Raw genomic sequence first — 72,089 nt, forward strand, 5'->3', positions numbered from 1 at the left:
CATATCTCCTTTCCAGAGCGTTTGTAAGCCTTTCTTTGCAGGGTCTCAAGATTTCGTTTCCCTTCCCGAAAGGAAATTTCATTTCCTTTCGGGAAGGGAAACGAAATCTTGCGATTTCAATGGGAATCAATTGGGCTATCTTTGGACCAAGTGCCAGCACTTGACAGTGTCTCATGCCTTTTGATGGGTTTGTCTTTGCCGGTGATTTTTTTCTTTTTTTTCAGCAGCAATGCCATGGCTCTCATATCTTCCCCTACAAGTTGTGTGTTCCTCCTCGACTTTTCTTCCTGCCTTTGCAGCACCTGTGAGCTGAGCTTTGGCATCTTCTGGTCCTTGGCACTGCACCTGATGTAATCCTGGTCCATTTTCTTGAACTCACTCAATTTGCAAATTTTTTTTAAATTTTCTTCAGCAACCATGCCATGGCTCTGATATCTCCCCCTGCAAGTTGTGTCTTCCTCCTCGTCTATTTGCCCTGCCTTGCCTGCATGTCTGAGCTTAGTTTTTGTACCTTTTGGTCCCTTGCACTGCACCACGTTTCCTCCCACACCATTTTCTTGTAGTCACTAAATGTCCAAATTTTCTGGATTTGGGAATTTTTGCGGGCGCATTTCATTTGATCATATCTCCTTTCCAGAGCGTTTGTAAGCCTTTCTTTGAAGGGTCGCAAGATTTCAGTGGGAATCAATTGGGCTATCTTTGGACCAAGTGCCAGCACTTGACAGTGTCTCATGCCTTTTGATGGGTTTGTCTTTGCCGATCTTTTTTTCTTTTTTTTCAGCAACAATGCCATGGCTCTCATATCTTCCCCTACAAGTTGTGTCTTCCTCCTCAACTTTTCTTCCTGCCTTTGCAGCACCTGTGAGCTGAGCTTTGGCATCTTGTGGTCCTTGGCACTGCACCTCATGTAATCCTGGTCCATTTTCTTGCACTCACTCAATTTGCAAATTTTTTTTTATTTTCATCAGCAACCATGCCATGGCTCTGATATCTCCCCCTGCAAGTTGTGTCTTCCTCCTCGTCTATTTGCCCTGCCTTGCCTGCATGTCTGAGCTTAGTTTTTGTACCTTTTGGTCCCTTGCACTGCAGCACGTTTCCTCCCACACCATTTTCTTGTAGTCACTAAATGTCCAAATTTTCTGGTTTTGGGAATTTTTGCGGGCGCATTTCATTTGATCATATCTCCTTTCCAGAGCGTTTGTAAGCCTTTCTTTGCAGGGTCTCAAGATTTCGTTTCCCTTCCCGAAAGGAAATTTCATTTCCTTTCGGGAAGGGAAACGAAATCTTGCGATTTCAATGGGAATCAATTGGGCTATCTTTGGACCAAGTGCCAGCACTTGACAGTGTCTCATGCCTTTTGATGGGTTTGTCTTTGCCGGTGATTTTTTTCTTTTTTTTCAGCAGCAATGCCATGGCTCTCATATCTTCCCCTACAAGTTGTGTGTTCCTCCTCGACTTTTCTTCCTGCCTTTGCAGCACCTGTGAGCTGAGCTTTGGCATCTTCTGGTCCTTGGCACTGCACCTCATGTAATCCTGGTCCATTTTCTTGAACTCACTCAATTTGCAAATTTTTTTTAAATTTTCTTCAGCAACCATGCCATGGCTCTGATATCTCCCCCTGCAAGTTGTGTCTTCCTCCTCGTCTATTTGCCCTGCCTTGCCTGCATGTCTGAGCTTAGTTTTTGTACCTTTTGGTCCCTTGCACTGCACCACGTTTCCTCCCACACCATTTTCTTGTAGTCACTAAATGTCCAAATTTTCTGGATTTGGGAATTTTTGCGGGCGCATTTCATTTGATCATATCTCCTTTCCAGAGCGTTTGTAAGCCTTTCTTTGAAGGGTCGCAAGATTTCAGTGGGAATCAATTGGGCTATCCTTGGACCAAGTGCCAGCAATTGACATTGTCTCATGCCTTTTGATGGGTGTGTGTTTGCCGATTATTTTGTTTCTTTTTTTTCAGCAACAATGCCGTGGCTCTCATATCTTCCCCTGCAGGTTATGTCTTCCTCCTCGACTTTTCTTCCTGCCTTTGCAGCACCTGTGAGCTGAGCTTTGGCATCTTCTGGTCCTTGGCACTGCACCTCATGTAATCCTGGTCCATTTTCTTGCACTCACTCAATTTGCAAATTTTTTTTTTATTTTCATCAGCAACCATGCCATGGCTCTGATATCTCCCCCTGCAAGTTGTGTCTTCCACCTCGTCTATTTGCCCTGCCTTGCCTGCATGTCTGAGCTTAGTTTTTGTACCTTTTGGTCCCTTGCACTGCACCACGTTTCCTCCCACACCATTTTCTTGTAGTCACTAAATGTCCAAATATTCTGGATTTGGGAAGTTTTGCGGGCGCATTTCATTTGATCATATCTCCTTTCCAGAGCGTTTGTAAGCCTTTCTTTGCAGGGTCGCAAGATTTCGTTTCCCTTCCCGAAAGGAAATTTCATTTCCTTTCGGGAAGGGAAACGAAATCTTGCGATTTCAATGGGAATCAATTGGGCTATCTTTGGACCAAGTGCCAGCACTTGACAGTGTCTCATGCCTTTTGATGGGTTTGTCTTTGCCGATCTTTTTTTCTTTTTTTTCAGCAACAATGCCATGGCTCTCATATCTTCCCCTACAAGTTGTGTCTTCGTCCTCGACTTTTCTTCCTGCCTTTGCAGCACCTGTGAGCTGAGCTTTGGCATCTTCTGGTCCTTGGCACTGCACCTCATGTAATCCTGGTCCATTTTCTTGCTCTCACTCAATTTGCAAATTTTTCTTTCATTTTCATCAGCAACCATGCCATGGCTCTGATATCTCCCCCTGCAAGTTGTGTCTTCCTCCTCGTCTATTTGCCCTGCCTTGCCTGCATGTCTGAGCTTAGTTTTTGTACCTTTTGGTCCCTTGCACTGCACCACGTTTCCTCCCACACCATTTTCTTGTAGTCACTAAATGTCCAAATTTTCTGGATTTGGGAATTTTTGCGGGCGCATTTCATTTGATCATATCTCCTTTCCAGAGCGTTTGTAAGCCTTTCTTTGCAGGGTCGCAAGATTTCGTTTCCCTTCCCGAAAGGAAATTTCATTTCCTTTCGGGAAGGGAAACGAAATCTTGCGATTTCAATGGGAATCAATTGGGCTATCTTTGGACCAAGTGCCAGCACTTGACAGTGTCTCATGCCTTTTGATGGGTTTGTCTTTGCCGGTGATTTTTTTCTTTTTTTTCAGCAGCAATGCCATGGCTCTCATATCTTCCCCTACAAGTTGTGTGTTCCTCCTCGACTTTTCTTCCTGCCTTTGCAGCACCTGTGAGCTGAGCTTTGGCATCTTCTGGTCCTTGGCACTGCACCTCATGTAATCCTGGTCCATTTTCTTGAACTCACTCAATTTGCAAATTTTTTTTAAATTTTCTTCAGCAACCATGCCATGGCTCTGATATCTCCCCCTGCAAGTTGTGTCTTCCTCCTCGTCTATTTGCCCTGCCTTGCCTGCATGTCTGAGCTTAGTTTTTGTACCTTTTGGTCCCTTGCACTGCACCACGTTTCCTCCCACACCATTTTCTTGTAGTCACTAAATGTCCAAATGTTCTGGATTTGGGAATTTTTGCGGGCGCATTTCATTTGATCATATCTCCTTTCCAGAGCGTTTGTAAGCCTTTCTTTGCAGGGTCGCAAGATTTCGTTTCCCTTCCCGAAAGGAAATGAAATTTCCTTTCGGGAAGGGAAACGAAATCTTGCGATTTCAATGGGAATCAATTGGGCTATCTTTGGACCAAGTGCCAGCACTTGACAGTGTCTCATGCCTTTTGATGGGTTTGTCTTTGCCGGTGATTTTTTCCTTTTTTTTCAGCAGCAATGCCATGGCTCTCATATCTTCCCCTGCAAGTTGTGTCTTCCTCCTCGACTTTTCTTCTAGCATTTGCAGCACCTGTGAGCTGAGCTTTGGCATCTTCTGGTCCTTGGCACTGCACCTCATGTAATCCTGGTCCATTTTCTTGCTCTCACTCAATTTGCAAATTTTTCTTTCATTTTCATCAGCAACCATGCCATGGCTCTGATATCTCCCCCTGCAAGTTGTGTCTTCCTCCTCGTCTATTTGCCCTGCCTTGCCTGCATGTCTGAGCTTAGTTTTTGTACCTTTTGGTCCCTTGCACTGCACCACGTTTCCTCCCACACCATTTGCTTGTAGTCACTAAATGTCCAAATTTTCTGGATTTGGGAATTTTTGCGGGCGCATTTCATTTGATCATATCTCCTTTCCAGAGCGTTTGTAAGCCTTTCTTTGAAGGGTCACAAGATTTCAGTGGGAATCAATTGGGCTCTCTTTGGACCAAGTGCCAGCAATTGACATTGTCTCATGCCTTTTGATGGGTGTGTGTTTGCCGATTATTTTGTTTCTTTTTTTTCAGCAACAATGCCGTGGCTCTCATATCTTCCCCTGCAGGTTATGTCTTCCTCCTCGACTTTTCTTCCTGCCTTTGCAGCACCTGTGAGCTGAGCTTTGGCATCTTCTGGTCCTTGGCACTGCACCTCATGTAATCCTGGTCCATTTTCTTGCACTCACTCAATTTGCAAATTTTTTTTTATTTTCATCAGCAACCATGCCATGGCTCTGATATCTCCCCCTGCAAGTTGTGTCTTCCTCCTCGTCTATTTGCCCTGCCTTGCCTGCATGTCTGAGCTTAGTTTTTGTACCTTTTGGTCCCTTGCACTGCACCACGTTTCCTCCCACACCATTTTCTTGTAGTCACTAAATGTCCAAATTTTCTGGATTTGGGAATTTTTGCGGGCGCATTTCATTTGATCATATCTCCTTTCCAGAGCGTTTGTAAGCCTTTCTTTGCAGGGTCGCAAGATTTCGTTTCCCTTCCCGAAAGGAAATTTCATTTCCTTTCGGGAAGGGAAACGAAATCTTGCGATTTCAATGGGAATCAATTGGGCTATCTTTGGACCAAGTGCCAGCACTTGACAGTGTCTCATGCCTTTTGATGGGTTTGTCTTTGCCGGTGATTTTTTTCTTTTTTTTCAGCAGCAATGCCATGGCTCTCATATCTTCCCCTACAAGTTGTGTGTTCCTCCTCGACTTTTCTTCCTGCCTTTGCAGCACCTGTGAGCTGAGCTTTGGCATCTTCTGGTCCTTGGCACTGCACCTCATGTAATCCTGGTCCATTTTCTTGAACTCACTCAATTTGCAAATTTTTTTTAAATTTTCTTCAGCAACCATGCCATGGCTCTGATATCTCCCCCTGCAAGTTGTGTCTTCCTCCTCGTCTATTTGCCCTGCCTTGCCTGCATGTCTGAGCTTAGTTTTTGTACCTTTTGGTCCCTTGCACTGCACCACGTTTCCTCCCACACCATTTTCTTGTAGTCACTAAATGTCCAAATGTTCTGGATTTGGGAATTTTTGCGGGCGCATTTCATTTGATCATATCTCCTTTCCAGAGCGTTTGTAAGCCTTTCTTTGCAGGGTCGCAAGATTTCGTTTCCCTTCCCGAAAGGAAATGAAATTTCCTTTCGGGAAGGGAAACGAAATCTTGCGATTTCAATGGGAATCAATTGGGCTATCTTTGGACCAAGTGCCAGCACTTGACAGTGTCTCATGCCTTTTGATGGGTTTGTCTTTGCCGGTGATTTTTTCCTTTTTTTTCAGCAGCAATGCCATGGCTCTCATATCTTCCCCTGCAAGTTGTGTCTTCCTCCTCGACTTTTCTTCTAGCATTTGCAGCACCTGTGAGCTGAGCTTTGGCATCTTCTGGTCCTTGGCACTGCACCTCATGTAATCCTGGTCCATTTTCTTGCTCTCACTCAATTTGCAAATTTTTCTTTCATTTTCATCAGCAACCATGCCATGGCTCTGATATCTCCCCCTGCAAGTTGTGTCTTCCTCCTCGTCTATTTGCCCTGCCTTGCCTGCATGTCTGAGCTTAGTTTTTGTACCTTTTGGTCCCTTGCACTGCACCACGTTTCCTCCCACACCATTTGCTTGTAGTCACTAAATGTCCAAATTTTCTGGATTTGGGAATTTTTGCGGGCGCATTTCATTTGATCATATCTCCTTTCCAGAGCGTTTGTAAGCCTTTCTTTGAAGGGTCACAAGATTTCAGTGGGAATCAATTGGGCTCTCTTTGGACCAAGTGCCAGCAATTGACATTGTCTCATGCCTTTTGATGGGTGTGTGTTTGCCGATTATTTTGTTTCTTTTTTTTCAGCAACAATGCCGTGGCTCTCATATCTTCCCCTGCAGGTTATGTCTTCCTCCTCGACTTTTCTTCCTGCCTTTGCAGCACCTGTGAGCTGAGCTTTGGCATCTTCTGGTCCTTGGCACTGCACCTCATGTAATCCTGGTCCATTTTCTTGCACTCACTCAATTTGCAAATTTTTTTTTATTTTCATCAGCAACCATGCCATGGCTCTGATATCTCCCCCTGCAAGTTGTGTCTTCCTCCTCGTCTATTTGCCCTGCCTTGCCTGCATGTCTGAGCTTAGTTTTTGTACCTTTTGGTCCCTTGCACTGCACCACGTTTCCTCCCACACCATTTTCTTGTAGTCACTAAATGTCCAAATTTTCTGGATTTGGGAATTTTTGCGGGCGCATTTCATTTGATCATATCTCCTTTCCAGAGCGTTTGTAAGCCTTTCTTTGCAGGGTCTCAAGATTTCGTTTCCCTTCCCGAAAGGAAATTTCATTTCCTTTCGGGAAGGGAAACGAAATCTTGCGATTTCAATGGGAATCAATTGGGCTATCTTTGGACCAAGTGCCAGCACTTGACAGTGTCTCATGCCTTTTGATGGGTTTGTCTTTGCCGGTGATTTTTTTCTTTTTTTTCAGCAGCAATGCCATGGCTCTCATATCTTCCCCTACAAGTTGTGTGTTCCTCCTCGACTTTTCTTCCTGCCTTTGCAGCACCTGTGAGCTGAGCTTTGGCATCTTCTGGTCCTTGGCACTGCACCTCATGTAATCCTGGTCCATTTTCTTGAACTCACTCAATTTGCAAATTTTTTTTAAATTTTCTTCAGCAACCATGCCATGGCTCTGATATCTCCCCCTGCAAGTTGTGTCTTCCTCCTCGTCTATTTGCCCTGCCTTGCCTGCATGTCTGAGCTTAGTTTTTGTACCTTTTGGTCCCTTGCACTGCACCACGTTTCCTCCCACACCATTTTCTTGTAGTCACTAAATGTCCAAATGTTCTGGATTTGGGAATTTTTGCGGGCGCATTTCATTTGATCATATCTCCTTTCCAGAGCGTTTGTAAGCCTTTCTTTGAAGGGTCGCAAGATTTCAGTGGGAATCAATTGGGCTATCTTTGGACCAAGTGCCAGCACTTGACAGTGTCTCATGCCTTTTGATGGGTTTGTCTTTGCCGATCTTTTTTTCTTTTTTTTCAGCAACAATGCCATGGCTCTCATATCTTCCCCTACAAGTTGTGTCTTCCTCCTCAACTTTTCTTCCTGCCTTTGCAGCACCTGTGAGCTGAGCTTTGGCATCTTGTGGTCCTTGGCACTGCACCTCATGTAATCCTGGTCCATTTTCTTGCACTCACTCAATTTGCAAATTTTTTTTTATTTTCATCAGCAACCATGCCATGGCTCTGATATCTCCCCCTGCAAGTTGTGTCTTCCTCCTCGTCTATTTGCCCTGCCTTGCCTGCATGTCTGAGCTTAGTTTTTGTACCTTTTGGTCCCTTGCACTGCAGCACGTTTCCTCCCACACCATTTTCTTGTAGTCACTAAATGTCCAAATTTTCTGGTTTTGGGAATTTTTGCGGGCGCATTTCATTTGATCATATCTCCTTTCCAGAGCGTTTGTAAGCCTTTCTTTGCAGGGTCTCAAGATTTCGTTTCCCTTCCCGAAAGGAAATTTCATTTCCTTTCGGGAAGGGAAACGAAATCTTGCGATTTCAATGGGAATCAATTGGGCTATCTTTGGACCAAGTGCCAGCACTTGACAGTGTCTCATGCCTTTTGATGGGTTTGTCTTTGCCGGTGATTTTTTTCTTTTTTTTCAGCAGCAATGCCATGGCTCTCATATCTTCCCCTACAAGTTGTGTGTTCCTCCTCGACTTTTCTTCCTGCCTTTGCAGCACCTGTGAGCTGAGCTTTGGCATCTTCTGGTCCTTGGCACTGCACCTCATGTAATCCTGGTCCATTTTCTTGAACTCACTCAATTTGCAAATTTTTTTTAAATTTTCTTCAGCAACCATGCCATGGCTCTGATATCTCCCCCTGCAAGTTGTGTCTTCCTCCTCGTCTATTTGCCCTGCCTTGCCTGCATGTCTGAGCTTAGTTTTTGTACCTTTTGGTCCCTTGCACTGCACCACGTTTCCTCCCACACCATTTGCTTGTAGTCACTAAATGTCCAAATTTTCTGGATTTGGGAATTTTTGCGGGCGCATTTCATTTGATCATATCTCCTTTCCAGAGCGTTTGTAAGCCTTTCTTTGAAGGGTCGCAAGATTTCAGTGGGAATCAATTGGGCTATCCTTGGACCAAGTGCCAGCAATTGACATTGTCTCATGCCTTTTGATGGGTGTGTGTTTGCCGATTATTTTGTTTCTTTTTTTTCAGCAACAATGCCGTGGCTCTCATATCTTCCCCTGCAGGTTATGTCTTCCTCCTCGACTTTTCTTCCTGCCTTTGCAGCACCTGTGAGCTGAGCTTTGGCATCTTCTGGTCCTTGGCACTGCACCTCATGTAATCCTGGTCCATTTTCTTGCACTCACTCAATTTGCAAATTTTTTTTTTATTTTCATCAGCAACCATGCCATGGCTCTGATATCTCCCCCTGCAAGTTGTGTCTTCCACCTCGTCTATTTGCCCTGCCTTGCCTGCATGTCTGAGCTTAGTTTTTGTACCTTTTGGTCCCTTGCACTGCACCACGTTTCCTCCCACACCATTTTCTTGTAGTCACTAAATGTCCAAATGTTCTGGATTTGGGAAGTTTTGCGGGCGCATTTCATTTGATCATATCTCCTTTCCAGAGCGTTTGTAAGCCTTTCTTTGCAGGGTCGCAAGATTTCGTTTCCCTTCCCGAAAGGAAATTTCATTTCCTTTCGGGAAGGGAAACGAAATCTTGCGATTTCAATGGGAATCAATTGGGCTATCTTTGGACCAAGTGCCAGCACTTGACAGTGTCTCATGCCTTTTGATGGGTTTGTCTTTGCCGGTGATTTTTTCCTTTTTTTTCAGCAGCAATGCCATGGCTCTCATATCTTCCCCTGCAAGTTGTGTCTTCCTCCTCGACTTTTCTTCTAGCATTTGCAGCACCTGTGAGCTGAGCTTTGGCATCTTCTGGTCCTTGGCACTGCACCTCATGTAATCCTGGTCCATTTTCTTGCTCTCACTCAATTTGCAAATTTTTCTTTCATTTTCATCAGCAACCATGCCATGGCTCTGATATCTCCCCCTGCAAGTTGTGTCTTCCTCCTCGTCTATTTGCCCTGCCTTGCCTGCATGTCTGAGCTTAGTTTTTGTACCTTTTGGTCCCTTGCACTGCACCACGTTTCCTCCCACACCATTTGCTTGTAGTCACTAAATGTCCAAATGTTCTGGATTTGGGAATTTTTGCGGGCGCATTTCATTTGATCATATCTCCTTTCCAGAGCGTTTGTAAGCCTTTCTTTGCAGGGTCGCAAGATTTCGTTTCCCTTCCCGAAAGGAAATTTCATTTCCTTTCGGGAAGGGAAACGAAATCTTGCGATTTCAATGAGAATCAATTGGGCTATCTTTGGACCAAGTGCCAGCACTTGACAGTGTCTCATGCCTTTTGATGGGTTTGTCTTTGCCGGTGATTTTTTTCTTTTTTTTCAGCAGCAATGCCATGGCTCTCATATCTTCCCCTACAAGTTGTGTGTTCCTCCTCGACTTTTCTTCCTGCCTTTGCAGCACCTGTGAGCTGAGCTCTGGCATCTTGTGGTCCTTGGCACTGCACCTCATGTAATCCTGGTCCATTTTCTTGAACTCACTCAATTTGCAAATTTTTTTTAAATTTTCTTCAGCAACCATGCCATGGCTCTGATATCTCCCCCTGCAAGTTGTGTCTTCCTCCTCGTCTATTTGCCCTGCCTTGCCTGCATGTCTGAGCTTAGTTTTTGTACCTTTTGGTCCCTTGCACTGCACCACGTTTCCTCCCACACCATTTGCTTGTAGTCACTAAATGTCCAAATTTTCTGGATTTGGGAATTTTTGCGGGCGCATTTCATTTGATCATATCTCCTTTCCAGAGCGTTTGTAAGCCTTTCTTTGAAGGGTCGCAAGATTTCAGTGGGAATCAATTGGGCTATCCTTGGACCAAGTGCCAGCAATTGACATTGTCTCATGCCTTTTGATGGGTGTGTGTTTGCCGATTATTTTGTTTCTTTTTTTTCAGCAACAATGCCGTGGCTCTCATATCTTCCCCTGCAGGTTATGTCTTCCTCCTCGACTTTTCTTCCTGCCTTTGCAGCACCTGTGAGCTGAGCTTTGGCATCTTCTGGTCCTTGGCACTGCACCTCATGTAATCCTGGTCCATTTTCTTGCACTCACTCAATTTGCAAATTTTTTTTTATTTTCATCAGCAACCATGCCATGGCTCTGATATCTCCCCCTGCAAGTTGTGTCTTCCACCTCGTCTATTTGCCCTGCCTTGCCTGCATGTCTGAGCTTAGTTTTTGTACCTTTTGGTCCCTTGCACTGCACCACGTTTCCTCCCACACCATTTTCTTGTAGTCACTAAATGTCCAAATGTTCTGGATTTGGGAATTTTTGCGGGCGCATTTCATTTGATCATATCTCCTTTCCAGAGCGTTTGTAAGCCTTTCTTTGCAGGGTCGCAAGATTTCGTTTCCCTTCCCGAAAGGAAATTTCATTTCCTTTCGGGAAGGGAAACGAAATCTTGCGATTTCAATGGGAATCAATTGGGCTATCTTTGGACCAAGTGCCAGCACTTGACAGTGTCTCATGCCTTTTGATGGGTTTGTCTTTGCCGATCTTTTTTTCTTTTTTTTCAGCAACAATGCCATGGCTCTCATATCTTCCCCTACAAGTTGTGTCTTCCTCCTCAACTTTTCTTCCTGCCTTTGCAGCACCTGTGAGCTGAGCTTTGGCATCTTGTGGTCCTTGGCACTGCACCTCATGTAATCCTGGTCCATTTTCTTGCACTCACTCAATTTGCAAATTTTTTTTTATTTTCATCAGCAACCATGCCATGGCTCTGATATCTCCCCCTGCAAGTTGTGTCTTCCTCCTCGTCTATTTGCCCTGCCTTGCCTGCATGTCTGAGCTTAGTTTTTGTACCTTTTGGTCCCTTGCACTGCACCACGTTTCCTCCCACACCATTTGCTTGTAGTCACTAAATGTCCAAATTTTCTGGATTTGGGGATTTTTTTGCGGGCGCATTTCATTTGATCATATCTCCTTTCCAGAGCGTTTGTAAGCCGTTCTTTGCAGGGTCGCAAGATTTCGTTTCCCTTCCCGAAAGGAAATTTCATTTCCTTTCGGGAAGGGAAACGAAATCTTGCGATTTCAATGAGAATCAATTGGGCTATCTTTGGACCAAGTGCCAGCACTTGACAGTGTCTCATGCCTTTTGATGGGTTTGTCTTTGCCGATCTTTTTTTCTTTTTTTTTCAGCAACAATGCCATGGCTCTCATATCTTGCCCTGCAAGTTGTGTCTTCCTCCTCGATTTTTCTTCCTGCCTTTGCAGCACCTGTGAGCTGAGCTTTGGCATCTTCTGGTCCTTGGCACTGCTCATGACATGGCACTGAAAAACTACTCTGTAAAACACCATTGCTTGGACTCTCCGACGCCACCATGGAGAGTATATGGATCCAGAGATGTTTTTAGAGCTTGTCTGGAAACAGTCATCATCTGATATGCGAGACAATTTCTGAATAAATTATACTGAGATTGAGATGTAATTACTAAATTGTCCATTGCAAAAGGCATGTAAACAGATCACTGTTGTAAGATAACATCACTATTTATAAAAAGCAATGAGATCTAGAAAATGTAATATAAGCAACATATTTGTATATAGCTGCACAAATATTTTAAAATGTATGTTATCTTAAATACAAAATTGTGATTTTCTTTGGTGCTACATATAACTGCAGTGAAGTATGTCAAAGCCAGGGAATGAAATTTTACCTCTAATGTGATCTAACTCTGTATCTGCGAAAATGTTATGAAACACAGAGAGATAATGTAATTTCACCTTCACATAAAGTCTTCACACTTTAGTCTTCAAGATTTTTATGAGGATTGGCCTTAAAGGACATGATGGGCCATGGAGCATAGTGGGCTACAGACGATGCTGTGGTAGTGTAGAAGCTTTTTTGTCAGGAGAAATAGCCTGAGAATATAGAAAAAAGAGCTGCCAATATAAAATTATAGTATTCGCTTTTCTCAGGTTGAAGATATTCAGAAAGAACTGGACTGGTGTGCAACGAAGCAGCTGGGTCTGAAACTACAAAAATCAAATAAAAAACAAATAACCAAAAGGAAGTGTAATTGTCTAGAAAGACTGATGAAGTGTATGAAAGCTTCTGGCATTTTACTGAGCATGGATATGCTTCGTTTTTCCAAAATGCATTGTATTTATGAGACAACTCAGCATAATGGGCCATTCTTGAACTAGAGGTTACTTTTGCATGATGGTATATTTAAATAATCATGAATTAGACAAAAAGGAAGGTTCTGCTACCACATACTAAATCTGTCAGTTGGGACCATTAAAAAGGGCAATCATTTTGTTACTCCCCTTTGTAAAGAGATTTATGGTCTGTTGACAATGAGTGTCATATTACCCCAAGGAATAGTCAAGTGTTCGAATTACTGGAAATTTATTATCCATGATATGAAATGAATTGGTTTTTAGTGGGTAAATCAGCCATATATTTTTGGATTTGTGTATTTTTTGCTTGGATAACTTAGAAGAATTACGTCCTTTCATTATAGCCATTAGAGGATATAAGGTTGCATTTAGTTGGCAAAGCCAGCACAAATAAAGGCAATAGAGACCTACTAAGAATTACAGTAAAAACAAATACAAAGCCAGAATGAATAGGAGAGTCATAACAGCCATAGAAAAGAAATAGGACTAGAAAGAAACTGACTGAAGACAATTTTTCCCCATTTTGTGATTATCATAAGATTATCATGGGGATATTGCTATGGTCCCATATTGCCTAATAAAATAAAACAAAACCAAAACATCTGGATAATGATATGGAACTTACATTCCCAAATAATGCTTTAACAGGAGTATGCAGGAAATATTTGTAGATGTAATTTTACACAGGTTTATGATATCCTTGTCTTGGTATAATAAAACAATTGGGGAACAAGCTCTGTTTCAGTTTAAAAAAAAATCATACTCAACCTTTGTTTTGTTATGGGGTGCCAAAGGAATGAATGATGCAGCACGGGAATAACAATCAGGATCTAGATATTTGTGTTAATTAAACCTATTTATTGAATAGCTCAACCTGCTGAGGGTTTACTTGGTGTATCCAATGATGAAACAGTTTTCACTGCAAGCTGTTTTTCTCCCAGATTTTGGAACACCTCTCTAAAGTTTATGCAGTTCTATTCACCCTAGTTGTCCCTTCAGAAGCCGCACAACTCATAATGAAACCAATTTTAAATAGGCTGCCAACAACTTTTTGTCTCCTATCTAGTATTTTTCCTTTTGCATTTACTGTTCTGGAATGCAACAGATTGAAAACAAAACATGTTTTCAGAATTTTTACTTGACATACACAAGGGAAAATAGATATATGTGTTTACTTTTGTAAGGAGGAGGCTTTATACCTGTTTGAAAACTATCTCTGTTAATTATTCATTGACTGTCAGAACACTGCTTGAATTTGAATTGTACAATCACAGAATAATTTAGATTGGAAGGCACGTTCAAATCTCCTATTTTCCAACCTTCTGCTCAAAGCAAGTTCAGTTGTACTAAGGAGTGTGGAATGTGATGTTTGGTGGGACTATGTGACAGGATGGCCACCAACTGGCTTATGGGGAGAAGAGTGAATCCCTGCACATTCCTAATGGCAGTGTTGTCACATGCATTGTACAGAAGAAACATGTTACTTGTAACTGTGCGTTTATGTGCATTTCAATATGTAACACCAATGCTGAAAACATCTGGAGCCCCAACAATTCCATATAAAACCCCAGATGAAGAATCTTCTTTTCTGATGCACTTTCATATTTTTAAAAGTTTTTAATAAAAATTCTGACATTGTTTTTCTGTCAACATATGGTCTGTATTAATATTTATGTTTAAGAGAACAAAAGAGAGAAACAGAGAAACAATTACATGAAGATCAAAATACAAATATAAAAATCAGGAAAAAATTATAGGTAAAACAACCAATACATGATGTTGCTAGTGCTGCAAGCACTCAGAAAATCTATCTAATAACAAAATATAATGGAAATACCTAAATAACTTATCAGACAGGAAAACAGATAAACAGGAGGTAAGAAAGCAGTTATGTAAATAGCAACAGAGCAAGTAAACAAAACGAATCACATGCACTCACAAAACTTGCTACCTTTGATAAACAAACAAACAAATAAATAAAGTATTCTTACTCTAGACAAGGACAGAATTCTAGAAATAGGGTACCCAGTCTCCTCAGCTTTATAGGAAAACATAGAAGAAAAAGTTAACAACAGAGAAACTATGCAATCACAGTAAGGAAACATAAATCTGGAGATTTATATCCCTGATAGTAAACATTGTTAAGCACTAGCAGTAATCAGAACAAGCATATTGGCTTAACAAAATTGCAGAATAGGTTTTGATTAATTTTTGGTTTACTTCTTATACTCTGTAATTTATTTGTATTGCTCCAGCTGGCAAGAACAGTGTTGCCAGACACTTTCGTGTTTATGACCCTGGAAACATACCTGAGAGTACAGAATAGAAAAAAAATGCAGTAGGAGTTATTTAAAGAAATCCTCTATGATGTCTTCATGTGAAAAATAAAAAGTCTCAACTTTGATAAGCAGTAGCTGTTTATGAGCATATTAAATTGTTTAAACCATATTAATGAACAGATTATCAACAAATTATGAATGGAGTTTTTTAACACTGATTCTATTTTAATGGATTACAGGGGTAGAGTTCTATGGTCAGCCTCTTCTTCCTTCTTCCATTGATTGATTCAGCAGGAAACTAACTCCTTGTCTCTTCTCCTTCCCCTCCATAGATACAGTTACAATGTTTTAGCCAGATTACCTCCCTGACCTGGAAAACTGCATATTCCCACATATCCTAGCACAAATTAGTGAAGTAAATTTGCATAAACCCATGTTAGGATTGGTTCAAACTCTATGAAACCTCATCCTAAAAGCTCAATACTGCAAACAGAATCAACATGGAAGTACCAGTATTGCCGACCTCCTCTTTATTGCTTGGTATAATACTTTTGTTCATTAGCTTAGTCTGCTTTGTGTATTTCCATCTGCATTGAAGAAGCTGGTTAAGCATTTCTGTCAGCCCATATTGATATGGAATTAATATTACATCTCTGAAAATGGCCTGGAAAATTCTAATCAAAAATATTCCCTTTTACATGGTCATACAATTCTACTGATGCCTCTGTTATTTTATTTATTTATTTTAATCTTAAAATATTATATGGTGCCTCAGCACATCATTAGAGACATTCTAGCTTTGACAGGTCTGGTGTTTAAATTAGCACTTCAGCAAATTAAACTCCTAATTCCTCCTTGTGCCTCTTAGACCACATTTTAATAAAAAGTTGGATTTTTCATAGTATGTCTTTTGAAAACGTGGAGTTAAATTTAGCTGTATAATATTCTCATATACTTATAGCAGAGATAACCTGATGAGCTTCTTTATTTTCTTCCTTTAGGGATCTGTACTTATTTATCTACTATTGACTCCCATGTTATAATTCCTAACTCTGACTGTACATTTACCTTCCTCACAGTTTTCTCAGAAGCCTTTACTAGTGTTGTAAAGCTTGGCCATGTAAGATCTGGGCCTCACATCCTTGCTGCACAGGGAGTTAAGCTTCTCTAGAGTTGTGAAAGACCCTACAAATGGAGTTGGAATAAGAAGGACTTAAAGTGTCAAATGAAAGACTAAGCATCCAGAGCAACAGGGTGGAGCAACTAATGGACTGGTGTGTCATTTTCATGTGCTGTCACAGGACTCAAGGCTGTTGTCCACAAGACAGGCATGGAGCTCCTGGAATGACTCCAGCAGTGTACAGTGAATACAATTAGGGGACTGGAGCTACTCCCCCTTAAGAGGAGAGGCTGAGGGATCTGGGCCTGTTTAACTTTATGAATACAAACAAGTATTTGAAGGGAGGGTGCCAAGAGGATGGAGACAGGCCTTTCTTGGTGGTGCCAGCCAATAAAACAAGAGGCAACAGGCAGAAACTGATGCACAGGAAGTTCCAACTGAACATGAGGAAGAGTTTCACTGGGTGAGCATGAACTGGAACACATTGGGATGTTGTGGAGTATCCCTTCCTGAAGATATGAATTAACTTTCTGGATGCAATCCTGTGCCATGGGACAATCCTACTTGAGAAGAGTGGTTGGACCAGCTGACCCACTGTGGTCCTTTCCAATCTTAACCACTTAACCACTCTGGGATTCTGTGATTTTGTGTGACCCCACATGTAAGGACCTAAAGAGCACAGTTGCTTGTCTCAAACACTGTCAAGATCACAGAAGGAACTTGCCATAGGATGAGTCACCACAATGGGCCTGAAGTGAGCACAGAAAGAAGGAATTCATGACAGACAGGCCTGGCAGAGGCAAGATCTGGTTAGCACATCCTGGGTAGTGCCTCTGGACAAAATTCCCACCGTGGGAAAGGAAGCAACCTGTCATACACTTATCACCCCAAGTTATGGAAGAGATAACATCTGCAATGACCACTGAATCATTTCCAGATGCTCCATTTCTGGGGCCTTCCATCAGAAGACTGTGCGTGACTCACAACGTTAAAACCCTCTCCCCAGGGGAGCTACATGGGTGTTCCCACATGAATCTACATGTACATCAGCCTGTTGAATTCTTTGTTTCATGGGCATCCCCCACCCCAAATGGATCAAGGCCTGTGACCATGACTTTGACCAACAGACACCTACTTTTCTCATCACTGAACTCACAGGTGTTGATATCTTTCATCTTCACTGTCTACTCTTATGCTTTCTTTGTCTTTATTTCTTTTCCTTATAAAATTTCCTAGATCACATTTTATACTTTTATATTGATATATTTCTATAGATAATACATATGTATATGCGCCTGTCATTCAGGATTGTTTCACTCTAATCTACCCCAAGGGATGTCTCATCGAGAACCTCAGAGGTGCCTCAGAGGTGGGGCATAACACCATGATGGTCCCAATCACCCAATCAACTGGTGGAATCATCACCCCTCATTCTTGAAAGGAAATGATTACAAAAATGTCTCCAATACCCAAGGTTTCACTTTAAAATACAAGTGCACAGATATTTAACTGGAGAAAGGAATATGCAAGCAGAAACAGAAAACAATTCTACTTTCTTCATCTCTACATGTTCAGTCTTTTCCTCTGGTGAAGATATATTGGAACAACCCAAAACAAATTCCATACGTTTTTATCCTGTGCCTAAGACTTTAGAATGAATTATCTCTTAGTCTTTATAGATCCTGTAGATGGCAAACTTTCTCCACTGAGTGTGCTTACCTGTTGCAAAAAACTCCTTTCATGAGCCTACCTTAAATTTTTTTAAAAGGATACCTAGAATTTATGCAGAAACTGAAAACCAAATCCATAGTTTTATTATCTATCATGTTGTATTTCAAAGGCAAAGAATGAGTTTTTATCAGATACTTAAAAAATAGAGTTTTAAAATCTTGCTTTCAAGTTAGTTTTAGACTTGGATAGAAGGACTATATTTAACCTTGGAAAGTTCTCCTCAAAAGCCAGTCATTATTCTCAGTGTGTTTTATCAACTGCCTGTGACTGTTGCTGTCTTGTAGATCTTACTGCAAGATGCTACTGTTCCCCTGCACTGCAGAGAGGTTTTGGAGCATAAAGTTGTTTTCCAAATAGCACTATGGCTAAGCTGATGCTTTGACTGACTTTTACAATGCTCAGTTTAGTCCTTAGTCCAGATTTAAATCCTGCCTGCATTGTTACATTTCATTCAGCTGCAAGCACTACTGATAAAGTTGTTCCTGGGATCACTTCTCTTAAAATTTAAAATTATCCATATATTCTCCTCAGTGCAATACAGAATTACTCTACCAAAGATCAAGTTCTATTTTTTGGATTGACTGCATGTACTTTCAACATAATATTCCAATATCTTTGGTTTTGATTATAGATATGTCAGTTTCTGCTTTTCTACTTTTATATTTAAATTTGGGCTGCAGCTTCATCAGCCCATATAGCATTAAAACTTATATACTTAATTATTTTGTTGGTCTTCATACTTCTCTCTTCCTTTCTTCCTCTCTCTCTCACCTTTTTGTTTCATTTTTTAAATACAAATATTTCTACTATGAAATAGCAACCTGTTATAGGTCAGAGAGATTTTAAAAAAAGCTTTTACTTGTACTAATCCATTTTAGGAACTTCTTTATTGGTTTAGAGAGGCAATAATTCTTTTGTGGAACAGCACAACAAGCCAGGAAAATAGAAAAGAACTTTGGCATGGACTCAAATTTTTTATGAAGCTATGCCTGACTTTAAAAAGATTTTTGCTTGATTGCTTTTTATTGTCTCCTCCTTAATATTAGTGACATCACTTTTAAGGTAACTGCATGATAAACCAGGAGACTGATGGATTAGAAATCATGGGAAAGTACAGTCAATATAAAGGAGTCAGAGAGTGACACAGAGAATCTTAGTTAACCTCCTAAATTGGGAAAAACAGAGTTATCCTGTGTATTGACAAGTTTTCATCTGATGAGCTGCAGGCAGCCCATTAAAGCTTGGTTGTATTACTTACCATAGGATGCCTATAAACCTCTCCAGCATATGACAGCAGAATGGGAAAAGTAAATGAAATAAAGATTTTACACATTAATTATTTCCAGCAGAGCTGAGAATGGTATTGCACAGGACTGAGCTGAAATCTTGTTGGAATATTGCACTGAAAAAAAAAAATCTCCAGCTGATATAAGGAAGGACAGCTAAAAGGAACATAAAAATAAAAATAAAAATGTAGAGCATGTCCTATTGAAATTAAAAAAAAATGCTTTGGTTTACTTAAGTCGAAGGAAGAAGAGAGAGAATATCAATACACTTTGTTTAGACAGTGAAAAATCAGGCAAGAGGAGACCTATTAAATCTAAAGGATAAAGCTGTCAAAAGAATAAAAAAATGTAATGTGAGCATGAATAAATTTATGTTGCTAATTAATAATTTCCAACCATGAGAAGCATCAAGTATTGAAACATCATTTTGTTCACAGCAGTGAAGGGCAAAAAAATTCAAAAAACCTTCTAAGATAAAGATTAGGAAATGTACAAGAAGGCTTATACCCTATGTCTTCCTTCAATAACAGGAGCTCAAATCACTGACCCAGAAATCTCATAGTCTTGAGTTCCCAAGTACACATGTACTTTTTAAATTTTGAAGTTAATGTAAAAGAAATTGCATTTTAGTCCAGGTTTTATAAATCAAATTTTAATATTTGGCTGTTTTAGAACTGCATAAATTTCTTTACAGGAGCTGTTACTCTAGAAGATAGTTGGATGCTCTCTGAGCAACTGGTGATAATATTAACTTTCCTTGATTAATACACTAAATGTGACCACATAGTATACACTAGCTGGAACCATTTCCATGTAATTATTGCTGTGACATTTTTCCAAATAGCTCTACTTGACATTTACAGTGACATGTAGTGCTATTCTGAAAAATGTTTCCTTATATTCACTTTTTTTGTGGACATTTTAGTCTGCCATCACAGTAGGACACACACTGTATGAACTTTCACTTGTACAGTGATTTTCTTTAAATTGGATAACTTATGCAGTAACCTTTGGTATAAGGACAGAAATTTTATTAAATTTAACCCTCTGTTGAGTACTGTTTCAATTTCTCAGTATGCATACACAAATTTTCTGTATGTGAATTATTGCTACTGTTCTGAAGATGCAATACTGAAAGTATAATAAGACAGACAGAAGTATTTTTGCATTTTGCTGAGTGCTGTAAATAGAAAAATATAACTCATATTAAAATTTAAATGTTGTATGACCTCCAAATTAATTTTTCTTCATAGAATGTATATAATTTCATTCATTCTCTCCTCATTTTAAAGACAAAAATAAAGACTCTTTGTAGTACTTTAAGGGACTGCAGAAATATGACTAGTACTTTATGAGACTTTTATTGTTTTTGTTTACTTGGTCAACAGCTTCACTTTTTATTTTAGGAAAAAAAATAATATAAAATTCAGACGCAATTCTTATTTTAGCAATCACTTCTATACAATTTGAAAATATCAGTTATATTGTATATTTTTATGTGCAACCTAAACTTTCTTATCCTTAGGAAAATAGGGACATGATTGAGCTTAGTATCTTAGCTCCATTACTGTCCCAGTTTTATTGTAAAATTTGTCCAAATGTTATACATCTACCTATACTAATCTATTTTTCTTGAAGAGAAATCCAGCACTGAGTTATACACAATTTGCAAGGAAGCCCATTTGTGTGCAATTATTAGCATTACATCAGCAAAGCTCTTGGCTGTCTTGTCTCATACCATGGTTCCCAGTGTAAAAAGGCTGGGTGCAGTATCTGTCAAAGGAACAATAACTGGCCCCAAGTCTTCCATAATAAGGATAATATATTACAGGCTGTTTCTTGATGCTGCATCTTTCCTTTGGGATGTGGTGAGATATTTTCAGTCGTCATCCATCACTGGCTATTTCTGTCCCTTTCTAGATGGGTGACTAACAGACACCAACAATATTGTAGGAATTTGCAGACTATGCAAAACACTCTGCTAACACAACTCTGCCAGTTACAGCCTCAACAACAACTTTCTCCATTTTTGCACAACAATTTATTATACATTTTTGAAAGTCCCAGAAACCTTTGCATCTTTTCATATTGCCTGAGTGTGGAACCCAGATAATCAACTTACATGAAAATGCCTTGGTCATTAAATACAGCATTTTCTAAGGCCCCATTATTTTATTGAAATAAATATTTAACATCTCATTTGAAACAGCTTGTAATTTTCCAGGTTCTTTTCTTTAATTGTTTAGTAGTCCAGACTATTGATCGACTGTTTACTCATTCTAATTGGTAGATTTTAGCTGTGAGTTTGCAGAATTCAGATAGAAATTGTAGAAATACTTTTAAGCCATTCTAATACATTAATTTACTGGGTATTTGAAGGAATGAATTATTTTGATATTGAATATGAATTCAATATAAATTTTGATATTGAATGTATTCTTTTGATATTTTGATATTTGATATTTGATATTTTGAAGTAAGTTACAATTTCAACATATGTTTTGGAAGAATTTTCATCGCTTTAGGGTTCTGTTTGTTTGGTTTTTTGTTTGTTTTCCTTCTTTTTTTCCCCTGAAGGGATCATGAATACTTTGTCTTTGCTTGTTGATTTAAGAGTTAGGAAAGAAACTCCAGTGCTTTAGATGATGCTTTTGCTTCATTACTTAGAAATTCAGATGTACAGACTAATACTCATTACTTTTTTCTTTAGATTATTAGTCCTATTCCATAAAAATACTAAATTTCTGACAATATATCACTTTATAGTCATGCCTTGCTCCATTTTATCTCACTGACATATCACAGCTATTTCCCAGCTCTTATATGATAGCTTTATCCTTAGCTTATCACCTTTTCTTTGTCATAAAGACTATCCTAGTGTTAGTATTAGTAATTAGTATTTAAATTTTACCAATTAGTAAAACCTCTCTCTTGCTTTTTCTAATTCAATACAACTTCTTCTGCTAAGTTCTCACTGCATTTATTTTCATTTTATGTTGCAATGTCCTTTGTGTCTAGGCTTTGTCCTGAGCTGTCCAAACAACAGTTATTGGTCCTCTAAAGAAATCAGTAGCATCTACTTCTAGCTCTTCAAAATGTTTCTCTTTTTTCTCCAAATAAATGTTAAGTCCCGTGAGTCTTATCTTTAAATGCATAAAGGGGGAAAATGTGGTCTTGTTAGTAGGAACTGTTAGATTGCCAAATCAGGTGGTTCATCAGAGGTCAGCCTGCTGCAGGACAATTCCTCCAAGTCCAGATGGTAAAGAGGGTGAACATGTGCTCCCTCTAGGTACACATGCATACAGACAGACAGTTATACATAGTGTACATTTGCACATGGATGGCCACACAGAGAAATACTGATAAAAGCAGAAAAATCTTGATCCTTCTCTAAATGATCAAGATAAAAATCAGACATGGAAAATATAGAAGTATAGATTATATGGTTTCATCCAGTAGCTGGCCTTAGGCTTTTGCCCAGCAGCTGGTCCCTGGATTCACCAGCTTGCCTCATATAATACCATGCAAATGGACCTTTCCAGCAGATGTTACAGAGCTATGGACACCCCAGAGCTGACTGGCAGAGTCCTGGCTTCTCCAGTCACTCCCTCCTGAAGCCAACTCTCACGTTCTTTGGTCCTTCAGAAAAGTTTGACCTCTCTGATACCTGGATCCCAAACTTATTCTACTCTCTGACTAGTCTGTTCTGATGCTCACTCTGAAGTAGCTGCACAAAGGCACACACACGCTACATACACATTCTGCTCTCTCAGGTGCTGCACTATGGACATGTGGGCTCTGACCCTTGGCCTGACCCCAGTAGCTGCACTCAGACCTCAAGTGAACAAATGTGCAGACAACTGACAGCCCTCAGCCAGTTAGGAAAGGAATTTTATAGGAAGGCAACACAGATTGCCTACTGCTCCCTCAATTTTATCACTCTTCCTCCTCCTCAAACTCTTCCCTTTCCCCATCTTAATTTCTCCTTCAGGCACTACATAATCCCAGAATTCTCTTCCCAGCACTTCATAATGAGCCATATCCACCAAGACTCTTTTCACATGCATCAAGTAAAAGCAAATTTAAGCAAATTTTCACTAACAATTTTTCCATCACCCATCTGGCAGATTTAAGCTCAGTAAAGGAATACTTAAAGAGCTGTCATTGTGACTTTTTGGGCAAGGTAAGGGCCAAGTTCAGTCCTCTTTCAACATCTTTAATGGAACAAATTTCACATGTCGGGAGTGATTTTTAGATTATCATTTCCAGAGATAGCTTTCTCTTTGTTGTACATACATTGCATATTCTACATACTGTGTCCGCATTATGATTTAAAGCTGTAATACACCACAAACTTATTCACAACTAGGTTCTTTTTCTGATGAGCTCCTATTTTGAAAAAAAAACCACAGATGAATATACAGATGTCATCCTTTTGATGTTGAGTGCAGGTGTTTTTAATCCATCAAAAATATAACAGAAGATTGAGTGAACGCATAAATGTGTTTGAAAATACCTCTCCTGAGGCTTTGCACATTTTGTGCTATGTCACTGTGGCTACAACAGCAATGGTCTTTTACTAATGTATATATTTTTATACATCCAGTGAATTGTTTCTCCCTGCAGTAAAAAGCTCTTCTGAAGAAAATTTGAACATATATATTGTTGAATTACAACTGTTAGTCTCTATTTTTTTCTAATTTATGTTATATTTAGAAAGATAAACACAATATCCAATGTCCACTTATAACAAAAAAATACATATTTTAAAATCATCTGAGCAAAAACTTGCAAAACTGTACTGCGAAATATTTAGAGCTAAATTTACTTAAATTACATTCACTTTAAGTATGTATACCTTAATTTACTCCTTTTATATTCTCCAATGAGTAATAAAATGAATGTGGTGATACATACAAAAAACAATTTTAAGCTAACACATTGGAGCAAGAAAATGCTATGTGTTATAAGTATTCATAAATTCTGGTCAGAATAACTTTGTGGGTAAAGGTTTACTAGCAAAAAACCACCAACATAATATGAGAAGAACCCAGTCCTCTCTGAGGATTTTGGCTCTCTGATTTTACTAACTTGCCCATGGAGTTTACTTCTTGTGCCAACAGACTGCAGCATAGAAAGTCCAAAAATTAATTAAAATATGAATAGAATTGAAAAAAAAAAACAACAATCTGAATAACGAAAAGGTGCTAAACACCGTTGCTAAAATAGTTAAACAGTATATAAGAGGCTTAATCTAACCATTAGGAAAACATTTTCAAAAGAGTGCTAGTGATTAAAATTTTTAAAATTAAAGCAAAGAAACTAAAAAGAACTTGAAAAATGCATCTTTTATCCTTATGAACTTATAATAGTGTGTTCACACAAAATTATTTCAGGGATATTCCAGCAAATAATTCCTGTGTGCATTGGGGTTTTTTTTGTTTATTTTCTGCAATTTGAAGTTCCACTTGTGGGACCATCTGTAATCACACCATCTAATGGTTTTACAGATACTTCTCAATAACTGTGTTCTGATGTCAGTAGACTATAAAATTTTTGTGCAAAATGGAGTTAGAGCTTCTGTTGGAGAAAGGGTGCATATCTTGTAAGGAACTTTTTGAAAGTAGGAGAAAGATATTTGAAAACAATATCTAAGGAATTCAATAGTTTTCATTCATTATCCTTGAAAAAATTTCAGGACTGTGAAAATGTTCCATTTTACAGGACACAATTCAATTACTAAGGTTTCTATTTGATCAAAATATATAGTGTTTTGCTTCACTTACATCAGAAAGGTTTTACCTTTCTATTATATGAAAGTTTTGATATTGTTCCAGTGGTGTTTATGAGATTAATATTAGTCATAGTTGTGAAAGACTAGGCTGACAACCACCTCTGCTCATGATGGCTAAATTAAATCCTATCATAGATTTAATCCATGCTTTTTCTATTCCACACTACACAAGGTCAATTCAATTGACACTGATGAAACTAACTGCAGTGTGCTGCTGATAGCACATGATCTGGGAGTGTTTGAGTATCCTCCTCAAGGTGATGAGCTCATTACAGGACCAGGATTCAGCTTTGCCAGCTGCTTTTGTGCAATTTTAAGATGATGATGTCAACAGACTTGGGGCAGCTACAAGTCTTATGGTATGTGGATGTTTCACCTGTCCCTTCTGCATCTCCCCTATAGCATCCTCCAGAATGAAGGATGGGTTTAACTTGTGTTGTGTGATTGGGTTTTTGTTTTTTGTCCTTTTGTCCTGCTTAGGCTGAGACATTAAGGAGATCAGTTATCCTCAACATCCAGCAAATTATGACATCACTGTCTGCCTCAGTATCCCCTTTCTGGATCCTTAACACTTTTTCTCCCACACTTGAATCTGTCCCTTTCTCTCCCATGGGCATAAAACATGCTCTCATTTACTCCTTTGCCTTTCATCCCAGATTTGCTTCACCTGTACTCAAATAGGGTTTTCTAATACTGTCTGTTGATTTTGGTTGGGACAAAGTTAATGTTTTTCACAGTAGCTGAAAAAGGGGCTATGCTTTGGATATGTACTTGGGACAGCATTGACAGCACAGGGAGGTTTTTGTTATTGCTGAGCAGCGCTTGCACAGTGTCAAGGTCTTTTCTGCTTTTCACTCCACTGTACCAGGGGGGAGGCTGGTGAAGCACAGTAAGTTGTGAGGAGACACAGACAGGACAGCAGACCCCAGCTGACAGGGAGATCCCGATGTCTTTTTGGTGCTGTCTGTGTGTGTTGCCCGTCACATCCATTTGTCTTCTCCATCCTGAGGAATAAGCATACCCTTAGCCAGTACCTGAGCAGTGGTCAAACAAAGCGCTTATAGCCTAACTGTGCAACCCCACGATCTTCTATATAAGGTATATTAAATATTACTGTACCCATAGGTTTAATGCAAATAGAATGATTCCAGATGCAGCTTAAGTACTGGATGCAAAAATCTGCCATGCTTTCCTCTTGTAGATTTCTTTCACATTGTTGATCAGAAGCTACCATTTGTTTCTTTGGGTTTTTTTTTTTTTGGTAAGATAAAAATTTCTGTGAGGGATGTGGTGCACTATATTTCTCCATGTTCCCACAAAAAAAAGTTACTGTCTGGCATACTGTGTTGAAATGCCACCTCTCTCCTGAGCATGGTCATGTGCTGCACGGCTATGTATCTTTGATAATGAGACCCCAGCAGCCTCTCCTGAGATGTGTATTTCAAAGCAGGAATATTTTCTTTTAAAACAGGCAGTAAAGTTATTACTTTTTAGATAATGGCCACTGGTACAAATCCTCAGCAGACAGAAGTTTCATTCAGCATGAGGGAGTTAAAATCCACATATATTGCCAGCAAGACGCAAACCCTGATCTCAAAGGCTTTAAATTATGCTGGTGTTGCAGTCTGCTTATTTGCTGAAGTTTTGCAGATAACAATTCAAGGTTTACAGGGCAAGGATAGGTTGTTAGATCGATTGACTCTTTAGTCTGGTGTTTTAGACACTGATTGCTCAAAGCTCATAGGCTTAATTCTCTAGTTGTGTTGGACGGTATTAGGATGACATGCAGAAATAGCACAGAGAAGCAGGTTGTCTTTCTCATCTCCCTCTCCTACCAGGTGCTTTTCCTGTGCTCTGTTTTCTCACTCCCAGTTTGGAAAACGTGTTTTGAAAATATAAGTGTAGAAGGATTTGGAAATTACTGTGGCATTTCATGGGAAAGGCTAATAATCACTAATTTACCATTTCAGAAAGATGAGTGACAGCTCTCTCCCTCTAGTAATTTCAGAACAAACAGAACTCATAGCTATATTTTGTAAGAAATTTAATTTTCTGCATATGTAGGTGAGTACATGTCAGTTTTGAGCACCTTCTGAGAATTGCCTGGGTTACTCTGGAACCAGTGAAATTTAGAGAGAGGCAATAATCACCGGGCTGCTCAGGCTGGAGCAGCAGCTGAGACAGTCCATAGTTAAAACACCAGGGAGCAATGATTTCAAGCAGGGAGGCATCCATCTACTTAGACACATTCTATATTATATAACACAGTTAAGCAGGAGCTTTTGCTAGTGAAGAAATTCATTTGAGGACCTCAGTGGTACCTACTCCATGCTTGGAAAATTAATTAATGAATTTAAGTTTGCCTGGTATTTCTATTAAACTGTTGGATTTCCTGAAATTTCTGAAATTTTATCAGGATGGCTACAGCCTACAACAAATATAGGATATGAAAATGTTTAGGAGCTGATGCTAATAACTGAAAAATAGTGCACAAGACACTGGAAAGGCAAAATAACTTGTAATTAGAACAGTTAAAATATTTTATCTTATATTCAGTGAATGATTGACTAAAGTGCATTAACAAGATAAAGCCAGCTGCAGAGTGTATATCATGGCTGGGAAAGAGTATTGGGGGAGCACAACATTTTGCTTTGCCCACTAATTAGTAATGTTAAAAAAAAATCTTATATCAAATTAGACTTTATAGACTGAGTTCATCAGAAACACATGGAACTATGTGACAAGAACTAGTATTAATCAATAAAATATTCTGGAATAATGCTAGGCATTAGAAAATGAGGGCATTGCAGGACTATATATCAAGATTTGCAATCATCAGTGAGCATGTAATGGGAGTCTTTTACCATCTGAAGCCCTGAGATGAGTGAGTAACCTGAAAGCATTTACTGGAATACCTTATTGCAATGTATTTTATGGTACATAAATTCACACATCACCACAATAGAGAAAAATATTTTATTAATTTATTTACTGAAATCAGCGAGGATCATCAGTATGCAGTTCCTACAGTGCAGAAGAAATCTTCCTTTCCATAGCCAATCCTCAGCCTGAGAATACAGTATTGATCCACTATTGATCACAGTTCATCAAGAAATAGGAGAGATAGAGAGAGAAGAGAGTTTGCTTAAAGGATGATGAATTTCTTCATCCCTTTGCCTAAAGGACATCTCCTAGTGAAGCTCATTTTATTATCTCAGTAGAATAAGTAGTTCATGACTGAAGCTTTTTTGCACAGCTGCAGAATATATCCATGCTGGGCAATATCAATCCTGCAAATGTATTAAGCTTAAAAGTTTTAATGTCCTTACTCTTGCAACTCAAATGTTGTGTTTGGAGACTGCTTGGATGATGACAACCCACAATCGCTGTAGCCTACAATATAAAAAGTTATAAGTCTTTAAAATTTCCTTTTTTATATATAAAGTTTGCAAAGTAGCCCTCAGCTATCTTGCATGTCTCAAGTCTTTTTCTCTACTGTAACAAGAGTTTAAGGTGTCAAGGGTATTGTTTATTTCCAGGTGGTATTCTGGTACAAGGAATTTTCTAATCACTGGTTGTGGGTTGAATGACTCTTGTCACAAAATGTCCTGACTAGGCTTTTTTCACTGGGCAAGAGAGCTATTCCACATTTTGTGAAGTAAAGCTTATGTGATAGAAGACAAATATCTTAGAAAAACTCCCAGATTTTCACAATGCTTTTGAAAATAAGTGATGAAGTTTGTAAGATTTTATTCTCTGCCTCTTTTTAAAAATTGTTTTCCACTTAATATTTTCATTTTCTAAGTCTAGACTTTTCTAAGAGAAAATTTCTGAAATTCAGAGAGAACAATTATTGTTGCACTTACCACAAAACTGAATGCACTAAATAACAAAACTATTAGTCAAACTCCAAGCTATTTAATCATAAATTTTCATCAGTTTAGGAATTAGAAGTAAGAGTTACAGCTGAGATGCTTTATTTTATCTTTACTTCCTAAGGGAAAGTTTATAGACAGATTATATCCCAGTGAACCCATGACTCCTGTCCTTCAAGAGTGGTGATCAGCAGTGGTGTTTTCTGGCCTAAGAGAAGCTAAAATTTTAGCTATCCTGTATACTGACCTGCTGAACTACTGGCTCAGGGTGACAGATTCCTGACAGTTTTTCATGTTATGTCAAAGCTAAGCATGTCACTTCCACCACAACAAATGAAATGTTTCCATTCAAAGATATCAGAAAGTTTCAGTTGAAAATTATGTAGATTCTATTTAACACCTCACAAAACCAAAACTGATTCAGGTTCAGCTCTCACTATGACATCCTGGTAGTTCCACAATAAAGGAAAACAAACATTTAAGACACTATTTAAGCAGAGGCTAGTAAAGATGAAAATTTAAAAACAAATGCTAATAATTGTAATTTTATTTTGTGACTTACAAATATATACAGGAATCTGAACTGCAGAGTTAAATTACTCTATTATTTAGTGTTATTTTTAATAGTATTTTTAAAAAATTGAAATATACCTAAAGAAATATTAAGGGTTCAGAGAAGCATCTCTGAATTTGCAAAAGAGGCTGGATGGAAACTCAGTTGAATACTTCTGAGTTTGTGTCATCTTGCCAGGTAAGGGAAACCTTTTTTGAGGCCTCTTGGTTACTGGAAAATTGAGAACTTGGAGTAGCTGTGCCTTGAGGGAACTCTTTGTACCAGGTAATTTTTTACATTGACCATGTTCTGCATTACACAGATGAGATGAATAATCATGCCTCCAGGATGGGATACTTCCATTTAGTGAAGAAAAAGCATAATTTTTTTCATGTTTCTTTCTAGATTTCATAAATTATTAAACTCTTCATTATTGCTAACAGTAATTAAAAAAAAAAACCAAAACCAACTTTGGACACTTTTCATCATGTTACCATTTTCACTGAAAACTGTGTATCAATTTAAATCATATTTGGTTTGTGCAAAGACTGAAAAAAAGTTCATTTCATTTTAAAGTCAAATACTAGTTCTTAAATATGTTTTAAATATATGTAACCAGATGTCTGTACAGGTGTGCAGACAGTCAATGTCAGTGTGAAATTAGTTGTGCAGTAAGAAGCTGCATTGGAGGGACACAGTAACACCATCTGTGAAGCTGTTGTACTTCAGACTGCACATCTAAAGATGCTGAGCTAAAGTTAAAATTGAGAAACTTTAGAAGTCACCAACATTTTTTCTTCTGCATCTTTTTGGCTGTTCAGAAGTCTTAGATATGCATGAGAGATTCTGGCCCTTTCTATGCCAGTGCATTCTTCTGTGATGTTATCATCATAATTTTAGATTTTGAAAATAAGAGAAATATGTCTCTGGTGTCTCTGTATTTATCTTCCTGTATTGCAGAAAATGAGAAATTAATGAGATTTTAAAAATATCAGGTCACCTTGTATTGTCTTAATATCAGACAGAAAATATTTATTTTGATTGAAAGTTATGAAACAATTTTTATATGTAAGTAGAGTTGTAGTTGTGTTGTGAGAGTCAGAGAGGCTTAACTACAAATTTTAGAAGAGTATTTATAACTCTATTGGGCAGATTTCCCTAATACACATATTTCTTATGGCCTTGTCTTCCTTGTGATGTGAATGCAATACCATCTTGAACTCTGAATGGCCTTTGATTTGAGCTGCATATTAACATAGGAAATATATGGATGATATCAGGAGTGCCTTGCTGTTAAGACTTTTGTTTCTGTTTCAGGGGAGATGTTAGATTAAAATAACAACAGAAAATTGTTAGAGTTTCTGCTAAACATTTATTGATAGATTTCAAAGGGTTATAACTAATTTCTTTTGCATCCCTGAATTTTCTTGGACTGAAATGGATTATAGAAATTTTATGGTGAAATGTGCTCAGGGAAATGAAATTGTATTTGGGGTTATTTCAGATAGCTTAAAAAGAGAGGTCACTATTTATTCTAATCTTTGACCCCAAATAGATGGTTTTGCTTTGTTTGTTTTGTGGAGTTCTTTTGTTTGTTGGGCTTTGATTTTTGTTTGTTTTTAATATATTTGAAGTATTTTCACTTTAACTGGGATATATGGATATAAGTGAAGCTATTATACATTCACTATGCAACAAAGCAGATTTTCCTCTCAAAGTACAAGCATTTAACATTTGCTTTCATTATTTATCTATAAAGACAACTAAGAAGGAAGCAAATATATTTCTGCTTTTGTGAGTCAGGCTATTAGATTAAATTTTTGAAGTGACCAAATTTCTTTGTCTATTTTACGAAAAAAATTCTTTTTAATTTCTTGATAATTCAAAATTCATAATTTTCATGGAATATCTAAAAAGAAAGAAAAAATTCCCACAAAATGATACAGGAGCTTTATTTTTCTTTGAAGAAGAAGGAGGAAGGTAAATTAGAAATATTATGAGTCTTCATGAACAATGAACATAACAGTCAATCCAATCTTAAGAACAATGAGAGATTACACTGAATGGGTAATGTGCCTCTGTGTAGAGATATAAAAAGGCCTGGCTGTATCTTATTTGTCCTCCACGACACCACTTTTTTTGTCTGTAATGGGAAACTAGAACTGTGACAAATTCTTTGAGATGTTATGTTGCTTACTGAGCCTGAAAAATCTCCACCATCTCTTATATCAAAGGAAATTTTTTAGTGAAGAGTAGAATACTTCAAACTCTAGACTTAAAGACAGGCTTTTTTGGGACTTACCTGTAAAACAATTTTAAAGAATTATTTTATTATGTACCAAATTCAAAACTTAAATACAATTGAATTTCTGAGCCTTGAAACTTCTTTTCCAGAAATTGTCTTACTTGTAATATCCTTTTGCTGACCTAAGCCTTTCTTTCTTTCACCTTAATTTCTCTCTTGCACTCATGGTTATTCTCTATGGTAAAACGATTGCATATCTCTTCAGCTTAATCATTCAGCCCCATTTTACTACTGTATTTTATACAAATTATTTATAATTTGTATGGTTTCAGAATGTATATCTTAAACCTAAAAAGAACCTATGATACATCTGCTTTGTGGGTGTACAATGTTCTCATAGGAATCAGTGGAATGATATGAATCTGTTTATCTTTCATAGGTGTAATTCTGTCAAATTTATAATAAATAAAATTTATAGAAGGGATTAAGTAGAATTATGATGAGGATTAAGGGAGTTTTTGCTTGTGTATATGTGAATAAAATATGACAGTTTGTGTTGAGCTTGTTGAACTGAAAATTGGAACTTTTGCTTTTAGCTAAGCAAGGACAAAATATTGCTAATATTTGAGCTTGAGGGAAGAAACATGTATTTACAATTGCTTTCTTATTGTATTGAAATAATAAACTTCATGTTTTTTGACTTGCAATTGCCTTAATATTACAAAAAGCATGTGCAGAATAGGCTTGCATGCTAAAGCAAACATTATTTTCTGACAGTAGAAAGGATTCCTTCCAATAGTGTGAAGTTACTATGAAGATTAAAAATAAAAAATAGTGCCATAAAGTTGATGCAATAATTTCAGTCAACCCCCATATCTCTCAGTTCCTGAATTCTGTCTTACTTTCTGTGAATCACCTTTCCTAGAAGATTCCCATACTAATAATATTGCTTTCATTAATATTTGTGGGTCATAAGATACTTAATATATTCCTGGACTATAGTCACTTCTAATTCTACAGCCTGCATTTACAAACCTTTTACTTTAATTGAAAAAGATGACACATAACACAGCAGAAAATTGCTATTTTTAAGTATCTGGAAGTTAAAAATAAGCATGGAGAAACACAGACAAACAATTTTGTGGAGCATTAGGCATCTTAAAATGTGATTAAGATGGGAAAAATGCAAAGGAGAGGGTCTTTTTCTTTCCAACTCAGATAGTCACATATTGATTTTTTTCCCCCTTTTCCTCTACTTGCTTAATTTTTTCCTTTCCCATTTGTCAACTGCACATTCTGAATGTCAGTTGGAAATCAGCAGTGTTTGTTTGAGATTAGTCTGTGCTAAGAAATGTGAATACTGAATTATCTTCTAAGTACATTGGAATTTTAAATTTAGAGAAAGTGATATAATACTCACGTACTGTCCATCATGCTAAGTAAACTTAATACATAATCTTTCTCATCAAACACTCCTTTTAATGCAAGAGCATGTACAGTGACTTCTGGAGAGCCATCTTTGTTTTAACAGTGTGGGCCTTTTTGCTTTCCAGTGGGGAACAATCTGTTCTTGTGGATTCTAAATTTATTTTCATAAATATAAAGCGAAACAATTGATTTCCTAACATACTTCTCAAGATATACTGTGACTTTAGGAATAGCTATTAAAAGTTCAGTCCATCTCCTTTCCTGTAAGGCTTATTTAGAAACCTGCAACAAAAAATATTCTCTCGCCTCCTTTCTACTGGTTCTGGATACTTAATGAAAGTTTACTGTCAGAGTGTCATAGAAGAGTTCAAGCTGGAAGGGGCCCCAGGAGGTTGAAATTCCTACACAAGGCAAGTCAGCTGAGACATCGGATCAGATTGCTCAAGGCTTTATCCAGTTATGTCTTGAAGACGTCCAGAGAGGGAGACTGCACAGCTTCTCAGGGCAACCTGTTCCAGTGTTTGACTGCTCTCATACTGAAAGAAAGTTATCCTTTCACACAGTCTAAGCCTTTCTTGTTTCAACTTTTATCTATTTATTTTCTTCCTGCCACTGTGAAGATTCTGCTTCCACCTTCTAAGTGACCTCTTTACAGATGCTGGTACGTGCTACTTGTTGGCTCTAAAGCTGTTTCTCCTTCAGGTTAAACAAACCCTCTCTCTTTATCCTCTCTACACAGTGCTCCTTTTGAATCTTTAGGATTTTGCTCTTATATCCACAAGTTTCTAAAAATGAGAGGATGGTTTTGCAAATCCATTAGCCAGCTCTCCGAGCATCACTGGAAACAACCCGTTTGGACTTGTGCTCAACCTACACTAAACAAGTGAAATGTTAGAAGGTTTTCCTCTTGTCCTTGACAGACAAGTTATATCAAGCTTATTTTCAAACAGCTTCATATTGTTCAACTAAGTAATGACTTCTGATTTTCCCCATAAGGTTAATAATGTACCTGCTTTGCATGGATATCTAGAAATGTGTAGAAGACATAGTTGTTACTGACACCTGTCCCTTTTCCATGTTAGATGTATGCTTTATACTCAGAGGAAAACTTGGTTGTTGAGGAAAAGATTAATAGAAAAATAATTTTACTTTCTTTAGTATTAGGTACACAGTTGTGTTTCATTATTTTAAAAATTCATGCTTTTAGGTTGCTCACTGTTGCACTCACCCTCTTTTCAAAAAAAATGTAATAATGAAATTCCAAAGTACTTTAACAAAATTGGAATGAGGACAATGAAAAGACTGAAAATATCTCTACTCATTTGTGACTTAGTCTATCTCCTTTGGTTAGATATACAATGTGAATTATTATAACAATGCAATTGTTAATTATTAAGTCTTTTCAAACTTGGATTGTGTTTAGTTACAAAATTGCCAATTCTGAAAAGGAAAAAAAGAAAAATAAAAAGGAAAATATAGGATATTAGCTACATATTTTAATTACCAAACTTGGGAAATAATTCCTTTTTTTTTTTCTAATGAAGTCTTTGAGGTCCTTGTGTTGAATCTAGGTAAGGTACTCTGCGCTACTTATTTATTTAAGAGAAAGCTTTCAGTAGAAATGGATAGGACAGAGTTTAAATGTTTCTTACTAAGATTGAAATCTCTAATGAAACAAAATAAGTGCTCTTGAACCTGATAAACTCCTCTGTGGATGAGAAGTGAGGAACTTGGCTTCCCTCTTTTAGAACTCCTCATGCTTCCAATCTATGTCTTTAACAAACTTAGACAAGTAAAGTCAGTGACATGGACTGAAGTAGATCAGAACAATAACAACATGCAAACAACATCTTTAATTGACCTCTTATAGTCCACTTATTATTTGGAATATACACAGGTGGTAGAAATGCAGTATATGCTGAGGCATTACTTCAACTGTAAAGAAGAATTTTCAAGAACATTATTAGTGATGCCCAGATGGTTTCTTTGTGTGAATGCCACTGGTGCAAGAGGAAGCCTGTGTAGCTCTATCCTGTATGGCCATCTGCTGAATTTCTGACACCATCCCACTATCATCATAAAATATGTCACAGCCTTTGGGGTTGTCACTGTCCAGAAACCACTCCAGATGGATATTTGGGGCTTGTGCTTTAGGGCAGTGTATGCACACTTTTGTCTGATTACAGGAAAGGCACTCTTCCCTTGGCTTCCACAATATTTCTTACACATTAGGCTTTTATGATCTCGTGACTACAAGGCCTTACTGAACTTTCTCTTCAGATGGACAACTTCAGTAAACATCTAAAAAATCTCCCTTGTTCAGTCTTGAAAGTACTTTGGGGTGTAATTCACCTTCAGAAGTTTGTCTTTGGGCTTGTAAGTTCTACAGTTAAGTGAGATGTTGATGACTCATTTCTTTAGTTTGTTTGACAGATGACATTTGATTCAGCAACTAGAGAAGTCTCTTTATGGAGACCTTTAATACTCTCTATTCCGTTGCCCTACCAGTGTTTGTAGTCCAGTATTTATGGGAAACTATGCTGACTTGGTGCTGTAATGCTTTTTTTTGTGTCAAATTTCAGCTGAGCATATTAGTATTGCCATCTAAGCAGTAATATTCATCATTAGAAGCACTTCTTCATAATTTTCTTTAATAAATCTTGTTAATAATTAATGTGGTTCTTTTGATAACTCCAAGTCAAGCTAGGAAAGATTTAATAACTTTTCTCCAAATGACCTACCAAGGCCTCAAAATCTATTATAATAATTAATATTTAACTGTGAAGTTGAGCATATTTCACATAATTTTTAATGTGTGCTTCTGATAAATATTGTTTACAACACCAGTGATTAATCAGCATTATAACTACATGTCCATATGCATAAAGGAGAAACACCCCAAAGTGAATTTGAATTTTAGTATTATTGGAGCTAGACAAGAGAAACTGTGGGCTGTATATGAGGTAAAGGGCAAGCATGGTTGGTAGAACTGCCTCTGAAGCAAATCTGACACATTCAGTGATGTATTTGTACCTCTAGGGCTGCAGTTTCACCATTATGATGATATAGGATGCACTTAGGGCTGAGTTCATGGAAATGTATGGACATGATGTGGTTTTCCAAACAGAACTTCTTTTAGTGATACTGCTCATCATATTGCTAATATAATTGTCTATTGAGATGGACTCCTAACTTTGTGTTATATAGCTGTGCCAGCCCAAAAAAGGTAATTCCTTAACCCAATCTTCTTTTTAGATGAAAAAATATCTAGCTAAAAATATATGACCCTTAATATTGTGGGTAAAATTAATTATATCACCTACGTAGTTTCTCATTCTGGAAAATAACTAATATATAACAAATGCTGTTAAATATTGTTCTCTATTCATTCCAACATGAAATTTTTGAATGTAAGCAGCCTTAAAATGTATATGAATAATTATTCTTTTGTAAAAGAACTGTGATTTTCTTCAGATATTTTACACTATGATTGTTTTCCACATGCAGAGGGACGAACTGCTTTTATGACAGAATATTTCTCATAATTTTCCTGTGATTGATCTTCCAGTACTAAATTTGAATATTCATTCTTTATTTAAAAAAATAAATATGAATAGAATAGAATAGAATAGAATAGAATAGAATAGAATAGAATAGAATAGAATAGAATAGAAAATAAATAAAATATTGCATGTAGGAAGATTTCTTATGCACATCTCTCATCCCCTGAGGAAAATGAATGCCTTTGGGAGTACTACTACATCCAGCTGGAGGGTAGAACATGACTTAGAAACAAACCAAATGTCATCATGTAGTAGTTTTTCTTTATCAGAACTCCAAAGGACTTGTCAGTCTGCAAGAAAAAGCTTGTCTAAAACATTAATTTTAGTACTGTAATTATTTGCCAATAGAATCCCTCCCTGCATATTCTTAACCCCAGAATATTAAACGGCACTTACAAAACATGTGCTATGCATTAAAATGGTCAAAATCTAATGCCTCTGTGGTCTTATTCTAAAGCAGAAATATTTGAAAAATTTTAAGTATTCTCTAAGATTTTTTGACATGTTATTCTGAGGGATTAGGGACTTCATGGATGGTTTCTGTAGTGTCTCATAACCCTTTGAAAAACCTCTAACACAGATGCATAATCATGCTATTAAGGTCCACACTACTCACATTAAGTGAAACAAGTAAAAGAAAAAGAAACTGAAGTGCTCAATTTTTTATTTTTTAATTCCTAAAAGCAAACACTATTTTAGAAGTACCATAATTATTAATACATTCTTTGTTATTTTTTGTTTCCCAAATTTCCTTGAGTGTGCTTCCTAACTTGTTTCATGTGCTCTGACTCTGATACTATCTGACCATAATGGTGTTTTTAAGGTCTGATAGTTGCTAACCAAAACTAGAAATTTATTTGCACCATGGGCTACCTATACATCTCACAAATGTTCCTGGTCCTGTAACCAGAATATGTAGCATGCATACAATTCAAATGCAGGTAATTTCTTTCTCCAAAAGAAGTTAAAATATAGAGGAGCCTTTGAGTGATATTAGTCTGAAAGCATTCTAATGTTACGTCTCAAAAAAATATTACTGCATTTCCATTCATTTCTTTATAGTAGTCGTAGTGTGTGATTGCAGAACCTGTAATTCTGAGGGAAATTAAAGCCTTGTATTCACCTACTAGTATATTCAAAAATACCCATGTTTGAATGCTGTCTTGTAGAATCCTGTGTCTGTTCCAGTAATTCTTTAGGAAGACACTCAACTAGTCTACCATCTACTGTGCCTTAAGGATGTGCAGCCTTGGTAAATCTCACCAGAAAGTGGGAAAAAATGTGTCTGTAAACCTCTGCAAGTCCCTATGTGTGTATTCAGTATTATTTAAATTGAAGCTTAAATTCTAAAATAAACTCATTTCTAAGTGATGAGTACATGCTAAGGATATGTTTCTGATGATGTCTGGATAAGTTTGTATTGTCTTTTCTTTTCAAGAAATAAAGCAAATGATTTATGCTTAAATTATACCTGGTGGCATAAGACTTACCAGACTTATTTTCCTCTTTTCATCCTGAAAGGGCAGCATGGCTGGAGAGAAGGTCTTATCTTCTTTATTTTGGACAAAGAAAATATTCCTTGCTCAAGAGCTAGTTAAGATTTAATTAAATTTTCTTTATGAAAGAGAGAATATTCTTAGCAAGAAATCTGTTTCTATTTTTATACATTTGTTTATTTATTTTATTTTATGTCATCTCTATACAGCACTAATTTATTTTTCTTTTTATTTTTTCTTTTTTCTTTTTTCTTTTTTCTTTTTTCTTTTTTCTTTTTTCTTTTTTCTTTTTTCCTTTCTTTTTCTCTTTCTTTTTCTTTTTCTTTTTCTTTTTCTTTTTCTTTTTCTTTTTCTTTTTCTTTTTCTTTTTCTTTTTCTTTTTCTTTTTCTTTTTCTTTTTCTTTTTCTTTTTCTTTTTCTTTTTCTTTTTTTTCTTTTTTTTTCTTCTTTTTTTCTTTATAACTCAGAAATCCTATGAAAAGTTGATTAGATACAAAACCAAGTAAGATTGCCAATCCTTCTGGGACTGTAAATGATATTTTAGAAGTGTCTTATTTGAAAGTAATTCACTAGGGATATTTGGAACAATAGTATAGAGAATTAAAAGATTTTGTGGCAAATATATTAGTGGGCAGTATCCTTTTTGGGAAAAGCTTAGCATATTTTCTAGTCTTCTGAAAAATACAGCATCAAGCAGTTAAACATAGTATCAAGGACACAACACAGAAGTATGTTTGCACTTTGTACAGAGCACATGGTGTAAGCCAGCTGCACCATGTATGACCATGAGAAAGATACGGTAAAAAAGCAGATTTTTAATTTTATTTAAGGAATGCTAGAACCTGAAATTTTGCTTTATTTTTAAGGTCAAATTCAGTTTATTGTGAATCTGAGTCATGTTTACTGTTAACTTATGTTTCATTCCTCCTACTCATATCCATTTGCTTCCTGAATATACTCTTTTTTCACGGTGTGAAGGTTTGTCGTGTGACATTCTGTCCTTTCTTCCACTCTACTTATATGTCATGGCATTATGAAAACAAAGACAGAACTTGCTGCTGAAATCTTCTACATTACATTCATTGTATTTCAGCAAACTTCTGATAAAGCTTCTGGGTAAGGAAAGTATCAGAGTAATTTATAACAGTTCATTTTATGGACTGATGAAGGATGAGCATCATCTCTTGGAGTGCACCTTCTAAACTACTCTGAAGTCAGAAAATGTGTTGTCTCCTAGCAGCAGAAGGAAAAGGATGAAGCATGGTAGTTCTAAGAGTATATCCCAAGTTTAGCAGAAAGCACCCAGCAGTCAGTGTCTGAGAAGCCACCAACTTAGTTACTGAGGGCTTTATCCAACATGTTTGCACATTGTATTCTTTGGGAGTTTGCACCCTCTTTGTATTCTGGATTAGTTTCCCTGAGTGTTGTTGGGCTGTCCTGAATCAAGACAGAGAAGCCTGCTCAGTTTCTGTGTGGCAAGGCAATGCCAATTGTCTCCAAGCCAATAAACAGGATGCTGGAGCATTACTTTTTTGCAGGTAACTTCATTACATTCTTATGTTTACTTTCAGCTGAAATTAAATATTAAAATATGTCTTCAGAATTATGTTTCCTGCCCTACTAGAGTGGAAAGTGTACTGTGAATATAAAATATTAAATCTGTACTGTTCATTTGTGGGTAGGAGGCCAGAAGGAGCAAAAAGAGTATTTTATTTAAGAAACTTTTAAGTTTTAAATACACATTTGCAAAGGAAGCAGATAGTAAAGTGGCATTTACCTTTCCTTATAAAAAGAGGTATTATATAATAAATATATTTTTTCTTTTTTCTTCACAGTTCTCATTGGAAATTAGTGTGAGACTGTATGGGATTTAAAATTATTTAAATGAATCCATTCTTAATGTACAGACCTGAACATTAAAATAGATGTAACACAGGCATAGAGGAATAGATAATCTCCATAGCTTTCCAAGATTTGCATATCTGTCAAGGTAAGCTGATTTTAAATTCCCATTTCTCTGTAAACAAGATTAAATCAGGATTTTTAAAGGTGCCTGAGTATTCTGAGGTACAGAATACTTGTTCCATTTTATATGTGAATAAAAAATAAAATATTTAATTTTATCATTGGATTACCGTTTTATAGTTTAATAAAGTAACTAAATGCTAATTCATCATTACAATAAGCAACATTGTTTTCATAGTTCTAGACCATTGTTAAAATACAGTAATCTCAACTTTATGTAATTACCTGTAGTAGAAACTACTATTTTCTTTAATTCCATATAAAAATTTACTACTACAATTTTATTTTTATACCGAAAGTTGGAACACTGTTTTTACAGATTTTAAAATACCTAATTCCTCCAGAGATGAGAATGAAATAAAGGAAATAATATAAAGAAAAAAAAATCTCAACTTACTCCAAAAATGAACTATGTTAAAGTTATTTTAAAACTTATTTTAAAAAGGTAAGACAGTGATATTATTCACTAACAATATAGTTTTGCTTCTGCTTTTTTTTTAGGGTGATCAATGTTAGTAATTTCATTGTAATACTCAGAGAAATTTCATTATGGCAATGGAAGCCCAGTTCAGAATTATGCAAGCAGTAAGAGGATATAAAGTGGAACTTGATTATTTTTGCTGCAATAAATTTCCTAAGATCCATCACTCCTAAAATGTTATAGTCACTTAGATACTCTGCACTTGCACTGTCATTGAAAAACCCACCCACTTCAGAAGACCTCTGTCCTTTTTTGGGAGTATCATCTCTTGGTTTGATATACTGACTTTTACAACTAAATGAGGAAAGATTTGAATGTGTAATTCACAATGACATTATTTGTTTTTCTTTTGTTGTAATTTTCATGAGCTGTAATTAGTTCTGTCATTAATCACATTTGAAATTTTTAAAAAAGAGATTTTCACAATATTTTATGGAAATGATTGGAGACATTGTGTTGTTCAGTTGGGTGGGTCTTGTGGCATTGGTTAAGGAAATGCAGGCTCAGGTTCATACTGGTGCTATTCAGGATGTGGAGCAGGAATCAAAGAAGTTTCTTCTCTAAAGGGCTATCACAGTCATTTACTAAGTATAGTTGCTCCATTATTCCTCCTCTATATTTTCCTTAATCCAAAATTGCTGAATTTGAAAAATATTCCAAAAATGTTATAACTGAAAACAAGTTAAAAGTGAAACAGCTATAACTGTAAAAACACCTGGACTTCAAAAATAACTCAGCTCTAATTTTTCAGTGACACTGCTATAGGTTCCACAATATATTGTTAAACGTTATGTGATAAAGGTCTGACAATAATGAGCAGTCTACTCATTAACTAAATTATTAATTCAAGGTGGGTTTTTTATTATTTTTAAAAATAATTACGTAATTTGACCAGTGCTACCACCATTAATACTGGATAAATTATAATTAATCTTTGCATTTGAACTCTTCTGTGAAGAACTTAATTAGTCAAATACTAAACTCTTGGCTCAAAGTATGGTGTGTTCTCTTTCTGGGCATAATGAGATTTTAGGTCTAATATGGAAGTGTTTTCTTCACTGTTAAAATCACCAGTTTCAGCTTAGATGTGTGTATTTCTTCCATGTTTATCTATTTGAGTTTATTCGACATTTGACAAAATTTTTCATTCAACCAGGTGGTGAGCCTTTACTTTCTGCCTTGCACTGTAGCAGGACAATTGCACAGGAGAGAAGTCAAAAGGCTAATTGGGTTGAAACAATCTGGTGTATCTCTATGAAAATATTTTTGCCATGTCTACAGGAATCATGTGTAGATGGTTTAGAAATGACATTAAAAACGAATAATTTTATTTTCTATTATCAGGAATTTTTCCTAAGAGATATAGAACCAAAGAACCAAAGCTTTTGAAGTTTTTAAGTTACTATTTGCTTGAGATAAAATATTCAGTAGAATACATTAACTTTCAGGCACAAAATGCTTTACTCAGGTTGAATGTTTGATTTTTGGACAGAAATACTATATTTTCTGCATGGATAAGAAGGCATGGTATAAAGTCAGTCTGAGCAGGTAGACTAAATCTGAAATATTTGGAATGGGTGCACAGAGCAGAACAGAAGAGTTACTTTTATAAAAAGCTGTATCCACAGCAGGGCCTTGCACTGCAGGCCCACAGTGCCTGTTGGGTGCCTATACTTAATTAAGGTTTTCTTGATTCTCTTTGATATGTAACTGGCACTTGCTACTCTATTGGTTTAAAGTCTTCTTTTAACAATGTCTTAAGCAGTGATTTCTCAAAAGAAGCAGTAGCCAACATAGACAATAATACCTTCCAAAAGCAAATATACTGATTATTTGGTAAGCCATATAAATTGCAGGTTTTAGATAAGATGAATAGAGACTAGTGAGATACTGGGGTTTGCTGTTCTTTCTAGGGCTTTATGTTTCTACAAAGAATAATTGTGTCTAAAACTGCTCTAAATTTGGATCACATAGAGTAAACAGTTTTCCCTTCTCTCTGCGTATTTTAAAGCAATCGACACGTGTTTTAGAAAAGCAGTTGTTTTTGGAAGATGTTTCACAAAATGTCACTATGTGCTGCTCTTGGACTACTGTCTGCTGTCAGATGTTTATGTGCATATACCCCTCTGATGAGCTGGTTTAAAAGCAGCTTGTGTACATCACACAGTAAAAATGCAGTATGGTGATGGTGTAGAAAAACATTTAGATCTAAAAGTATAAAAATCTTCCTCTGTTATCAAAAAAAAAAAAAAAAAAAAAAAAAGAATGCAGGCCTCGACCATTTTCCACACAATTCCTATAGGTAACGCACACTTTAAGACAAAAATCGAAAGTGATACTTTTCTCGGAATAGAATGATTGTGTTTTTCTTGCTGCTCAACAAGTCAGTGCTGGTTGAGAAGGACAGTAGCTGATTGGTAACCTGACCCCCCTGCTCTCTTCCTTTGAAGGAGCCTGCAAGCAGGAGAGAGATGTGAGGATTGGAGAATGATTGCCCAAGAGGAGCAAAGGAGCTTCCGGTATGGATAATTTGGATGACAGAAAGGATATTTATATTGTATACCAGAGTTTATTTTTCTTTTGAAAGAGAACAAAAAAGTGCCTCCTGCCTCTTGCCCTAGCATCCTTCTAAATCCCTAGGGAGAAAGTGGCAGAAGGAACAAAAATTTCAAAGGTGTAACAGGTGTGAACTTTTGACTGAAAGAAGTTCACTACATGGTACGTGACTGCTACTCGATGTGACTGAGGATAGGGATTGTCCTGTGTTGCCCTGCTACAGAATAAGACATTTTTAGGTATGCAAGTAAGTTAAGGTCTGTCACACAGATAGACGTTGATATGATCTTCTGAAGTATTAATGTACATGTGGAAAGATACTCTAATGAACTGATTTAATTTTTGTACCATCAAAGTCACAATGAAATATAGATAGGAATTCAAATCCATTGACTTTTTGGATCACTAATTCTACATATTGAAGAATTTTTCACATGGATGGAGCTTCCATTTCTTATTTTGGTGTATATGAGGCATTCTAAAAAATATCATTTTTGGATCTCAAACATTGAAAAGCTTTTCTTAGTGCACTGCACACCTTTTTAAAAGATGATTAGCTCAATGACACTGACAGTTCAATTACAAAGGGTTGAGCACTTCTGACATTTAGCTGCAAGGGAAAATGTGACTGATTTTAGGGTTTTGGGAGATTTTGAATACATTAACATTCTTTCTAAAAGTTTGTGTGGTGTTGCCTTTATCCCTACTTATTTTTGTATAGTTTTCAGTACCTTGTGTTAACACAGAAACATGTTGAATTCCTTCTTAGATCTTTGAAGTGTATTTCTCTGGTTTATGGAAACTAAATTAAAACACAGGGTTTTGATAGGAAAATCTGAGAATTTTGTTTATTACTCTGATATATTTTCTCTATTCTTTCTCTATCAACACATCATAAAGCAACAGCTTTTTTTCTTTTAAGAGGGTAAATTAAGAAAAAGATAACAAAAGAGGAACATATTTCTTTAAGGGAGTTGCATGCAGTTATGTATCAGGATCTGACCCTTTTATCAGTTCCAGCTAAATTCCTTCTTCCAATGAAATGCATGCATTCACTCTTTTCTTATTTGGTACTTGGTTCTTGGTGTTGTTTTTGGGGTTTTTTTTTTGTTTGTGTTTTTTTTTTTTTTTGCTTTGTTTTGGTTGGTTTGTTGGTGTTTGCTTGCTTGTTTGTTAGTTTTGTTTGTTAGTTTTGGTTATTTGGTTTTTTTCCATTTAAATGTTTTCTGTACTGCTTAGGCACATATTTTCTCCCTCCTTCCCTCCCTCCCTCCCTCCCTCCCTCCCTCCCTCCCTCCCTCCCTCCCTCCCTCCCTCCCTCCCTCCCTCCCTCCCTCCCTCCCTCCCTCCCTCCCTCCCGCCACTTCCTTCCGCCACTTCCTTCCTTCTGCCACTTTCTTCCTTCATTTTTTTCACCAAAAAGCGGTATTGCAGATGAAAAATTAGCCTTCAGAGAAGCAATGACTCGAATTTCCTCACCTGCATGCCCAGTTAGGAGCCATCTGTTTCCTGTTTAAATGTACTAACCCTTACATTGTTTTTCCAGAACCCCTCTTACATTAATCAACACAATCCCAATAAAAAGAAACACCAAATCTTTGAGAAGCTAAGGAAATGTAGTTAAAATTATCTGTATCTCAGGTGGGAAAAATTGATAATAAAATTTTTATAGTATAGAACTTAGAGATGCTAGAGTTTTTCAGGGCAGTCTGCTACTAATTTTCATTAGTAGCAGTAATTAAGTAATTACTACTTAATTTTCAATCAAGTTGGTATAGCAGGCATGAAATGTTATGTCATGATCTATGTCAATTTTTGCTTGTCCTGGTTCCAGCCAGGAGGGGGCTTGGCCAGGCCCTGGAGATTATTCTGCACCACCTGGGGGTAGAGGGAAGGAAGTCACTTCTGGGCAAAAGGGGTCCCTTCCATTAGAGAAAGTTAGACAGAGGGAGGGGTAGGGTAACACCAGTGCTGAGCATTTTGCATGTGAATCCCTTGCTTCTCTCTTGTATACTTTTGCTATTAGTATTTTTGCTGTTTTCTTATTTAATTGCTGCTTCTAGTAAATTGTTCTTTTCTCAGCCCTTAATCTTTACCCTTTGTGTCTCCAGCTCTCCTATGCAGCCTGCCACAGGGGAAAGGAAGAGAGGGGCAAAGTGAGTGGCAGCAAGGATTGAAGGGTCCCAGTGGGAGCACTAAACTGGGGAGTGCCATTCCTAAACCATGACATGCTTTTTAAACAGTTGGTGGAGAGAACAGCTGAAGACATCAAGAAGTTTCTTACAACCTGGTAATTTTTAAATTAGCATAGTAGATATTAAATCCACTAAGATAATGAGTTTGAATATTTTTAGCAGAATATATGAAGGTACAATATCACCTCCAGGGGAGCAAAACAAAGTTCATAAAATGCTGGTATTACTTTAGCACTATTTTCTGTAAGGCTGTTTCAGACCTGTCTCAGGCTCATGCTGGGACTTCAAATGAGGTCTGAGTTATTGAACCCCTGTGACCATCAAAGGTAGCATGCTGGTTTTTCATTATCGTAAGTTACTGCTAAATTCTCAGTTAGGAGCTGTTTTTAAACCGAATCCTAGAATTTCTAGGCAGTTGCAATATATGTAGAGACTTTCATCTACTGATAAACTCTAGATTATGAAATTGATGGTTTGCAATATCTTCTCCACTCCTATGAAAGTTTGTGCACAAATTGCTTTGATCAGTCAATACATGCTAATAAGTAATATTCAGATAGCAAAACACCATGTGATTCCTTCTGTTATATTCAGGAGCTGCTGCTATGTCATTGTCTTGTTCTGTTCCTGGAACTGTCAGGGTGCTCCCGAATTTAGGTTTCTTATTTATAAAAATAGCTGCAGTGAAGATTATATCTAATCTCAAAAATAAAATGTTTTCCTTTTACTAATGTCAGTATAGTCATGGTTATGACAGAAAAATTGCAATAATAGGACTGATTCTCTGCAGCACTCAGCATGAATACTGTGATAGGACTAAGGTATTTATGACACTTACACTTGTTGCTATCCTGCATAGAAATATTTGACCCTTGGCTGCACTTGCACCTGGCATGCTTCTGTTTAGAGCCACACACCTCTTCTCCTTTCATCTCAATCTTTTCTATTGCTAATGGCTAAATGAATGCAGTTTTTTTTTCTTTTCTACTCCGCAGCAAGTTCCTACTTGTCTTTATATTATTATATTATTCTTAGCATATTGCCAGAGCAGAACTGCCATACATGGGAATCAGTAAAAGCAGAATACTGTCATTTTGATTCAAAATCATTTTACACCTGCTGCACACTCAAGCAGTACTTTGTCTGGAATGGATGTTTCTCTGACACCTTATTCCAGGCCACTAAGTCTGAGTTACTCTCTTTCCTTTTCAAGTGGTCAGACCATGTCTTTGCTACTCCTGTGGGTATGACACCATGATCTAATATGACTTCAGCCAGACTCATGCACTGCAGTGCTTGTCCCCTGACTGCCAACCAAAAAGAGATTTGACATGTACAGAGTTTTGCTTTTGCAGCTTATAGGCAGTAAGAATGTGGAATGACAGAAGAATGATTTATGATTTATTTGTTTGAAGGAGAATAGAATTCACTATGTTTATGACACACTGTATTAACCATATCTGGCATTTCAGTGAAGCCTGATATGATGTAGCCTTGCTAAATCTTGCAGTTTGCCATGTCTCTTTGGGAACAAAGCATGTCCTAATTTGAATTACCCTCACTCTTTCAATATGTCAGATTCTAGATGCTGTGAGGCAGATTACTCAGATGATAAGTATATAGCCTCTATTTAAAATCTCTCTGTTACTGTTTACTTCTATGGGACTGAAGAATTATATCTTCACAGCTTCAGAAGAGGATATGTTGAACAGAGTGCTGTAAGTGCCTGTCTTGGGTCTAGACCTGTTCAGTATTCAGTTACACAAAAGGACACCACATAAATATGCTAATTAAAATTTATAAAAGAAGAAACTGGAAGGGTCTACAGTTACAGGAAGGAAACCAGAAAAAGCCCAAGATTTTAAACAATCATGAATAAATGTCCCAAAGATGAAATAGTCAATAACCATATCTGCACATGTAGCATATTTAGAATATTTAGTTACACCAATGCATAGAAATAATTTACTGTATAGGTAAGGCTTCAGAAATGTTGAAATTGATCATGAAATGAAGCAAGAATCAATGTTGTGTCATACACATTGTGTTAGCAGCAGTAAATGCCAAAAAAAAAAAAAAAAAAAAGTGAATAATGGTTCAGTGATCCTTGGGAGATGTTAGTTTCCAGTAAGAAATCTGTGTAATTCTGGGCATTCCAGTTAAAGAATTATATAAAGCAGTTAGGAAAAGCCTAATGAACATTAACAAGAATGCCTAAAGGTACCAAAAAATGAGGTTCATGAGGAAAGGTAGAATGAATTGTATATACATATACATATGTATATCTGTGTGAGAGAGAAAGAAAAGGAGATAATATGGTCTACAAGTCCATAAAAAGTTTCTTACAACAGGAAATACTCTGCATATTCTTGATGAGCACAATAGGATGTAATGGAAAACATTGTAGAGATGGGAGAACTTTTGACAGTGAGGGGAGTAAAAAAATGCAGAGGGGTTGTGCAGCCTCCAGATCCTTTGAAAACAGACTGGCTAAATATCTTTCAGCAGTGATGCAAATGAAATTCTGTCCTGAGACGAAGACATTATATTTTTGTCTTGTTTCATAAATTCTAATACTTTATTTCTCTGTATGAATGGCCCAAATATTTTGCAAGCCTTGAAAACAAACCCTTTTTAGACAAGTAAAATCTGGTGAACCTTGTATCATATAAGAGCAGTGTGTGTGTGAGGGAATTATATCTATCCAGATGTAAATAACTTTAGATTGAAATAGACGAGAGGAGAAAAAATTTACATAGGTACAAAAGAGCTATTGGTAGGTATATTCCATCAGATCTTCAATCACACCATACACGGTTTTAACGGACAGAGGAGTTAAAATCAGGCTATCTGTTTTTATCATTATAGTCTTCTCCAAATATTGACAGTTTTCTCATGGAAGTTTCTTATTTCAGGCCAAAGGATTTATTTTATGGTCCATGAGGATAAAAGTTCTGCACTGAAGATTTTGGAAGATGGACAAATCCTTTAAAGGCTAGTACCAGGTGATAGCTGGACTGCAGGTAAATGAGATTGTGCGGTTTGTGCCATCACTGTCATCATGGAATCCTTGTTCCCAGAAAGTCAGTGCTTTAGCTTGCATTGTCCATAGTTGAATAATGGCTTGAGATTGAAATGACACTGCAAAAAACATTGAAACAATATGTTTTAGCAATGTGTCAAATAGCTCTCGTCAAAAGGCTATTTTCAAAGGGTTGTTTTCTCCAACCTGCAAATATCATGACATTTTTTGTTGAGTTAAAGGGCAGATTTCCCATGCGTTTTCTTGAAGAATTATGGCACTTTTTGTATTTACACACACTGTACATTTCAGTCCAGCATTTTTCCCTTTGTTGTAAGACTAATACAAGCTTAATGTTTTCTTTAGTTTATATTATCTTGTCTACAGAACTATCTGAAGTCTTACATTATGTCAAAAAGAAAAAAAAAGCCATATTTCTTCTTACAGTCATCAGGTCTACTTAAAATACAACATATCCTTTATAAAACTCAGGATATAAGAATTGAGTCTGTGTACAGATATTCAGGTGTTTATTTTTTACTATGAGGCTGAAGACTTTCATTAGTATATCTGAGTTTTTTCATAATTTTGGCTTTTTCTCTATAAAAGGTAATCACTTCCTGGCAGTATCAATTTATTCATCAGTATGATTCACGTAAGCAAATAATTCCTTGTTATAATTAAAATATACATTCTGTACTGCTTACTTCAAACATTAATAATTATTCTCCTACTATTCTTATTATTCTTATTCTTATTCTTATTCTTATTCTTATTCTTATTCTTATTCTTATTCTTATTCTTATTCTTATTCTTATTCTTTAGTATATTATTGGACATTTGAAAATGAATAGACTGCTTCTAACAATCCAGAAAACATTAACTTATCAACTGAAATGGCTGATTTTGGGAGCTTTTCAGGTCACATGAACTGTAGCTGTGATTTCCTTACGTGTCTTTCCATTATGTATTCATATGGTATATTAAAAAAAAAAAATTATTGAAAGACTGAAGGGTAAAGTAACTAGATTTAGATCATCACAATAATTTCCTGGCTTACTGAAATCAGTTTTCAAGTGTACTCTGTTATGATGGGTGTGATTTCATTGACAATGTTTTTAAGATCACAACAGTTTTGATTTGGAGAAGACATTTGCACACCTTTTAAATGAAGCATTGTTTTCTGCATTTCTTCAGGCTAAATGAAGCCTTGGGTTTTTTTGCCAAACATTTTCATTATTAGGAGTAATGTCAAAGGGAGTATGTTCTTTATACTAGCAGAGAAGAAGCTCTGCAGAGTATTGGTTTGTAAATTGGCCATAGCAATTCAGCTCTATGTTAAAAAAAAATGTTGTGGGCTAAAGTGATTTTGCTTCATAGACACTGAGAAAATAATGTGTAGCATTTAGACTGAACTATGCAGTAGCCATTGGAGACTGCTGGGTTCACAGAATCACAGAATACTCTGAGTTAGAACTACTTGGTTATCATACATAGAAAGAAAAATAGAAGAATCCACAAATTCTAGTAGTGCACAGAGCTTGAACATGCAGCTAGTACTATTTTTCATTAACATATTTTTAGTTTCATGGGGAAAAAAAAAGCAGGAAAAACAGGGACCTGGAAAGATTAATTTAAGAGAAGTATAACAGTAATTCAGGACATTTTATACTACCTGATATTACTTTCTAAAAGCTTCATCATATTTTCATTGAGTAACACAAGCAACAAGCTTTGGTTAGAAAGTATGAAATTAATCACTAATATGGCATAAACATTATAACAGCTGATAACAGCATTATAACAGCAACATACAATAATGAAATTTGATACCTTTTTGGGTCTCTGTAGAGATTGTGGTAAATTGTAAATCAAACGCCTTTAGAAATATTTAGAAAAAATGTATTAGATAGTGAAAGTAAGACATAAAAAGTGTATTTGGATCTCTTGGAGCTCTTTCCCCATCTGATCCTTGTGTACTTGTCATTGCCACAATTTACCCTTTCTTGCCCTTGCAAATGAGGCTGTAAATTAAATACACTAAATATATTTTCCCAGCAACTTTTGTCCTGTTTTCTGTGAGGTATATCATAGAAGGCAGTTTCTCATGTAGCAATATATATCAATGTCTAGAACTAATCATACCACTAAATAATTCAGTCTGACAGAATGATCCCTTTACATCAACTTGCTGATTTTAGTAGGTATGTTCCAGAAGAAACAAAGAGAAGAAGCATGTAAACAATAGTTCTACTAATGTAAACAATACATCAAAGATGTATAGACCTTTTAAAAGGTCTATTATTCTGGTTTACATTCATTGTCTTTCAACAAAAAGAAATCCAAGATGGAAGTGATATTCTCAAAAAATTAAAATAATCTTATTAATTTATGTTTTCTTCTGCTAGCAAAGTTTCAAACCATGTCATTGGAAAAAATTGATCTACTCTACCAGAGGAGATCTATCTCTAAACAGAAACAATGAAATGAAAGATTAAATGGAACAACCTTCATTTTCTTCCCGGTGGTTCAGATACAAAACTCTTCAGTCTAGAGAATCCTCAGTCTGAATTTTTATTATGTACAAAATTTAAAAAGTATTTTGCTCAAGTGTGAATATTGAATAAATATAAAATAAGCATTTAATACCTATATATGTGTAGTAATGGATAACGTCTTCCATTTATGGAATTCATAAATTCATAAAAATTTGTCTTACAAACATATTGTTAATCATGCAAGACCTAAAACATCAGTGGATTTAAAAACCCATAAATTTCAACTGATCACTAGCCTTTGAGAGCATGAATATAATATCTTAAAATTTTTTCCAGCCCATGAAGTAACATGGTTTCTCATAAGAGCTTTTAGTACTAAGTATATCCATAAATTTCTTTTAATTCAATGATTGTGACTAAAGTGTCCTCATGATCCTAAGCAAATATGCACTGTTTCCCATCAACACTTGTCTTTGAATAAATTGCAGGAACATGGTAAAAAAGGCATTTACACCCACAGAAGGTCCATGATGGTGATCTAGAGTTCACCAAAATCACTAGGAGTTTACAGAAGATTTTATTTGGATTATATGGCTCCACTGCATTTCTGAGTGTACTGATTCTCTGGACTTCAGAAAGTGGGGATCAGGAAATAACAATCACACTGATCTGCTACAATGAATATTGTTCTTCATGTCACCTTCCGCTCCTAATGTAACCTTGCTATTCTAGGCATTACTTTCACCAAACATTGTAGGCGCTACACTGTAGACCTAGCAGTCTGATGGAACCACACGTGGTAAAAAAAATCTCCTTCAAATGTATATTAGGCATCAAGCTATTGATAAATACCACCTCTGTGTATGCTGTGTGTGCTGCCAGACAGACCATTTGTACAGCTGAGGTCACAAAGTGCCAAGGAGATGTGTCTGATGTTTTGTGCCTGTCAAACAGGTCTATAACACCACATAGGTCTGCAGCACTCCTGTGATGAGAGATAAGGTTCTTAAGAGGCATAATACATAAATGCCTATGTTATTCAGTTTCACTTCTAAAATAATTTACTGCTTGCTCAGTCTGCTTGTGGCAGTGTAGACATTCCACTTCTAAAGAAAGATTTTTGCTCTTGGGAAAAATGGAATTGACTTCAAGGCAGACTTTGCAGACATGTGAAAGATAGTTTGAGGCTCGATTATTTCTTTCAAGATCTGAACACAGTGGCAGACAGAAAGTGTTTATAGTTCTTCCCTTTAGCTGTCCATTACTCATGGGAGTGATTCTCACTTCTCTGTTCTCCCTTTGAAAATCTGTTGGCTTTGGAGTAGCTGTAGGCAGCGCTGCAAATCATTGCATTATGTGAGTTTTTTTCTTTAATGTAAAAGGTGAGTATTTGCAGGGATTTATACAGTAAAATCAGTTAAGCAAATCACTGTTACGAATTTTTTTTTTTTTGGAAAGTCTCATAAAGTGCAAATTTCTCTGTTCCCTCCCTTGTTTTGGACTTTATACAATTTGAAGTGATTATGATAAAGAGGATAAACCAACAATACCTTGGTATAAATAATATCTAATAGTGCTTAATACTATGCTGAATTTCAATTTCTACTAATATTCATAGTATATATGTCTTAGAATTTAACTTATAAAAAACAGTAAACTCATGTTTTGTTCATTCTTAGATTTTGGGATCCACAAACAAATTTTTCAACAGATTTTTATAATTATTTTATTTTTTAGAAAGATGTAAAAGCCCTTATTTTTTGGTGGTCGTTGCCATTTTATAATTATTAATGCTTTACAAATAAAAAAATATAAAATGGTAAATCATACTGAAAAATAGAATAGAAGGCTTTTTTGTGTGTTAAAAACAGGAAGGCAATTTATGCTTTTTTTTCTGTAAATATAGCGAGTCCACAACAGTACAGAGAAATAAAAAAAATTTAAAAAGGGGTTAACTTTTGAAAAAGACAAGAATATAAAAATTATAGAATTAATTCAAAATACTGATGATCATTTACAAATAATAGCTTCACTTTTCTTCAAGAAAGGATATAAAGTTTACAACTTATGACTTTTTTTTTAATGTCAGAAATCTTAATTTCTACTCTCAATATCTATCAGTAAGTGTGCCCCCACCTTACATAATTTGAGTTCCAGCTACATCTGCCAAGCTGGTATTTGTGCCTGGGATGCTTCTTTGCTTGTCTTTGTTATGGGACTGGCATTATTGTTCAAATAAAAATAATTGAAGAAAGAAAATATTGACTGTGCAGATGACATGAATATATTACATTAGTACAAACCTCCTAAAAATGGAAATCCCACTGCACATTAGGACTCTTATTCTTGTTGTGGGAGGTATTTGCCAGGCACAAACTGTGAAAAGTAGAAGTTTTAATGACCTACGTAGATTCTACTAATGCAATCTATTTCATTTTACTTACTGTAGTCAAATGTAACCTAACCATGAGGATTTCTGGCACATTATATTGAAATGTCAACAGATGCCTAGCTGGGCAGTGCTAGGTGCTTGGGAGGGCTTGTCTGAGCCTGAGCTGGTGGCAGACTGCTCTAACAAAGAGCATCGCTTGACCTGAATCAAACTTCTGTGACAGCCAGAGGTGGATGAAGCTGGCCAAGCCAGACATTCACTATGGCACAGGCAGTTTGCCTGTGGTGTCTCCCAGGGCTGGGGGAGGTCATGATCCAAATGGGGCTGGAGGCTAGTCAGGGCAATCAGGGGTGAGAACACTGGAAAAACAGCACTGATCATGGAAAGAAAGAAATGTCCCCATTCCACCTTGACCACCACTCCCCACCAAGCACAGAGCTTGGGATTCTAACTCACTTGGACACCCCATTGTCTCTCTGGCTGAAGAAGTCTGGTGCTCTTGAGCAGAGGGATATTGGGAGTGCAAGAACAACACCAAACTAACAGGGCAGCTCAGACCATGCTCTCAGGAGTAACAGTTTGCAAGCATATTATTACCAATGAAGCTTTTCTATATTTGGACTACACGTATCATTCTAATTGGACTAAAGATAGATGTTTGCTAGATTTTGATCAGATCAAGATTTTAATTTGGCTAACAATAAGTTCTTCACTCCATACATAAAGTTACCTTTGGTTGTTTTACACTTTGTTTCAAACCTGGTTAGAACCTAAACAAACACTTCACACTGCACACCATATGCAGCTATCACATTATTAGGAAAGAACTTCACAAGTGACCTAGTTTATAGGAGAAAAACTGATTTTTACAGACTTTGCAGGTTCAGTGGGATCTCTTAATCTACTGCTACCAATATTTTTTATCTTAAATGTACGTCTTCATGAACACTCATAAGTCAATATAAAGTGTTAAGACATTGGTAATAACCATGCTGATTGATATTTATTTGTTTAGTACCAGACTCTTCTGTCAGGTTCCACAATCACATTAATAAGAAATTCAGTTTTATTACTATGTTTATACACAGTGGTTTTCTGTTTTTCTTTTTTTTTCCTGCTTCCTCTCTTTGTTTAAAAGCTAACTTGGGCTTTCCTCTCATCCCAGTGGAACCAATTCCCACAAGTATACCTCCAAAGACTGCCTTTTGTGGGAAAGCTGCTCAAGGTAAAGCTAGTGAGTAATGAATGGAACATGTGGCCTTTAAATATATAACACCAGGTCTAAGAGCAAGAGGTCACTGTCCCACTTTTTACCCTTGTTCTTCACTTCATTAACAAGTGAATTTAAAATGCACTGTGTAATAATGTTTCCATTTCAGTGGTTGAGTATATAGTAAAAATACTACCATTTGCTTTCACTGGTTTTGCTTTTATACATTTTTGCACCTTAGTCAAGGGGAAAAAATCCAGTGCTGCACTTTAAAAGTCCAAACTGCTTTTCATTTTAGGTTTGGTCATTAGAAGCTAGAGGTGCAAGAGACATATACACCTTTCTGGAAACTCAGACTAAAAAGTGGTGAAGAAAAGGACATTGATAAGAGAAGATAACTTGCTGGAAGACCAAAATGGCAATACCTAAAGAAATTATGTGAATGTTTAAATAGGGAAACTTTTCAAACCACAGCTTAAAGTGATTAAATGCATGAAATAAAGTGTGAATTAATAGAACCCTTAAGAAATTCACCTGCATACTTTTTTTGATGTTGCTTCTACTGAGATAGAGGGGGAAACTAGCACCAAATAGACATTAAAATGCACTACTTCCTATGTTTTCAGCATTATGAGCTTAAATTGAAACATGATCTGTAGAGGTTTTTAATAAATACTTCTAACTGTTAAGACTGAGTGTTAATAAGTCAGCTTTGAGAAATCTTGATTTCAAGATTTTCTGAGTGTACTTAATTTAATTTAGTTTACACTTCACATTTTTAAACTAAATAATTTCAGTTGAATATCCTTTTGCCCGTTTTGTACTGGCCTCTTTTAGAGAGATTCATACTACTGTAATCATGATCCTACAGGCTTTATTCGGGAATAGTTCAATTCACACAGTTGTTCCTTTTCAGAATAAATGTTTACAGAATGTTGAGAGACATTGATATCTATGATAATATTTTATTTCCCTATTTCATGAGGGCATTGAAGGTTGCAAGAAATTGTTACAAAATGATAATGCTTATTGTTTCACGAAAAGGCTATGTCTAGCAGCCATGGTGTCTGTAACTGTGTAGCTACTCCTGCTCACGGCTCCAGGAAATCTAAGCACAAAAGTTACCTTTTCAAGTACTTGGAGACCTATCAACACAATTTATGCTATAGCATATTCCCTGCCTCCTTATCCCGCACCAAGATATTCTGGTTTATTGCTGCAGGTTCTGGCCCAAGATCCAGCAGGGTAAGGTCTGGAGATATAAGACTGAACTCCCCCTAGACAAACTAGAATGCTAATTTTTAAGTCACTTTTCCACATGAAAGTAAAATAGTATTATTTGTTTGCAAAACTATGCTGATACTTATTGGATATGGGAGTTCAAACGTTGGCCTTGCCACTAGTCTTGATTGCTGTGTTGCAAATGTACAATTGATGCCATTTACACCAAACATATGGAGTTCAACAACCACAAGCATCCAATTCTGCATCTGGGATGGGGCAACTCTGGATGCACGGACTGGGGAACAAGATGCTGGAGAGCAATGCTGTGGAAAAGGACCTGGGGGTCTTGACTGATGGCAAGTTGAGCATGAGCCAGCAGTGCCCTGGCAGCCGGGAGAGCCAAGTGTGTCCTGGGGGGCATCAGGTACAGCATCACCAGCTGGGCAAGGGAGGGGGTTGTCCTGCTCTGCTCTGCACTGGGGTGGCCTCACCTTGAATATTGTGTGCAATGTAGGATATCAGCCTATTAGGAACCATCCCAAAGAGGTCTGTGAAGATAGTGAAGTGCCTGCAAGGGAAGCCATAAGAGGAGTGCTGAGGCAACTTGGTCGGCTCAGCCTAGAAAGGAGGAGACTGAGGAAGGAGCTTGTTGCAGTCTACAGCTTCCTCATGAGGGGAAGAGGAGGAGAAGACGCTGATCTCTTCTCTGTGGTGACCAGTGAGAAGACAACAAAATGGACTGAAGTTGTGTCAGGGGTGATTTTGGTTGGGTATCAGGAAAAGGTTCTTCACCCAGAGAGTGGTTGGGCACTGGAACAGGTCCCCAGGGAAGTGGTCACAGCACCAGACTGAGAAGAGTTCAAGCAGTGTTTGGACAATGCCTTCACATACATGGTGTGGCTCTTCGGCTGTCCTGTGCAGGACCAGGAGTTGTACTCCACAATCCTTGTGGGTCCCTTCCAGCTCAGGACATTATATGATCTGTGTTCACCTATTTACTCCAGGACAAGGAATCTGTTGTGTTACTCTGAGGACTGGACAAGACGGTGCAGTTCTTCAGTTTGAGTTCCATCACACAAGCTCAGTTGTGTCAGTGACCAGAGACCACAAGTCAGACAAATCTAGATGTTAGGCTACTAATGCTGAGGAACATGGAGATTAATAGATGTAACTGAGACAGAGTACCAACTTAGTTGCTAATATCAGGGTATTCATCTTCTACTTTAGATTTATATCTGCAACATCAGAATGTCTGATGTGGAAACAGCAAGATGGGCAGCAGATTCCTCCCAAATCACTTAATAACTTGGAAAATATAAGCCTCAACATTGTTTATTAAGAAAATTGATGTATTTAATTGCAGCTCCAGTAAGCTCATGTTGAAAATAAAAGTATTTAAATTCTATTATATTTTCTTCTGTAAATAATTAAATAACTCTTGCTGGTATTGTTGTGTTTCATTGGAAATGTGTGTTATTCAAATGTATTAAGGAAGACCTTACACGGAGAGCTTACACAGAGTTTGATTCAGAAACTGCATACAAAAGACAATGAACTTAGGCAGTAATTCCTGCTTTTGATAACAGAAACTTTTAATTGAAGCATACAGAGGAATCTAGCTAAATCTGTTCTCTTTACAGGAAATGAAGACATACAGGGACATTCAGAGAATGATCCATTCTCAATTTAAATGTATATCTAAAAGTGGGATATAATATCTTTTGGAAATACTACATTTCTTCTGTTAACTAGAAAATAAACTGAGAATCTAATTTTTTACCCAGGTCTGTTTAGGTATGGTGAATCTTACACTTTATCAATTATGAGTTACCAGTTTTGAAGGTACTGATCTTCTGCCTGTGCAGACTATATGAAAACCTCTATATAAACCTCTTCTTTATATGATGGAAGCTGTGGGCAGGAATCATCAAATCATTCTACTTGGAAGTGGTCTAAGGAGGTCTTTAGCTGAACCTCCTGATGAAATTAAGTACAACATACAATTCAGACCAGGATGCACAAGGCTGTAGCCTGTTGGGTCCTGAAACCCCCAAGCATGAAGACAGTGGAACATCTCTGTGCAGCCTGACCAACGCATTGTCTGTTCTCATTATAAGAAAAGATTTTTCCGAAGTAATTCTTACAGTGTACTACTTCTTCTTCATAATACTGGCTCTTACTTATAATTTACTTCAGTAAAGAGCCCTCTCTGCCTTCTTGGCAGATTTATTCTTGGTAAACCCATGATGGTTGGTCCTAGTAACCTACCTATCCATCATGTGGCTAGGATAGACTGAACTGGAATTTTCTATGGAAAATTCAGCTGAAATTCAGCTAATCAATCTTGTTGTACATTCATTCCTCACTAATACTTCTATTTTGAAGACAGGTAAAATATTTTCTTCTGTTATTATGGACCTCTCCTTCTCTCCAAAATGTCTTAAGTGTAATAGGAAGAAGTGTCACAATGACATCTGTTGTGTCTTAGCACTTTGATATCCATCCTGTCTGGTCCCACAGGCCAGATAATACCATTCTTATCTAAAAAAAAAATAAACCTGAATTTATAGTTTAAATATAAACTTGTGAAGGAATACAGTATTTAAATTTAATTTCAATTGAAAGCAGTGTATCTGAATTTGCTACAGAGTTCCACAGGGGCTCTCAGAGTAGTGTGTCTTCCCAGGTACCATAAGAAACACAATGGCTAGATATAATGAGACTGGATAAGGATAGTATTTTCACTTTATTTCTGATTGCTTGATTTTAACCAGCCTAGGAGCTATCATTTGCATCTTTCAAGAAATCATTTTTAATTTCACATGTCTGGGTATAGACTCAACACTAGTTATCTATCTTGAAAATCAAGCATCTAGCTAAATCTGCACTGCATCAACATTCTATTTTCATATTATCCCCAAGTGAAATTAAGTAAAAATTGATGTGTATACTTAAAAGAGAGACTATAGATTATTGTTTTTCTATATTAATACATAATGAAGGCAACAGGGAAAAGTGAAAGCATTTCTTCTTTAACTAAATACCTTCTGATCTATTTTAAAAAAGGTTGGTTTTTGTTTTGGTTTTTTTTTTTTTTTTTTTTTTTTACCATGTGCAGAGTGAAATGTGCTACTATAATTCTTCAATAATAAGTTGTGAATTTGGTCTGGCTGAGATGAAGCTAATTTTCCTCACAGCAGTGCCCTTGGAGGTCTGCTTTGGTAGCTAGAAAGGTGCTGATAACACACCAGTGTTTGAGATACTGCTGAGCAGTGCTCACACAGCACAAAGGTCAGTTTTCAACATTCCTCCTTGCCATTAGGTGGGGGGTGGGCAGCATCTTGGAAGGGGGCATAGCCAGGACACATGAACCAAACTGACTGCAGAGTTATTCCATACCATATAACATCTGATCAGCAATAAAAGCTAACAAAAAGGAGGAGAAAGGGGGATGGGCTTTATGAGAATAATGATTTTGATTTGATTATGAGAATAATTATTTTTGCTTTGCTTCTATACGTGCCTTTTGCTTTTGCTATTGTTTTATTAAACTGATTTTATCTTCACCCATGAATTTTCTTCAAACTTATTTTCTACCTGCTCCATCCTGCTGAGGAGGGAAGGGATAGAGCAGCATGGTGAGCATCTTGCATCCAACCAAGGTATATACACCACAATTCTTAGACATTGGATTTAGTTTTGCTTAATATTACCTTGCTAATTGATGCAACAAGTCTTTCATAAATACAATCAGAATTTGAGTTACTGCATTTTTATCAATATTGTGTTTGTTAATGCCAGCTCATTTGTACCGATGCATGTGATCATGGAGGAGTGACTCATGTTCATACAGAGAATGAAATGGCTGTTTATGTTCAGAAATACTAAGTCTATGGTTGCATAATATTCAAAACAGACCACGAGGATAGTTTAGTTACTGCATAGCAACACTAAGTTACACATAACGTTTTCTCCTCAAACTCGCTATAATATATATTTTTTAATACAAGCAGATACTAGGGAGACAAATCAACACATGCTAAATGAATAGATGCAGCAAAAATGTTTTCCAGTCCTCATTTTCTATTATTCTTAATTTTATATAAATGCCAGTAGTTACAGAAAGAAACTGCAAAGCCAAGATAGAAGGAGGCAGTATTATAAAATTGGGGCTTTTTATCACAGTCTGTCCATGGTTCCTGGTTTATCATTCCACATCTTGGATCCTGGGAGAGCTAGTGATTACACTGAGGCAGAGACCTGTGAATAGTAGCTAAGGAAGCCCTACCTGCTGTGTGCTGCAATTTGTCTGGAGGCTGGTGACCCTGAGCTGACTCTGTCTGAGTCAGGAACCAGAGACTTTTCAGGAGCTTGGAGCCCAGGGTAGATTATCTTGCCTGGTTCACTCCAGTGCTCTGTCATCTGCCTGTTATTGGCCCAGGTAAGAGTATTGTACTTTGGGTACTGGAAGCAGAAATACTGCTTCCACTACCCAAACTAGTAATTTCAACTAGTTCAACTTTTTCTGTGCTGTCTTGAAGTCCAATCTATCCTGTGAATTTTTCAAATGCAAATTTAGTTTTCTTTTCTTAGTAGGAAAATACATTCAACATGACTACTTTTTTTTCAGTATTTAATTTGGGGGTTTTTTCCCTCTAAATATAATTTGAACAATTCTATTGAATGAAATTGTTCAAGGCTCTAGTTTATTCATGTATAATCACAGTTAGCAAAAACCACTCTTGAAATATTAAATGCTGATTTCTTAACTGTATTTGCATTCTTAGTTGCTGAATTATTAATGTTGTGTCAAGGATTAATCACTAATAGATCTGGGGTTTTTGTCTCATAAGCTATTTGTGCCCTTTGTGACGCCCTGTGACAAATAACACTGGGTACATAATGGCCTGCAATCAATATAGACTGAAAAATGTGAACATCAACACAACACAGGTAATGTGCCTTCTGCTGAGGAAATATCTGCCAGGAGAGAGTGACATGAGGATGAAAATATTAAATATTTGAAGTTGGACAGAAATGAATAATTTGTACAGAGCAGTTGTAATTGCTTTATTTAAGAGATGATGGATGACTCAGTATCCCTTTTTTTTGTCATGTGAGTTCTGAGTGATTTGTCAGCTGTTGGCAGCTTAATGGTTCCAGTGTCCAAGAGATCAGGCACATCAGCCATGCTCATGTCAGAGCAGGGAATGTAGCTCTCCCAATGAGCTTCAGGCATTCAGTGAGTCAGGCAAGTGGTTTACTTTATAGCACCTGAGCAAAGTAGATGAACTCAAGATGGGCTGCTAATTAACAGTGGAGATGGCATACATTTTGTTACCTACATACAATTAATCCATGTTACAATGGCTTTTAAATCTTTCACATGTTAGCAAAGGACTTTCAAATTCCGGAATAAGAGTCAGCTAGTTTTGCTTATATCTATATGGAGGACAAATTGTGGGGTTTATTAAAAAATGTGCTCTTGCTGAACATAAATCTATTTAATCTCTTTTTAATAGAAATAATATCATATTAGGAAACATGCTAGGAAACCTGCCTCAAATATCTAAAATAAACTGCTCTGTAGAAATACAGGTTTCTAATTTTGGAAGACTGAGTGGAGCTTTATTTCACTCTCAATGTCAAATATTTCTGCAAAGATATTGCTGTACTTAATCAAAGGTATTAGTTACACATAATTGTGAATATGTGATCAAAAAATATTTGAAACTGAACAATTTCTAGAAGCAATTTTCTCAGACTGTTTCCTTACCAAAAAAAAAAAAAAAAAAAAAAAAAATCAAGACTAATTGTTATACCAAAGGATTTTTATTTTTTTTCACATGAAATATTATGTACTAGTGAGATTCCTGTATTGGCCAAGAGATAACTTTAAATGTAGGAAAATGAGATCAGATAAAACTCAAAAAGCATTTTTAAAAGTAGATTTGACTCTAAATCAAGTTGTTATCTAACTAAAAATTATATCACAGGTAATTATATCAGTATTATCAATATTTGTTGGCTCCGATATTGATGTGTTTTTCAGAAATGCATCAAACTGCACACTAATAAAAAGTTACTGTTAAGTCAGAAATGAATCCCATGTTTGCACCGTCACAGTGTCTTCAAAGTCAGAGTATACTCTAGGTGGAAGTCTTCAAATCATATCAAGGATATCAGCAAAATCCCTAGCAGTTGCCTATCTCCCAGAATAATAAGACAAAGCACTTTCCTTTGAATAACCAATTTTGTACTTTTATTCCTCAGCAAAAGCTAATTTGGTTAGAGCTGATAAAAGTGTGTTATTACTAGGACATTGTGGATGATGAGATATTAAAAAATATGCCAAGAGAGACAATGCATAATCATGATATTGTGCATATTTTTGTATTGAATGAATGTTCTTGGCACTGTAACAGTCATAAACTTGTAACTCTTTGATGCAATGGCCACAGGAAGGAATTTACTGTTCACTAATCTAGCTGTTGAAATTCCACTAAACAAGAAAGAGCATAGCACCACACCTTTCTGATGCATAGTGATGACATCAGATTGCATTACTTCAAGGGTCTCCAAAGTGGACATGACTAGCAAGATACATGTCTATTTTTATGGCAAACTAAATGCTCTTACCATCAATGTAACAACCCTGCCACATCAGTTTCATTAATTAAGTGGAGAGCTATGATTGAAAATTGTTGAAGATTTACCCCTGCATTTTGGTACAGGCATGGCAAAGTACATGTGAGATGTAGTCTTAGGAAGAAATTGCTGATTTTTTTTGGTGGATCAGAAAGAATTAAGCAATAACACTGTAAATTTTTTCTCACTTGAATTAACTTTACTACAGATATCAGCACTAATATCCTGTGCAATGGAGTAAGGTCAGGTGTATTTCAGACGTACTTAATTGAAGCAGTTGCAATATCTAGTTTTACTATTGCTCCCAAGCCACATTATTGGCTCTAGAAACTGTGCTGTTCCAGGTTTCTTTTTCTTAATTTGCTTGGAAGGCATTGCCTGCCAAATAAAAGGTCACTTTAAATGGGTTAATTTAATAGTTATCCTGTGCCAAGTGTCTTCTCTGGTAGGGTTCTGTATTATTTAATAAATAATTATGTTATTGTGCTGGCCTCATAGAGAACACTTATGAATTCAAATGAGAACGATAAGACAATGCAGCATAAGACAATTCTAGAAGACAAGCACTGTAGACTTGTGCTTCTGTTTTCATTGAATATATGCAGCAAAATTGAAATATAGATAGCATTTGATCTCTGCAAGCAACAAAACTTCCTATATATTTTTTTTTCTCTATAAAAGAATCTAAACGTAATGTATGCAAACACCCCTAATGGTTGCAATGTTATTAGAATCAAAACATTATCTAAAGGAGAAATAAGTTTTTCTCAAATAAGGATCTTACAAACAGGAACACAATGCTACTAAGTATTTGAAACTAACACTACCTTAGAGAAAACTGAGGAAAGCAAAATTACAACCTATAAGAGAAAGTACAGACTGACTATAATACCCTAATTTTAGAAGGTACATATCTTCATGTATCAATATCTTCTTCCATACCTCAGCTTTTGTCCACCTGTCTATAGATTTCCACTGCACTTGCAAAGGTCAATTTAATTTGTGTGCTGTGATGGCACTGAGCAAGATACTTTTGGAATTATCCAAACTAGGAGAATTATTAGATCGAAAGGTGCACCTACAATAATAACTAAAATGCTCAGCACCACCTCACTGAGACACTTGAAGAAAACAAAATTTCCAAGAATCAAATTGTGCTAACTACCTATTCTTCTCTAGAGGTGCACAGTATGTACTCATCCTTACATTGTATTTGTACTGCCCAGCAGCAATTCCCACCTAAAGTGAAATTCCAGTTCAGATGAACTATCATGTCATATACCAGTTATATTTCAATATTGTATCAATATTTATAGTCATCAAGGTTTCATATAGAAAAAAACCCCAAATTCTAAAAGAAAGGATCCCCTGAATTATATTAGTAACAATGATTTTTGCTGTGAATTTCAAAGAAATATTTAAATTAGTCTCCTTAAATGATGAGAAAAACCGATGTCCTTTACGTAGCGTGTTAATGCGCACTTCTGTAGGGAAACCTTTGTATGATGTTACATAATGACTTACATATGATGATGTATAAAACCTATAAAGGATTAGAATGATATAGATGGGAGTAATCCTAACATTTAAAATGTTTGGTTATGTTTTTTTTAATATAAGAATGGATGAGAAAATCTATACAACATTTAATTATCAGTTCTGAATTTTCCTTATCATGTACCAGAATTTCTTAATGAAGGAATTTCTTTTAATTCTAGGTAATTTTTGAGCTTAAAAGACCTAAATATGAACCTCATTCCTCTTTTCTGTAGTTTGTTTCAGTTGAAAACTCATCAAGAATATTATCTAGCATGTTTTTTTAATAAGACTTTATATATACTAATTTTAAAATTTTTGTGGGTAAGAGAAAAATAAAAGAAATATAACTCAATATAATATAACTTTGAAATATAACTTTGCTTTTTAGAACACATTTTTCCAGTGGATTAAAAGGTAGGCATCTTAAAAAAAATTTGTGTGATTCTGCTCTTCCTGAGCTGTCTGAAAAAGTTTTTAATATCTTTCAATAACCTTACATAAACTCATGTTTCATTTTGATGGGTTTAATATAAGCACCAGGACAAAATAAAGTAGAAATTAAACAGCAGAGGTCCTTGTCAGAGGTCTAGAAACTAAGAATATGAATAAGTTTGAAGAACAATTAAATATCTGCTAAACACAATAGTCTAAATATAATCTTTGGCTCAGAAAGTCTGTAATTGTCAAGCACTGGGCACTCATGGAATAGTCATCAGATAATTCTAAATTTTGTATGGGTTGTTCTTGGATTTTTTTTTTCATTGAACACCATTTTCTACATATGATGAATCACCATTGAAATTCTGATAATAAAAATTGAAAAAAAAGTGTTTTAGCAGTAAAAAAAAGTCTGATAGACATAATTTCCCTAAATTTTCAGCAAACTTGTTGTTGTTCTCCAAAAATCCTTTTTTTATCATTCTTTAAAAAGTAATATATCCTTAATAGAAATGTTACTGATGATATAAAGTTTTAAAATACTGACCTTTTGGTGAAAGGAATTTTCAATGCAAAGAATTCTACAATAATTTTCTATTTAATACTTCAATTTCTTTTTGAGTGCAAATATCTAGCAAAAGAGAAAATTATAACTATTACCAAAATGGTTTATTTATGACGTACTGAATCTCATAAAATTGTTACATTTCATATTATCTGAGTTCTCTAATCTGATCTGGTTCCACATGCTGAGCCTTAAACCTATATCCAGAATAACAGAATGCTCCTTCCACAGGCAGGGATGTCACTGAGAGCAAAGATCACCCTAAATTCTTAGGTGAAACCTATTTTTTGTGTAATCTCAAATATTTCATTAGAAACATCAACAATTCTCCAAAGTTTTATTAATTTGAAAGTTGTGTTTAAGATTGTATTCCTATAGGAGTGATTGTATATAACTTATTAGCACAAAAATAATCCAATCCTTACTTAGATGAGTAGACATAGCTCTTAGTTGTGCCATCACATGTTCCATAGTAATGTTCCCTTTATCTGTTTTAATGTAAAAGTGCTTGTTTGCAGAATTAGATCTTTTGGTACTCAAAAGGTATTAGACGTATGTATTGTGGACTTCTTTTAACCTGTAGACAAAATTATTTACATATATTTTCAGTAGGTACAGATTAATATTTATCTTAATTTTATTATACCAGTTCTAACCAACTCCTTTGTATTGAAAGAAGAAGTCTAGTTTTGTTTGATTACGTTGAAGAAAATAAAGTAGAAATAATGGATGGAGGTTTCTAAACAACACAATTTTAAGAAATGAAGAAATATTCCTGATTTCACTAAATTAGCTGACAGCAAGTAGACAACAAAGGACTGAGACACAGAAATAAACCACGCATGAGAGATGCAGAAGTGAATGGAAGACAGTAGTGAAATGGCTGATATTATTGCTGTGATGCCACTGGGGACTGGATTAGATGAAACTTCTTCAGAGCAAAGTAAATACCATGAATGTATCTTACCAGCTTTCTGGTGTCTCCTAGAATTCAGTTTTGGAGTGAGCACAAACTAATTGTCATAAAACATGGTTAGAATTTCTGGTTAGAATTCCTTTACTTTACTTTGATTTGTTCTATATTGATTTGTAGTTCCTAGAAGTTTAAAAGCACAATTGGTGTTTCACAAAAGCTGATTCCGTAAATCACTTATATGGTTTCATATGTGTCTGCATTGCTTCACATACCTCTGGTGAATTGTAGGTATATCAGAGAGAAAAGAGAAATACTAAATACTAAAGACTCCAGCTGCTGCAGCTCTTGTGCAACTGCTCAGTTACACAATACTAGTTGTGGTTAAGTCCCAGATATCCTGCCTTTTCTTCTTTTTTTCTTAGCTCTAGTTGAGACCACTTATGAATCAAATAATTCTGCAGCTGGGTGCCTGTCAGATATGGAACCACTACCAGCCTCTGCTATAACAGTTGAAAAACTGAGTGCTCCAACTGGAGAGGCAATACAAAGAACGATAATAATGCTCAAGGGATAATTACTTGGGGTTAGTTTTGGTAACAAAATAAGATTATTTTCCAGAGGAAGAAGATAAAAATTTATTTTCATTTTTAAAAATAATTAGTAGGGCATTTTAATGGAGTCTTTTGGTACTTCAGATTGTTGAGTTCTGCTGGCCAGCATCTCCCAAGTGAACAAATGTAACATCCAAACCCGTAGAAACCCATGAGTTTTACTCAGGAAATATACATGCAGTTGGTATTAACCTTGATAGGAAATTTAGGAAACTTTATGTACATTTTTAAAAATATCTTGAAAAATTGAAATATTGTTGTTTCCCTTTATTTCTAGACCTAAATTTAAACCATATAGAATTACAAGTATAAGCAAATAAAAGCATTGTAAGGCATTGGATAATATCAAAATCTTGTTCCATAACAGAAAATAGAAAAGAAAAAAAAGCAGAAAACCAGAATGCACTGTTCTAACTAGATAATTCTGTTTATCTCCCTACGAGGAAAAGATGTCACATAAAATCTTTCAAATACTTTTTAAGGTCCAAAATTCAGGAAAGACTATAATTTAACCTGACCACTTTCCTCTGGTAAATTGAGATCCTAATCACTAGGCTAAACAGTTATGAACATGTTATATATCTAAAAATCATGTTTCAATGACATGCAGTAATATTAGCAATGTACTTGAGGCCACGTAATTACAAGCAAAAAACAAGTAAAGAAATAGATCAAATAAGAAGTTGAGCTTAAAACACAGGAGTAAAATAAAGAAGTAGAAATGTTTTACTTCTGGATAAAATTGTACAAAGCTCTCAAGTGTATAAAATAATCCCCAAAATTTGTTGCCATTGCAAATTAACATCATATTAAATCTTGAAATCTTATCTCAAATGTGCAGTTTAATACAGTCAGTAGTACCTCTAAGTTGCAGCTCTATATTAAATTACTGGTAGCTGACACATCAGCCTTCAGTGTTGAGGTCACAACTGTAGTGAATTTGAAACCTTTATTTATAAAAGGCTACAATATTTATATCAAACAATCCCATTCAAGAACAGTGGTAAACACATCGAAATGTGTGATTTTGCTATTTCTTACCCCTTTCAGAATTGCAAGCATCTCACCAAACCCAGTAGCTAAGCCCCTCTTGCAGAAAGAAGTATGAGATTCCTTACACTTTATTTTTGACACCAGATGGAAAAGGTATAGGGCAAAAAAAACCAGATTGCAATACCCTACTTATTAAAATTCCCCATACTTCTGTATTTATTCACTAGCATTAGGATTACCATAATCTAAGCAAATGGTAAACCAGAATATATTGGTTATTGTATTACTTTTATCACCTTGTTTGGCAGTCCCTAAATTTGCATTTAAGCCTGCCACCAGTATAGATAAAAAAAACCCTGAAAAAATATAATTAATCAAGCCATTCTTTTCATTGTGATGAAGGCAATGAAATCCTCCTCTTTACACATTTTCTTTGCCTCCTTTTCATTTTCTGAAGTGTATCTCAAGTATTTAGATAGCTGAAGCTTCTTCTATTTCATGTTTAGAATTTTCAATGACCTCTGTCTGTAAGAGATATAAGACAGACATGATTGTGTTCTATAAGCACCATGGGAATTATAGTACTTGGAGTTCATAGAATACAGTATCACAGAGAAAAAAGGGTTCCTACTTTGTTCTGGCTGTAACTAATAAGGTAACTGCAAGGCCTTGTAGTAATTTTTTTCTCAATTTACTATGAATCAAGCAGTAGCATGATATGCAAACGGATCGTTGTCATGAAATAAATCTCCATATACCTCTATCTATTTAAAGTCTATATATTGTTTTTAGCATTTCCCTCCATTTGATGCACTGACAGTTTTCTGTGTACTTTAGTTTTAATCTATCCTAGAAAAAATGCTCAAAACCCAAGCCAGATCAGCTGCTAACATCTCTCTCATTCTTTTCCCCTCCTCCCATTTACAAAAAGACCCCAATTATTCTCTGCAGAACAATTGCATGTGAGTTTGATTAACAGCTGAGTCTTGGCAGGATTGTTCCATCATTTTTTCTGATGACTTGCAGCTGCAGAATCAGCTCATCTCCCTTATAACTGATGAGGACCTGGGAATACTGTCAAACAGCATCCCTGGTGGCTGAGTCTGAGCCATCAGGACTACAAAAAGAAAGTGATGTGGGTGGTGGCAGGAGAATCACTATGCAGGGGGCAGAGGTCCTCGCCTGCTGACCAGACTTGTCCCCTGGAGAGTTTGCTTCTTGCTGGAGGCTTGCATTCATGACTTCCCTGAGAGGTGACCAACGCCTCATGCAGCTTAGTGGCTCTACAGTTCCTCCACAGCAGCACCAATATTATATACTGGGGTGAATTATACAACTGGAATTGCCAAAATGTGTGATGAGCTCTGTGGAGAGTGCTCAACAGCATATGTATAATGTTTGACTCCTGCCAGTGAGGAGAAAGCACATTAGGAGGACTCAGCAGACTTTATGGCTCTACAATAGTTTGCATAGCTGATATTTGAGTAGGGCTTCTGGTTCTACAACCGTGGGGTTCTCTTAAAGGATCAAACCTTCTTGTGAGAGAATGGATCCATCCTGACCCAGTCAACTGGGGCATCTTTCCCAACAAACTGGTGAAGACCGCCTCATCAAAAATCAAGTATGGAAGTTTTAGGTGGGGTAGATAAATTAAAAGCTCAGGATGATGGGGGGAAAAGGAGACACGGTGATCAGCTGTACCCACCCATCCAGGCACTCCAGACAGAGGAGTCATCCAACCAGATTTCACTTTGGCCAGTGATATCAAATCTCTGGCACTGGGCCAAAACTTTAAGCTCCTCTTGTTTGTTCCACATTCTGTTTGCATTGTTGTTTGAAACAGTTTAGGTGTGGTACTTTGTAGCCAACACCTCATGAAGAAGGTGAAAAATTATAAATAGGTAAACTTGTAAAAGGATTTTTTTTTGTGGTTTCACAAGAGGATTTGGTAACTCCTTGTGAAGTCATTGAGGGAGAGCCTCCTTCCAAACTGGTTCTATAAGCTCTGATCAGTATTATATCACATGCATGGGAGAGTCACATGCATCTCTTTTTCCATATGAACAAAGATATCATAACAATTGTAAAAGTCAAGATCTTAACTTGCAACCTCTGAGCTACTGGACTCTGGAGTACTCTGTTTCTGCTGTTTAATTTTCTCCATTTGGTATAAAACAGTATTATAGCAGATATAATTTCAGTGCTCTGGTCACCAAGCTGCAAAGTTATTGCCTCTCTATTTAAAAATTTGCTCTGGTATATACCCACATTATTAATATATTCATTTGCTTTTATTAAAACTGCTCAGAAATAAAGTAGAAAAGAGGTTACATAAAATTATTATAGTCAAGAAAAATATTTAATGAAAAACTTTCTGTAAAAAAAACCCTACAGCTTTGTCTCTCCTCTTTGCTTATTTTATGCAATTTAAATCAGATTTTTGGGGATAGCAAATTTCTCCTAAGAGGTGGAAGTAGAAGTTAGCCTATTCCTCCAGTTTAAAAGGTAAAAATATTTCGTTTTATTACTGATCAAATAAAAAAAATCTGTGTTACAAATATCAAAAATAGTTATTATATTTATATTTGTTTTTGCATTTATTTGAGCTTTCTAGTTTTATTTCTCCTTTATTATATTTAGTATCTTAGTAGACTGTAGGTATAATGATTCCTTCCTGGATACTCTTTTAATTCAATTTCATTTTCACACACTCATTCATAGCTTGATTAATCACACCTTCTCTTTTGATACTTTGTCCTCACAGACTTTCCTCTTTTTATTTTAATACTTCTCTCTGTATTTGAGACATACCCAGTATAGATCCTGGTGAGTTTTAGTGGATTTATCTCTTCCCATATATCAGCTCTGGAAAACATCAGTTCTAGAATAACATGATGTCCTTTACAGAAGGCTATCCTGACCTCAACTACTGTCTTTACTGTCTAGTACGTCTTTGCAATAGTCCTTTTCCCAAATCTCTCAGTACTAGCTACTTTAATCCAATACAGCATCTGAGTCTGTTATACATCTACTCTTAGAAGTACAGCATGATCAAAACAGAGCTTTGAAAAAGCTGCCAGGTCTTTTATCTTGTTCTTAACTGACAAAAGTGTGAAGTCTCTGTCCACTCCTTGTAGTGGCTGAATAAAAAAGTTCCTTGCAGTTTCACATGATCATCTGCTCAAGGCAAAATTGTGTTGTGCAGAAATGGCGAAGAAACCAAGGCTGTGAACAAAATGACAACAATCCACACCAAATCCAGCTGTTCTTAGTAATCCTTGAATTTTCTTCCTTAAAAAAAAAAGCCAAAAGAGACAAAAATTCCTGTCATGGCTAAAAGACCCAACATTAAAAAATTCAGCACTTCCTAGTGCTAACATTTTGTCAAAGGCCAGAAGATTGCACAGTACTGTGCCAGAAATTATTATTATTTTTTTTAATGGGATTAATTAGTTTTTGGAATGTCACATGCAAGTGACCTTCATAGTTTGTCTTCTTCATTGAAACAAGGTAAGATTGATGTCCGCTCTCTTTTGTACTCAATGGAAAAATAATCCAAGTGAAAAGGAGTAGCTTCTTCATCACCTTATAGATACAATAGTTTTTTTCCAAAAATGTCAATAGCCTTTTATATAAATAGACATAAAATGTAATTGAAATGTGCAGTCAGACGAACTTTTACAATAAAACCTTAAATAAAGTTTCTTAGGCATCTTGGAATCTGTGAAGTGGAGTTGAAGAAGATGAAAATATCATATGCTGTTCTCTTTATGACAAAAATTCTTCAGTTCATTACTACAAACCTGGCACTGGATTCAGAAAACCTTTCAGCTTCAATCAGTTAATGTAAATTCTCTTACACCTAAAGACTACTTTCAGGCAAAATGTTGGTCTTTAAGTCTTTAGGGCAGATTATGTGGAGCCTGGATAATAAAAATGTGTATGTCAGATTTTTTAAAATATATATTTCATAATTTATAATATGACAATGAGAATTCTTGAATTCTTATTCCAAAGCAATATCTTCTCCTTTCAATGTAATAATATTGTCTATAACATTCTCCACTGTTATAGACAATTGATATATGTAATTTTAATAACACAATTAATAAAAATTTATTAGAATTAATAAATATTGCACAAATATGAGTATTTTTATTTGCACTTAGAACAGTTTGGTGTTGTGTGGATCAAGTAGACTTTTTTTTCTTTTGCACCTGTGATGTTCTGAATCACTGAAGAAAAGGCCAGTGAACAAAGAAAGATACATTTCCAGTTGCCTTCATTGCCATCTTTCTTTATCAGGGTACAGTACAGTACCTATAAATACACAAGTTTCATAGAAAATGGTTCAGGATGTGGAACTGAATGTTAGGTAGCCTATGACACACCTACCAAAAATAGACACTTAACAAGCCATTCTACAAAGTGATATAAGAAATATCAAAAAATAAGCATGTGAATAAAGTTCCAGCCATATGTTTTAAGTACCAAATGAATGACAAATACTTAATAGAAAATTCCTTTAATACCTCCACCTCTGATAAATACAAAAAGGACAATGATAAACCTAGACAAAGCCAAACAACTTATTAAGTGCTTAGAAAAATTTATAGAAGAAAGTTACATCAAAGATTTTCTACAGATTTTTTCACTCTCTTCCTTAAAAGCTCTTCCTTTGAAGAGAGCTTGCCAAGACTGAGGGGGAAATGCCTCAAAATCCTTTGTAAAATCTGACCGCAACCTCTCTTTTTAAAATATTGTCCCAGTATTATAAGGAAAAATTTTCCTTCCAGTACAGAAGTTTTTCAACTGTGAATTATTTACCTGTGAATTCCTGTTT

At 36.3% G+C, this 72,089-nt stretch overlaps 1 long non-coding RNA gene across 1 annotated transcript; it reads left to right on the plus strand.

Annotated features, from left to right (window-relative positions):
* Nucleotides 1-42,829: 42,829 nt before the first annotated feature.
* On the plus strand, nucleotides 42,830-48,205 carry LOC135289840 (uncharacterized). Its single transcript, XR_010352580.1, has 3 exons — nucleotides 42,830-42,958; nucleotides 45,107-45,285; nucleotides 48,106-48,205. It is a non-coding gene; the product is annotated as an uncharacterized LOC135289840 (long non-coding RNA).
* Nucleotides 48,206-72,089: the final 23,884 nt, after the last annotated feature.

This window comes from Passer domesticus, chromosome 1 (assembly GCF_036417665.1).
Source record: "Passer domesticus isolate bPasDom1 chromosome 1, bPasDom1.hap1, whole genome shotgun sequence".
NCBI classification, from domain to species: Eukaryota; Metazoa; Chordata; class Aves; order Passeriformes; family Passeridae; genus Passer; species Passer domesticus.